Source organism: Moschus berezovskii, chromosome 3 (genome assembly GCF_049115385.1).
Source record: "Moschus berezovskii isolate FMDL1 chromosome 3, NW_MosBer_1.0, whole genome shotgun sequence".
Taxonomy (NCBI): Eukaryota; Metazoa; Chordata; class Mammalia; order Artiodactyla; family Moschidae; genus Moschus; species Moschus berezovskii.
This window is the reverse complement of record NC_142462.1, coordinates 93,235,972-93,308,060: the sequence shown is the minus strand read 5'-3', so window position 1 is coordinate 93,308,060 and position 72,089 is coordinate 93,235,972.

Genomic DNA, 72,089 nt, shown 5'->3' with positions numbered 1-72,089 from the left:
TTCATTAGTGAGAGTGTTTCCTGGTGTTTGGAAACTTCTCTCTTTTTAAAGCCTCCCTTCCCGGGACAGAGCTCCGTCCTTACCTCTTTTGTCTCTCTTTTTATCTTTTATGTTTTTTCCTACCACCTTTCGAAAACAATGGGGTGCTTTTCTGGGTGCCTGATTTCCTCTGCCAGCATTCAGAAGTTGTTTTGTGGACTTTACTCCACGTTCAAATGTTCTTTTGATGAATTTGTCGGGGAGAGAGTGGTCTCGCCGTCCTATTCCTCTGCCATCTTTTTCCTCAGCCTGGAGGAGACTCTTGAGAGTCCCTTGGACTGCAAGGAGATCCAACCAGTCCATCCTAAAGGAGATCAGTCCTGGGTGTCCATTGGAAGGACTGATGTTGAAGCTGAAATTCCAATACTTTGGCCACCTGATGTGAAGAGCTGACTCATTGGAAAAGATCCTGATGCTGGGAAAGATTTATGGCAGGAGGAGAGGGGGACAACAGAGGATGAGAAAGTTGGATGGCATCACTGACTGAACAGACATGAGTTTGTGTAGGGAGTTGGTGACGGACAGGGAGGCCTGGCGTGCTGTGGTTGATGAATTCACAGATAGGCGGACATGACTGAGTGACTGAACTGAACTGAACTCATGCAATGCTCTGACTCATTTGAAAAGATTGAAGGCAGGAAGACAAGGGGACGCCAGAAGATGAGATGGTTAGATAGCATCACCAACTCAATGGACATGAGTTTGGTTAATCTCCAGGAATTGGTGATTGATAGGGAGGCCTGGCATGCTTTGGTTCATGGGATCACAAAGACTGAGACACGACTGAGTGACTGTACTGAACTGAACTGATACAAAGCAAAGAGATGAGGGAAATATTTAGGGCCTACAGAGACATTCCTCTCAATTTACACTTATATTTAAATATAACCACATAGATTTTGTGATTCAAAAAATCAATAGAAATGAGTAACTTTGTTTTATCATTAATTCAATCTTTAATTTACTCTCAACTCTTCACTGAGTTAATACCATGTTTTAACCACCAAGCTACTATGCTTAAAGCTGGTAAGACAAAAATAAATTTAATAATAGTCTTCAAGTTTTGTTGTTCACCAAAAAAAAAGAAAACAAAATTGGGAAAAGAAAGAAGAGAGCAAGGCAAAGGGAAAGAAACACACAGAAATAAAAGAAAAAAAAAAAAAAAACAGATACTTATTGATCACTTTGCAGGTTGTATACTTGGTATGTTCACATGCTTTAAATAATTTAGCTTGACTTATTTAACTTCCACTATCATCCTCTAAATTACATTATTATCATATCTGCAATTTTTTATTTGAAGAAACAGACTCAGTGAGATTATGAAACAATACGATTAGTGATAAATGTTACCACTCTTTTTAAGAAAAGAGGCTAATTTTCCACACACAAATGGTGTCCTGTAAAATTGGGCAAAGAGAAGAATTACCAAGCGTTTTATTTATTAATACAAACTACATGGATCAAAGTACTCCGAGAATACAGAGGACAAAGCTTCTAACTGTATTAGGTCACGGTAACATTTAGAGACGGAGAAGGCAATGGCAAGCCACTCCAGTACTCTTGCCTAGAAAATCCCATGGATGGAGGAGCCTGGGAGGCTGCAGTCCATGGGATCGCTATGAGTCGGACATGACTGAGCGAATTCACTTTCACTTTTCACTTTCACATATTGGAGAAGGAAATGGCAACCCACTCCAGTGTTCTTGCTTGGAGAATCCCAGGGACAGCGGAGCCTGGTAAGCTGCCATCTATGGGGTCGCACAGAGTCGGACACGACTGAAGACTGAAGACTAAGACATTACTTTGCCAACCAAGGTCCGTCTAGTCAAGCCTATGGTTTTTCCCGTGGTCATGTGTGGATGTGAGAGTTGGACTGTGAAGAAAGCTGATCACCGAAGAATTGATGCTTTTGAACTGTGGTGTTGGAGAAGACTCTTGAGAGTCCCTTGGACTGCAAAGAGATCCAACCAGTCCATTCTAAAGGAGTTCAATCCTGGGTGTTCATTGGAAGGACTGATGCTAAAGCTGAAACTCCAATACTTTGGCCACCTCATGCATCGAGTTGACTCACTGGAAAAGAGTCTGATGCAAGAAGAATTGGGGGTGGGAGGAGACGGGGACAACAGAGAATGAGATGGCTGGATGGCATCACCTACTCGATGGACATGAGTTTGAGTGAACTCCAGGAGTTGGTGATGGACAGGGAGGCCTGGCATGCTGGGATTCTTGGAGTAGCAAAGAGTCGGACACGACTGAGTGACTGAACTGAACTGATCTTGTTATTTTAAGATATGTTGTGGGAGTGGGTCCGGTAAGACCTTTCTGCTGTTAGTTTTGTTAGTTTTATTTTATTTTCTATGGAACTATTTTTATTTATTTTTTAATTAATTTATTTTCTTTTTCCTTTATTGTATTGGTTTTGCCATACATTGACATGAATCTGCCCTGGGTGTACATTTGTTCCCCATCTTGAACCTCCGTCCCTATCCCATCCCTCTGGTTCATCCCAGTACTCCAGCCCCGAGCATGCTCTATCATTCATTTTTAATCTTGTTAATTTAAGATGTATGTTGTGGGAGTGGGTCTGGTAAAATGTATAAGGCCTTGATAAGACTAGCAAGGGGGGTACTCTCCATCCCCCTTTTGATGTCTATGTAAGAAGCTTTCCTCTGTCCTTTTTCACTGTAATAAACTTCTATCACACCAAATCTCTGAGTGATCAGGCCTGGTTCCTGATTCTGAAGCTAAATCTTCTTCTTACATCATTCACCATAAGCTATCAGTTCCTTTAGCAAACAGCCATTCAACAAATCCTTACCCCATAGTTCCTGGGTATAGGTACTTCTGCATTAAGTACTGAGAAGAGAATCGTGGAAAGGACATACACAATTCTTGACCTTGTGGAGTTTGGAGCTTGTAGCCTGTAACTATGATAAATTCAACAAAAGGGAAAAAAGAAAAGAAAAAGATGTGGAAGATACTGTTTGAGTATGAGCCTGATAAATGGGTGAGGAAAATGTTTTAACAGAAAGAAACAAAGTCTTACCCAGTCTTACGGATTAAGAAGATTTAGCTATATTTTGAGAGAACCTCAGGGGTTGATAAAGAAGGAAATTCCAGGCCAAAGGAGGGAAAATGAAAAGTCAAAGAAGTGACAGAAAGTAAAAGTGAAAGTCTCTCAGTTGTGTCCAGCTCTTTGAAATCCCATGGACTATATAGTCCATGGACATTCTCCAAAACAGAGTGAAAACTATCATAAATATTTGAATAAATTCCATATTGACAAGAATATATTTTTATAAATATGAATATTTAAATCACAATCCTCCACAATACTGTGTGCCATATTCTGTGGCAGTTTTTTATAATTATTCACTCTTAAACCCACCCTTTGAAGCAGACATATTAATATTTGTGATACTGAGAACTTCCAATTATCTTTAATGTTATCCAGTACTCTGTATTACACTTGATGTAGATTTCTTATATATCAAGAGAAAAAAGTAATCAACAGGTTGGGTAAAGACAGAGAGGTGATATTAATAATGATAAACTTAAATTATAATTTGTTTCTTCTACAAAAATTAAGTCATTACTGGAGATTCAATTTAAAAAAAAGACTCATTAATTCTTTACTGCAAATTATCCAGTACTGAAATCCAGGACATCTAACTTCTCATTTGTGACTACCACTTAATTCAGCCTCATGGTACTTTGAATTTTTGTTCTTGCTTTGTTTTCTGATCTATTTAAACTTTGTCTGTATTACCTACTTCAAAAAGGTTCAGTTCAGTTCAGTTCAGTTGCTCAGTCGTGTCCGACTCTCTGCAACCCCATGAATCACAGCACGCCAGGCCTCCCTGTCCATCACCAACTCCCGGAGTTCACTCAGATTCAAGTCCACAGAGTCGGTGATGCCATCCAGCCATCTCATCCTCGGTCGTCCCCTTCTCCTCCCGCCCCCAACCCTTCCTAGCATCAGAGTCTTTCCCAGTGAGTCAAGTCGTCGCATGAGGTGGCCAAAGTATTGCAGTCTCAGCTTTAGCATCAGTCCTTCCAATGAACACCCAGGATCGATCTCCCTTAGAATGGACTGGTTGGATCTCCTTGCGGTACAAGGGACTCTCAAGAGTCTTCTCCAACACCACAGTTCAAAAGCATCAATTCTTCGGCGATCAGCTTTCTTCACAGTCCAACTCTCACATCCATACATGACCACGTAATTTTGTATTAAATACAATGTTATATTTCTGTCTTCACTTTCCTAGTTTGGACTTTCATCATCCCAGGGTTGGATAACTGCAGTAGCCTTCCATATTCTTAAATCCTATATCCTTTAATGGATGCAAACTATGGTATTACAACAACTATTTATCTATCAACCTAATTTTTAATATTTCTAAATCCTACAATAGACTCCCAGTACCTGTAGAGTTATGCTTACATGACTCTTGTCTATATTTAAGTTTGTCTCTTCAGATGAAACAGGTCATTATTCCCACATAACAAGAAATCTGCATTAACAAGAGTGTTCCATCTTACACTGAGAAAATATCATCAACATGATGGCTCTCACAAGGACTCAAATTTATCTTTTTTTGTCCTACTCATCTATATTAACCCTAACCATCCAACTCCAGTCAACCTTCTGCCAACTGTCAGGACAAATCATTGAAACTACTGCAATCCATACTAATCTGTACTTTCCCTGAAGGCCAAAAATAGTGATTAGCTAATACGTTTGATTAAGCTAATTTAAATAACAAGTTCTAGTAATTTCTTGTGCTAAACCCCCAATAAATTTTAAGCTCCTTAAAGGCAGAGTCATGTCAAGTTTTCTTCTAAATCATTTACAACTGCAAGTGCTGACCATGTATAAAGTTAATAAAATGTTAAATAATTATATTAGGTAAAACTGCTTTATGTTACAGTAAGTTAGAAGACATGATATAATGGCCTTCCCTTCAAAACAGGTCACATCGTTGATATAGGTCTAAGGAAACAGAGGTAAATAACTTTCAATGACTAAAAACATTGTTCTAATTGCCTATGTTATTAATGTTCAGGGTAAATTAATATAATTTCCAGGTTTTGTGGATTAATAAAAATGTACAATCTTTGACTGAGAACAATAACACATTATAATTAAATATTTTCTCAATTAGGTCTCAATCCATAGATTAGAAACACAGAAAACTTTCTACATATTTGCCCTTTCATGGAATGCTCTATTATTTAGACTGGCAGTGGCAGAAATACTGTTTCCCTTTTTGTGAGCAGCAGAGCAGTATGCTACAGCACTGTCTGTGACAGGAGCATCCTAATTCAGACTCTTCCTTGTCATAGAAAAGAATTTTCCTCTTGCTATGGTCTGATTTCAGGAGTTTAATGAAACACTCTAAACTCAATCTTAATATGTTTTTTATTATTTTAATTGGAGGATAATTACTTTACATTATTGTATTGGGTTTGCCATACATTGACATGAATCTACCCCGGGTGTACATATGTTCCCCATCTTGAAACCCCCTCCCACCTCCCTCCCTATCCCATCCCTCTGGTTCATCCCAGTACACCAGCCCCGAGCATCTTGTATCATGCCTCAAACTTGGACTGGCGATTCGTTTCACATATGATAATATACATGTTTCAATGCCGCTCTCCCAAATCATCCCACCCTTGTCCTTTCCCACAGAGTCCAGAAGACTGTTCTATACATCTGTGTCTCTTTTGCTGTCTCGTATACAGCTGTGGTACATTTACATAATGGAGTATTACTCAGCAATTAAAAAGAATACATTTGAATCAGTTCTAATGAGGTGGATGAAGCTTAATATGTTTTAAATGCTGCCACTGAATAAAAGATATAAAGGTGCAACTTAATCACTAATTTATATATTTACAATTACTAAATTTTGATAAAATCTGAATCCAACAATCCTAGTAGAAATTTCAATATGCAAATATTGAAATTCTAATTTAATGAGGTTTATCATTAATATAGGCAATGGTTTTTCCCGTGGTCATGTATGAATGTGAGAGTTGGACTGTGAGGAAGGCTGATCGCCGAAGAATCGATGCTTTTGAACTGTGGTGTCAAGGAGATCCAACCAGTCCATTCTAAAGGAGATCAATCCTGGATGTTCATTGGAGGGACTGATGCTAAAGCTGAAACTGCAATACTTTGGCCACCTCATGCGACGAGTTGACTCACTGGAAAAGACTCTGATGCTGGGAAAGGTTGGGGGCGGGAGGAGAAGGGGACGACGGAGAATGAGATGGCTGGATGGCATCACCGACTCTGTGGACATGAGTTTGAGTGTACTCCGGGAGTTGGTGATGGACAGGGAGGCCTGGCGTGCTGTAATTCATGGGGTCGCGGAGAGTCGGACACGACTGAGCGACTGAACTGAACTGAACTGAACTGATCATTAATATTCTATATTTCAAGCACTGTTAGTTGATTTTTTTCTACATTAATTTATTTAACTTAATCTTTCCAAAGAAACATAAGTAAGCATTATTACTCTGTTTTTAGATTGTTAACTGAAATTTGGATTTAATATGAAACTTGTCCAAAATCATAATATCATGAGAGAAGCAAGATTCAAATGTTATTTAGGTCAACCCAGAGAATGTTTTCATAATACTAATTAACAACCTGTAAAAATACTGCTATTATTAAAATGATATTATTTTAATACACTTATGATAAATTGACAATTTCCAACACCATGTTAATCATAGCAACAACACACTTCTTAAACTTACTGAATCTGGAATTTTACCTTTAAAACCAGTGAAAGCTAGGAAGCATTTTTTTCTTTTCCAACACTCTTGATTTTCATGAATTCATGTCCCCACTTGTACGATCACAAAGCACTTAATCATTTTCCAGAAACATATATTTGTTTTTTTGTTTGTGGGATTTCTTTTCTTTTCTTTTAAGGTGACAAAATTTTAATAAGTATCCCTATAACTCACTAATATACAACCAAACAATTATCAGAAATATGACAGAGGAAATATTTGAAGGATTTTTAGGGGTCTAACATTTTTTAAAATCTGACTACCAAACATAAACATGTTTCTTTAATTCAGAAATTGAAAAACCCAGGGACTCATGTATAAACTAGCTAGGAGAAGAGATGTGATTTGTTTCAGCAAGGAACTGAAATCTCACTCTTCTATGATTAATGTCCAGTTGTCTCCTTGGCGTTTTGGAAATATTTTTTACATTAAAATTGTTATGATTTTAAAACAGAGTTCAAAACCTTTGTAGAGCTGATTCCATCAACCTTGTCAATTATAGATAAAGTTCAAACCACTAAATCTTTTGCATTTTTGTACTTGCATGTTCTACAAAAACACTCAGCACTCAATCATGTCTTTACTTCTTGTGAGAATCAGTATGTGCACAATTGCTACATTAGGAACTCAGATTCATTGACACCATGTTTCATATCTAGACTTACACAAAAAGATTAGAATAATTTGAATAAAACTAGTTTATAAGTCTGAGTGGAAAAATTAAGATGAGAAAACTAAAGCGATTCTCTTTTGAAGGAGAATATGGTAGGAAGAACAAACAGTTAAACAAGCGTGGTAGGTTAAATGATGACCACATCACTTCTCAAAAGAATAAAAATAATCTCCTGGAAAATGTACACATGATCTTATTTGGAGAAATAAACTTTGCTGATGTGATAAAATTGCTGATCTCAATATGAAGTCATTCTGGATTAACATGGGCCCAAGAGGGACAATATATTTCTAAGAGGAGAGACAGGCATAGAGGAAAAGCCCAAATGAAGATGGAAGCAGAGATTTGAGTTACGCTACCACAGGCCAAGGAATCACTGAATTCACCAGAAATGGAAGAGGCAAGGAAAAATACTCCCCATAACCCTTATAGCACCTTAATTTTGCATTATAATCTCCAGAATGTTGAAAGAATAAATAGCTGATGCTTTCAGTTCAGTTCAGTTCAATTCAGTCACTCAGTCATGTCTGACTCATTGCGACCCCATGAATCATAGCACGCCAGGCCTCCCTGTCCATCACCAACTCCCGGAGTCCACCCAAACTCATGTCCATCAAGTCGGTGATGCCATCCAGCCATCTCATTCTCTGTCGTCCCCTTTTCCTCCTGCCCCCAATCACTCCCAATGTCAGAGTCTTTTCCAGTGAGTCAACTTGTCACATGAGGTGGCCAAAGTATTGGAGTTTCAGCTTAAGCATCAGTCCTTCCAATGAACACCCAGGATTGATCTCCTTTAGAATGGACTGGTTGGATCTCCTTGCAGTCCAAGGGACTCTCAAGAGTCTTCTCCAACACCACAGTTCAAAAGCATCAATTCTTTGGCCATCAGCTTTCTTCACAGTCCAACTCTCACATCCATTATGACCCCTGGAATAACCATAGCCTTGACTAGACGGACCTTGGTTGGCAAAGTAATGTCTCTGCTTTTTAATACGCTATCTAGGTTGGTCATAACTTTCCTTCCAAGGAGTAAGCGTCTTTTAATTTCATGGCTGCAATCAGCATCTGCAGTGATTTTGGAGCCCCCAAAATAAAGTGTAACACTGTTTCCATTGTTTCCCCATCTATTTCCCATGAAGTGATGAGACCAGGTGCCATGATCTTTGTTTTCTGAATGTTGACCTTCAAGCCAACCTTTTCACTCTCCTCTTTCACTTTCATCAAGAGGCTTTCTAGTTCTTCTTCACTTTCTGCCATAAGGGTGGTGTCATCTGCATATCTGAGGTTATTGATATTTCTCCCGGCAATCTTGATTCCAGCTTGTGCTTCTTCCAGCCCAGCATTCCTCATGATGTACTCTGCATATAAGTTAAATAAGCAGGGTGACAATATACAACCTTGACATACTCCTTTTCCTATTTGGAACCAGTCTGTTGTTCCATGTCCAGTTCTAACTGTTGCTTCCTGACCTGTATACAGGTTTCTCAAGAGGCAGGTCAGGTGGTCTGGTATTCCCATCTCTTTCAGAATTTTCCAGAGTTTATTGTGATCCACACAGTCAAAGGTTTTGAATCACCCCAAATTTGGGCTAATTTTTTAGGGTAGCCATAATAAATTAATACAGAGCTTATAGATTATTTATTACTTACAAATTTGAGATATTTTATATTCACTTCTGACTTAGTGTTTTCCTGGTTCAGACAGTAAAGAATCTTCCTGTAATGAAGGAGACCCAGTTCAATCCCTGTTTCAGGAAGATCCCCTGGAGAAGCAAATGACTATCCACTCCTCTACTCTTTCCTGAAGAATTTCATGGACAGAGAAGCCTGGTGGGCTACAGTCCATGTGGTCACAAAGAGTGGGACGTGACTGAGAGACTAACACCTTCACTTTTATTTTGACTTAGTATACTTGGTAGACTACATAACCTCAAAATTTTTGTTATAAATTAAAATATAACTTTTAAATCCAATAATTGAAATACTAAAATAGCCTTAATGGTAGAATTTTCTAGGTTTTTTCCTAATGTATATTCATTAATATAGACAGAATAAAATTTAATCTCCAGCAATTGGAAATCTAAACTATCTCAAATAGGAGAATTAAGTGGGTTGTTGTTTGTGTGGTTGTTCAGTCAACTAAGCTATGTCTGACTCTTTGCGACCCCATGGGCTGCCTAACCATCTCATCCTCTGCTGCCTTCTTCTCCGTTAGCTTTCAGTCTTTTGAGAGAGAGACAGAGGCAGAGAGAGATAGAGAGAGAAATAGAGACATAGGTATATATACATGAAATTCTTTTATGTAGAGGGGTAGGAGGCAGTCTCACCTCAGTAGTGGCTATACAAACGTGAGTGAAATGCTTACTTTTTGTATACTTACTGTGGTGCACAATAACTCTCATACTCAGTTAAATGCACATCACATTAACACAGCTGTTTAATATCATTTAAAAAGCTAAAGGTTATACATAAGCATTTGTCCAATGTCATCACACACTGTTTCTATAGAACAACAATTGCACTTAGAGGATAGTTGTCTGCTCACAACTTAAAGTCACCTAGAACTTGAAGAGATAACTGCACTCCCATGTTCATCACAGCAGTACTCACAAGAGTCAAGACATGGAAACAATCTAAGTGTCCACTCATGCATAAATGCAAAAAGAAATTTATACATATATATATAACAAATGTCACATATATTATTCAGCCTTAAAAAAGAGGTCCTACCATACACAATACAAGGATGAAGCTGTAACATATATGCTAAATAAGATAAACCAGATAGAGAAAGAAGAAAAAACTCACTTATATGTAGAATGATCTCACTTATATGTAGAATCTAAAAATGTCAACTACATGGAAGCAGAGAATAGAACAGTGTTTACAAGGGTAAAGATATGGGAGAAATGGGGAGATATCAGTCAAATGTATAAAGTTGTAGTTATGTTCTTGCCTGGAGAATCCCAGGGACGGGGGAGCCTGGTGGGCTGCCGTCTATGGGGTCGCACAGTCAGACACGACTGAAGTGACCTAGCAGCAGCAGCAGCAGGATGAATAATTCTATAATACAGCATATCGACTAGAGTGAATACTGTACTGACTACTAGAAATTTGCTGAGAGCAGATTTTAGATATTCTCATTACACACAAAAAACTGATAAAATGTTAGATAATATGTTAATTAGTTTACGTAGTAATCATTTAAATATGTATATTATATTAAATTATCATTCCCCACACCACAATAGATTTTATTTTTGAGGGCTCCAAAATCACTACAGATGGTGACTGCAGCCATGAAATGAAAGACGCTTACTCCTTGGAAGAAAAGTTAAGACCAACCTAGATAGCATATTAAAAAGCAGAGACACTACTTTGCCAATAAAAGTCTGTCTAGTTAACGCTATGGTTTTTCCAGTAGTCATGTATGGATGTGAGAGTTGGCCTATAAAGAAAGCTGAGCGCCAAAGAATTGATGTTTTTGAACTGTAGTATTGGAGAAGACTCTTGAGAGTCCCTTGGACTGCAAGGAGATCCAACCAGTCCATTCTAAATGAGATCAGTCCTGGGTGTTCATTGGAAAGACTGATGTTGAAGCTAAAACTCCAATATTCTGGCTACCTGATGCAAAGAGTTGATTCATTTAAAAAGAACCTGATGCTGGGAAAGATTGAAAGTAGGAGGAGAAGGGGACAACAGAGGATGAGATGGTTGGATGACATCACCAACTCAATGGACACGATTTTGAGTAAACCCTGGGAATTGGTGATGGACAGGGAGGCCTTGAGTTCGGCAGTCCATGAGGTCGTAAAGAGTTGGATGGACAAGAATGAGCGACTGAACTGAACTGAACTGACACCAAAATATATAGATTTTATTTTAAAATAAAATTTTACAATATCAAAAATCAAATAGAATAAATATTGCGTGAAACTAAATTATTAAAACTTTCAGATTCAAATACTCTAATACTATATTAGTACTAAAAGAAAAGAGGTATTTTTTTTTTTTTTTTTTTTAGTTTGTTGATCTAATTTCAGGGAAAAACCACTCAAAGTAGGAATTATGCTCAAATAAATCATCTGAGACTATCATCTGGAACTCTGGATTCTAATAATTGAACATACAAACTTTATTCAAATAAAGTTTTAATTTCATCTGAAATAAAATTCATACTTAAATATTTTATACATAAAAAGAACACTCTATCTTCCTCAATCATAGCAGCTCTTACTAGAAAACCTAACTCTTTTATTCTTCTTTTCAAAAGTAAGCAACTTACAAAATGCCAGCAAAGACAGAAAATGGTTCTATGACAAAAATTGAAGGTTTTCTTTTTCAATTGCTCCACATGATCTCACTCTAACCTGCAAGATAGTTTAGAAACAATACATATGGTATAGCTAAATAGGCAGCATATTCAAGCTACATCACAAAAAACAAAATGAAAAATAAATATTGTTTTCAATGCCTATTTCTACACTACCTAGAGGATTCTATTCATTATCCCTCACTAATCATATTCATGTGAGAAACAAGTATTTTTAAGATAAATACCATAATAATACAAATTTTATTCATGACACAAGTAATAATTCTGCTATACTATCTCTGATGTCATTCAATCTTCAAAACAAGCAAGAAGCCAGTATTACTACTGCTTCTTCACAGATGAGGAAGTTGAGGGACAAATTTAGTGATCTGCCTAAAGTCACACAGTTGACAAAAGGAAAAAAATAAAAGAGGATCTGAATCTTGTTATATGAAGCTCCAAGGTCTGTGCTTTTCAAAATCTTGTATTTCTGCTTGAGGAAGTAACATGGAATTAAGGACTAACTACAAACTCCCTACAAATATTACACTCCATTTACTAATCTACTCCTCTACTTACTGACATTCAATAATCCAGAAACATCACAAATGATGCACACTTTAAAATAAAATGGTAAAACCCGAAGATGGCGGAGGAATAGGACTGCGCGACCACTCTCTCCTCCACAAATTCATCAAAAGAACATTTGAACGCGAGTAAAGTCCACAAAACAACTTCTGAATGCTGGCAGAGGACGTCAGGCACCCAGAAAACAGCCCATTGTCTTCGAAAGGAGGTAGGAAAAAACACAAAAGATAAAAAGCGAGACAAAAGAAGTAAGGACGGAGCTCCGTCCCGGGAAGGGAGGCTTTAAAAAGAGAGAAGTTTCCAAACACCAGGAAACATTCTCACTGGCGAATCTGTGGCGAGCCTTGGAAGCTCAGAGGGCCACATAACCCTCTTTTTTTTTTAAGATTTTTTTAAAACCCACAGATTACCCGCCAAACGGTAACTCCCAGCGGAGAAGCAGCGCCTGCATACGCCATTAGCAAGTGGGGGCTGGGCAGGGAGGAGCCGGCTGAACTGCTTAGAGAGAGGACTGGGCTTGAATGCCGCGAGAACAATTTGAGAGAACTGGGGAGAGCAAAGCAGACTGTGGGATAGCTTCCCCACGAAAAGGCGGAAAGCTCTAACCTACGACTTGGCCAGCCCCGCTCACAGAATAAAAGACTGAGCAGAGTGAGCCGGCTGCGGCTGGCCCATCCCCCATCCCCCGCCGAGACAGGCAGGGAGCGCAGCCAGAGGCGGAGCCGGCAACCGCGGCCCCAGAAAGGCATCTGATAGCATACGTGCTGTGAGCGGGGGCAAACCCAGTGTGGCCGAGACTCTGCGAGCACTCCCCACAGACGCCAGAAATAAACGACTGCAGCGTCCCTCCCTTCCCAGAACAGGACTGAACAACTGAGCCTTAAAAAGTGTCCACCCACCCCCTAGTATCAGGGCGGAAATTAGACACTGAAGAGACCAGCAGACAGAAGCTAAAACAGAGGGAACCACCTTGGAAATGACAGATAGAGACGTCTAGAGACTACTCCAAGAATAAGACCAAAAACCAGAGGCAAGAGGCTTAAGCCCGAATCCTGAGAACACCAGAGAACTCCTGACTCCAGGGAACATTAATCGATAGGAGCTCATCAAACGTCTCCATACCTACGCTAAACCCAAGGGTCAACAAGTTCCAGAGCAAGACATACCACGCAAATTCTCCAGTAACACAGTAAACTAGCCATGAGCTTCAATATACAGGCTGCCCAAAGTCACTCCAAACCCACTGACATCTCATAACTCATTACTGGACACTTCATTGCACTCTAGAGAGAACAAATCCAGCTCCACCCACCAGAACACCGACACAGGCTTCCATAACCAGGGAACCTTGACAAGTCACCTGTCCAACCCCAAACACAGCAAGGAAACTACATAATAAAGAGAACTCCACAAACGGACAGAAGAGGGAAAGGCCACCCCAAGCAAAGCATTATAAGCAAGATGAAGAAGCAGAGAAATACCCAGCAAGTAAAGGAACAAGATAAATGCCCACCAACACAAACAAAAGAGGAAGATATAGGGAATCTACATGAAAAAGAATTTCAAATTTTGGTGGTGAAAATGATTCAAAATCTTGAAAGCAAAATGGAGTTACAGATAAATAACCTGGAAAAAAGGATTGAGAAGATGGAAGAAAGGTTTAATAAGGACTTAGAGGAAATAAAAAAGAGTCAATATACAATGAATACTACAATAGATGAGATCAGAAACACTCTGGAGGGAACAAACAGTAGAATAACAGAGGCAGAAGACAGGATAAGCGAGCTAGAAGATAGAATTGTAGAAATAAATGAAACAGAGAGGAAAAAAGAAAAAGGAATTAAAAGAAATGAGAACAATATTAGAGACCTCTGGGACAATGTTAAACGCTCCAACATTCGAATCATAGGAATCCCAGAAGAAGAAGACAAAAAGAAAGACCATGAAAGAATACTTGAGGAGATAATAGTTGAAAACTTCCCTAAAATAGGGAAAGAAATAATCACCCAAGTCCAAGAAACCCAGAGAGTCCCCAACAGGATAAACCCAAGGCAAAATACTCCAAGACACATATTAATCAAATTAACAAAGATCAAACACAAAGAACAAATATTAAAAGCAGCAAGGGAAAAACAGCAAATAACACACAAGGGGATTCCCATAAGGATAACAGCTGATCTTTCAACAGAAACTCTTCAGGCCAGGAGGGAATGGCAAGACATACTTAAAGTGATGAAAGAAAATAACCTACAGCCCAGACTACTGTACCCAGCAAGGATCTCATTCAAATATGAAGGAGAAATCAAAAGCTTTACAGACAAGCAAAAGCTGAGAGAATTCAGCATTACCAAACCAGCTCTCCAACAAATGCTAAAGGATCTTTTCTAGACAGGAAACACAGAAAGGGTGTATAAACTCGAACCCAAAGCAATAAAGAAAATGGCTACGGGATCATACTTATCCATAATTACCTTAAACGTAAATGGGTTGAATGCCCCAACCAAAAGACAAAGGCTGGCTGAATGGATACAAAAACAAGACCCCCATATATGTTGTCTGCAAGAGACCCACCTCAAAACAAGGGACACATACAGACTGAAAGTGAAGGGCTGGAAAAAGATATTCCATGCAAATAGAGACCAAAAGAAAGCAGGAGTAGCAATACTCATATCAGATAAAATAGACTTTAAAACAAAGGCTGTGAAAAGAGACAAAGAAGGAAACTACATAATGATCAAAGGATCAATCCAAGATGAAGATATAACAATTATAAATATTTATGCACCCAACATAGGAGCACCGCAATATGTAAGACAATTACTAACAAGTATGAAAGGGGAAATTAACAATAATGCAATAATAGTGGGAGATTTTAATACCCCACTTACATCTATGGATAGATCAACTAAACAGAAAATTAACAAGGAAACACAATCTTTAAATGGTACAATAGACCAGTTAGACCTAATTGATATCTATAGGACATTTCACCCCAAAACAATGAATTTCACCTTTTTCTCAAGTGCACATGGAACCTTTTCCAGGATAGATCACATCCTGGGCCATAAATCTAGCCTTGGTAAATTCAAAAAAGTTGAAATCATTCCATGCATCTTTTCTGACCACAATGCAGTAAAATTAGATCTCAATTATGGGAGAAAAACTGTTAAACATGCCAACATATGGAGGCTGAACGACATGCTGCTGAACAATGAACAAATCATAGAAGAAATCAAAAGAGAAATCAAAATACGCATAGAAATGAATGAAAATGAAAACACAACAACCCAAAACCTCTGGGACACTGTAAAAGCAGTGCTAAGGGGGAAGTTCATAGCAATACAGGCACACCTCAAGAAACAAGAAAAAAGTCAACTAAATAACCTAACTCTACATCTAAAGCAACTAGAAAAGGAAGAAATGAAGAACCCCAGGGTCAGTAGAAGGAAAGAAATCATAAAAATTAGGGCAGAGATAAATGCAAAAGAAACAAAAGAGACTATAGCAAAAATCAACAAAGCCAAAAGCTGGTTCTTTGAGAAGGTAAATAAAATTGACAAACCACTAGCCAGACTTATCAAGAAACAAAGGGAGAAGAACCAAATCAATAAAATTAGAAATGAAAATGGAGAGATCACAACTGACAACACAGAAATACAAAGGATTATTAGAGAATACTATCAGCAATTATATGGCAATAAAATGAATAACCTGGAAGAAATTGACAAACTCCTAGAAAAGTACAACTTTCCAAAACTGAACCAGGAAGAAATAGAAAATCTGAACAGACCCATCACAAGCACGGAAATTGAAACTGTAATCAAAAATCTCCCAGCAAACAAAAGCCCATGTCCAGACGGCTTCACAGCTGAATTCTACCAAAAATTTAGAGAAGACCTAACACCTATTCTACTCAAACTCTTCCAGAAAATTGCTGAGGAAGGGAAACTTCCAAACTCATTCTATGAGGCCACCATCACCCTAATCCCAAAACCTGGTAAAGACCCCACAAAAAAAGAAAACTACAGGCCAATATCACTGATGAACATAGATGCAAAAATCCTTAACAAAATTCTAGCAATCAGAATCCAACAGCATATTAAGAAGATCATACATCATGACCAAGTGGGCTTTATCCCAGGAATGCAAGGATTCTTCAATATCCGCAAATCAGTCAACGTAATACACCACATTAACAAACTGAAAAATAAAAATCATATGATTATCTCAATAGATGCACAGAAAGCCTTCGACAAAATTCAACATCCATTTATGATAAAAACCCTCCAGAAAGTGGGAATAGAAGGGACATACCTCAACATAATAAAAGCTATATATGACAAACCCACAGCAAACATTATCCTCAATGGTGAAAAACTGAAAGCGTTTCCCCTAAAGTCAGGAACAAGACAAGGGTGCCCACTCTCACCACTACTATTCAACATAGTTCTGGAAGTTTTGGCTACAGCAATCAGAGCAGAAAAAGACATAAAAGGAATCCAATTTGGAAAAGAAGAAGTAAAACTTTCACTGTTCGCTGATGACATGATCCTCTACACAGAAAACCCTAGAGACTCTACCAGAAAACTACTAGAGCTAATCAATGATTACAGTAACGTTGCAGGATATAAAATCAACACACAGAAATCCCTTGCATTCCTATACACTAATAATGAGAAAATAGAAAGAGAAATTAAGGAAACTATTCCATTCACTGTTGCAACGAAAAGAATTAAATACTTAGGAATATATCTACCTAAGGAAACAAAAGACTTGTACATAGAAAACTATAAAACACTACTGAAAGCAATCAAAGAGGACACTCATAGATGGAGAAATACACCATGTTCATGGATTGGAAGAATAAATATTGTAAAAATGAGTATACTACCCAAAGTAATTTATACATTCAATGCAATCCCTATCAAGCTGCCAACAATATTTTTCACAGAACTAGAACAAATAATCTCACAATTTGTATGGAAATACAAAAAACCTCGAATAGCCAAAGCAATCTTGAGGAAGAAAAATGGAACTGGGGGAATTAACCTGCCGGACTTCAGGCTCTACTACAAAGCCACAGTCATCAAGACAGTATGGTACTGGCATAAAGACAGTAATATAGATCAATGGAACAAAATAGAAAGCCCAGAGATAAATCCACGCATCTATGGACACCTCATCTTTGACAAAGGAGGCAAGAATATAAAATGGAGAAAAGACAGTCTCTTTAACAAGTGGTGCTGGGAAAACTGGTAAGCCACTTGTAAAAGAATGAAACTAGAACACTTCCTGACACCATACACCAAAATAAACTCAAAATGGATTAGAGAGCTAAATGTAAGACCAGAAACTATAAAACTCCTAGAGGAGAACGTAGGCAAAACACTCTCCAACATAAATCACAGCAGGATCCTCCATGACCCACCTCCCAGAATATTGGAAATAAAAGCAAAAATAAACAAATGGGACCTAATTAAAATCACAAGCTTCTGCACAGCAAAGGAAACTATAAGTAAGGTGAAAAGACAGCCTTCAGAATGGGAGAAAATAATAGCAAATGAGGCAACGGATAAAGGATTAATCTCCAAATTATACAAGCAGCTCCTGCAGCTCAATTCCAGAAAAATAAATGACCCAATCAAAACATGGGCCAAAGAACTAAACAGACATTTCTCCAAAGAAGACATAAAGATGGCTAACAAACACATGAAAAAATGCTCAACATCCCTCATAATCAGAGAGATGCAAATCAAAACCACAATGAGATACCATTTCACACCCGTCAGAATGGCTGCTATCCAAAAGTCTACATGCAATATATGCTGGAGAGGATGTGGAGAGAAAGGAACCCTCTTACACTGTTGGTGGGAATGCAAACTAGTACAGCCACTATGGAGAACAGTATAGAGATTCCTCAAAAAATTGGAAATAGAACTGCCATATGATCCAGCAATCCCACTCCTGGGCATACACACCGAGGAAACCAGAATTGAAAGAGACACGTGTATTCCAATGTTCATTGCAGCACTGTTTATAATAGCCAGGACATGGAAGCAACCTAGATGTCCATCTGCAGACGAATGGATAAGAAAGCTTTGGTACATATACACAATGGAGTATTATTCAGCCATTAAAAAGAATACATTTCAATCAGTTCAAATGAGGTGGATGAAACTGGAGCCTATTATACAGAGTGAAGTAAGCCAGAAAGAAAAACACCAATACAGTATACTAACACATATATATGGAATTTAGAAAGATGCAAATGATAACCCTGTATACGAGACAGCAAAAGAGACACAGATGTATAGAACAGTCTTTGGGACTCTATGGGAGAGGGTGAGGGTGGGATGATATGGGAGAATGGCATTGAAACACGTATGTTGTCATATGTGAAACGAATCACTAGCTCAGGGTCAATGCATGTTATAGGATGCTCGAGGCTGGCATGCGGGGATGACCCAGAGGGAGGATAAAGGGAGGAGTGAGGTGGGAAGGGGGTTCAGGAGAGGGAACTTATGTAAACCCGGGGCAAATTCATATCAATGTATGGCAAAACCAACCAATATAATATTGTAAAATAAAAACAAAAATAAAATAAAAATAAAATCCATTACCATAAAAAAAATAAATAAATAAATAAAATAAAATAAAATGGTAAAACCCTAGTTTGACCTCGACCATGAATTATCAATTGAAGGGACATATGTAAAAACAGGTAAGAAACTTTGGACTGACGATCAATAAAAACATTAACTATTATTGCACAAATAATAAAGAATATCTGTATTAAGACAACAAAATATTACTTTTGGCAACTAACAATATATGTTTTTGAAAGGCTTTTAACTATGGAAACTAAATGTCACATTTTTTTGTGATTACTCCTTTTATGTATGTGTTGTTTTATTTACAGGCTTTTGGGCTGTTGCAAAAACAGTGTACAAACAGATGGTTGATTTTGAAAGTTTTATCTCATTCAATAAATGAGGTAAATGATTTTGAAAGTTTTACATCATTCAATAAATGTATCTCTGTCCAGATGGACACTAGGTTTCTGTGCCAATATTGTACCTTTACAATATGGGCAAGAAGATCTACAGCAGGGGACACTATGCTCAGTTTTGTACTTTAACATAAAAAATGTTTGGTTAATTGTCATCTGTCATTAATTTCTGTGGTCAGTGAATCAGGAAGCAACAGACCATTTCTGTAAAATATCAAAACATGCTTATCTAGCTAAGCATATGTATTAGAAAAATCTTTTTTTAATGCATTATAAATATTGAGTTCACCTTTTTTTTTGTTGTTAAATTTATTGAGGTATAATACACTTATAGAAGTCATTGTTTTCAAGGTTACAATTCTATAAATTCTGTCAAAGTTATACAGTCATGCAACCATGAACAGAACACTTCCATCATGCAAAAGTTTGCTAATGACGTTTGTTAACATGATGAATTACATTTATTTTGAAAGTTATACTAACCTTGATATAACAGCTAAGTTTCATTTGATTGTTTTTTAAATTTATTTATTTTAATTGGAGGCTAATTACTTTACATTATTGTATTGGTTTTGCCATACATTGACATGAATCTGCCCCGGGTGTACATGTGTTACCCATCTTGAACCCCCCTCCCCATCCTATCCCTCTGGTTCACCTCATTCTCATAGTATTATATAATGAAACTTGAATTATATTTATTGAAACTTTGTTTAGAATTTCTGCATCTATGCTCATTAAAGATATGGTCTACGGTTTTGTTTTGTTTTTTCCTTACAATATCTGTGTGATTTTAGGATCAGGCTAAACTCAGAATCCATTGGACGATGTCTCAGACTTCATTTTTGAGGAAAAGCTTGTGTAGAAATGAGAATTTTGTTCTTCAACAGATTAGTAGTGCTCAGCAGTAAAGCCATATTTTCTGAATTTCTCTTTGTGTAAAGGTTTTTAGTTATATGTACGACTTCAAGAGAAAAAGGATTAATTGGGTTACTTATTTTTTCTTGAATTACCTTTGATAATTTATTTCATTTCAGGAATTTAACTGTTTCATCAAAGTTGCCTGATTTATTGTCATGAACATCTCTCAACAATTGCTTTCTTTCTTTTTTTTTTAAGAGAAGTTTGAAGATTAAAAGGCTTCCCTGGTGGCTCAATCAGTAAAGAATTGACCTGCAATGTTGGAGACCTGGATTCAGTCCCTGGGTTGGGAAGATCCCCTGGAGAAGGAAATGGCTACCCACTTCAGTATTCTGGCCTGGAGAATTCCATGGACTGTATAGTTCTTGGGGTTTCAAAGAGTCGAACATGACTGAGCAACTTTCACTTTCACTTTGACGGTTAAAAACAAAATCAAAATAATAATTCCCACTTAGATAAGCTTCTCATTCAGAGAGTTTCCTCTATTTTTCTATGACACTTGTCTGTTCATAATGCTCCTGCTGAAAGTCTATTTTTGCTAAGAGTCAAAATCTGTGCAAGTTAAGTCATCTGTTACATACCATTCATTACTATCCACTTTCATACAGGAATCCAGAGGTTTCAAAATTAAATTTGCCAGAGTTCTAATACAGTTACAACACATTTTTAAAATGTTTTGCACACAAAATACATCCATGAATACATGTATTTGCATGTATTTCCCCTAAAACCTGGGTAATCTTCATAATCACTATTCATTTCTGTAATATGATGCTAATTATGGCTAATGAAACAGTTTGCCAGTTTGCTAAACATAGTATACTGTTATTTTTTTTTAAGTTTGCTTTTTTGGTTTTAAAACCTTCCTATTAATCTTCAACTACACTATTACTAACTGATTAACTGTTATATGTTAGGAACATGTTAGCTAACCAATTTCATGGGAAATTGTAAAATGTATATCTAATGATAAGCTTTGATCATTGATTTGTAAATTACCTGGACTTTTTACATAAAACTTGAGGTTTCTGTTTTAGCTTCTTAAAGGCTACCCAAAATCATTCCATCAGTCATCTTTTGGACAAATAAGACACTGTTGCATTTCAAAGCACACAAATGGATTACATAAACACCTCCTAGATATTTCAAGAATAATCAAGGGATAATCAGATTTATAATACTAATAAATAATAATTTAGAAAATCTTAATATAAATTCTTCCTATTAGACTGAGCACACAATACAACATCTAGGGATAATAAAATTTAGAATATCAATAAATCATTAGTACCCTAGAAAATTTTAGTACGGTTCAATTCAGTTCAGTCACTCAATCGTATCCGACTATTTGCGATCCTGTGAGCCGCAGCACACCAGGCCTCCATGTCTATTACCAACTCCAGGAATCCACCCAAACCCATGTCCATTGAGTTGGTGATGCCACTCAACCATCCCATCCTCTGTCGTCCCCTTCTCCTCCTGCCCTCATTCTTTCCCAGCATCAGGGTCCTTTCAAATAAGTCAGCTCTTTGCATCAGGTGGCCAAAGTACTGGAGTTTCAGTATCAGTCCTTCCAATGAATACCCATGACTGATCTCCTTTAGGATGGACTGACTGGACCTCCTTGCAGTACAAGGGATTCTCAAGAGTCTTCTCCAAGACTACAGTTCAAAAACATCAATTCTTCGGCGATCAGTTTTCTTCACAGTCCAACTCTCACATCCATACATGACCACAGGAAAAACCATAGCCTTGACTAGATGGACCTTGGCTGGCAAAGTAATGTCTCTGCTTTTTAATATGCTGTCGAGGTTGGTCATAACTTTCCTTCCAAAGAGTAAGTGTCTTCTAATTTCATCACTGCAATCAGCATCCACAGTGATTTTAGAGCCCCAAAAAATAAACTCTGACACTGTTTCCCTATCTATTTCCCATGAAGTGATGGGACCAGATGCCATGATCTTAGTTTTCTGAATGTTGAGCTTTAAGCCAACTTTTTCACTCTCCTCTTTCACTTTCATCAAGAGGCTCAACAGTTCTTCTTCACTTTCTGCTATAAGGGTGGTGTCATCTGCATATCTGAGGTTATTGATATATCTCCAAGCAGTCTTGGTTCCAGCTTGTGCTTCCTCCATCCCAGCGTTTCTCATGATGTACTCTGCATATAAGTTAAATTGTCAGGGTGACAATATACAGCCCTGACGTACTCCTTTTACTGTTTGGAGCCAGCCTGTTGTTCCATGTCCAGTTCTAACTGTTGCTTCCCAACCTTCATACAGGTTTCTCAAGAGGCAGATCAGGTGGTCCGGTATGCACATCTCTTTCGGAATTTTCCACCTTTTATTGTGATCCACACAGTCAAAGGCTTTGGCATAGTCAATGAAGCAGAAATAGATGTTTCTCTGGAACTCTCTTGCTTTTTCCATGATCCAGCGGATGCTGGCAATTTGATCTCTGGTTTCTCTGCCTTTTCTAAAACCAGCTTGAAATCTGGAAGTTCACGGTTCATGTATTGCTGAAGACTGGCTTGGAGAATTTTAAGCATTACTTTACCAGCTTGTGAGATGAGTGCAATTGTGGGGTAGTTTGAGCATTCTTTGGCATTGCCTTTCTTTGGGATTGGAATGAAACCTGACCTTTTCCAGTCCTGTGGCCACTGCTGAGTTTTCCAAATTTGCTGGCATATTGAGTGCAGCACTTTCACAGCATCATCTTTCAGGATTTGAAATAGCTCAACTGGAATTCCATCACCTGCACTAGCTTTGTTCATAGTGATGCTTCCTAAGGCCCACTTGACTTCACATTCCAAGATGTCTGATTCTAGGTGAGTGATCACACCATTGTGATTATCTGGGTCGTGAAGATCTTTTTTGTACAGTTCTGTGAATTCTTGCCACCTCTTCTTAATATCTTCTTCTTCTGTTAGGTCCCTACCATTTCTGTCCTTTATTGAGCCCATCATTGCATGAAATGTTCCCTTGGTATCTCGAATTTTCTTGAAGAGATCTCTCGTCTTTCCCATCCTATTGTGTTCCTCTACTTCTTTGCACTGATTGCTGAGGAAGGCTTTCTTATCTCTCCTTGCTATTCTTTGGAACTCTCCATTCAAATGGGTATATCTTTCCTTTTCTCCTTTGTTTTTTGCTTCCCTTCTTTTCACAGCTATTTGTAAGGCCTCCTCAGACAGCCGTTTTGCTTTTTTGCATTTTTTTATCTCAGGGATGGTCTTGATTCCTGTCGCCTGTACAATGTCAGGAACCTCCATCCATAATTCATCAGGCACTCTATCAGATCTAGTCCCTTAAATCTGTTTCTCACTTTCACTGTAGAGTCATAAGGGATTTAATTTAGGTCATACCTGAATGGTCTAGTGGTTTTCTCCACTTCTTCAATTTAAGTCTGAATTCAGCAATAAGGAGTTCTAGATCTGAGCCAAGTGTTTCCTAACTTGTATAATTTACTATATTCTAAAACTTCACAGTAAATTTCTAACATAAACAGATATTAAATTAGAAATATATACAAACTAGCATTAAAAAATAAAAAATTCCATGCAATTATAACATGTGATTTTCCTTCAATTCCCGCAAATGGGCAGTTGAAAAAATAGTTTGTACATAGTATTTCACTAAATTTTGAAATATCAATATTTCAGTTACCAAGAAATATCAAAACTCTCCTGGACTTGGGGCACAGGAACTAGTCATTGCATTATAAAATGCTTCCCCTATTTTAAATCATACCACTATATCAAGAGGGAGCTTGTACTTTCTACTCAATTTTTCTGCACTTCTGAAACCTATTTTTAAAATAAAACAAGTATATTAATTTTATACAAAACAACAACTCCTTGTGCTTTAATTAAAAAAAAATGTTTAGGAAGGCAGAAGAGGATCTGCAGGAAAACTTCAGCTATGGACATACCTATTAAACATATAAATATTAACATAATATGTAGAGAAAGGGCTACATGTGACAACAGAAACTGAATACTTTATCTTAACACTCTCTGAAATATAAACATAGTGATAAACTTTTAACTTGTTAGAGGATTAATGTAACTCATTCATGTTCACCCAGATATTAAGTGGCAAGGTTGGGAATTAATTTAAAATTGTCTGCCGTGAAATCCTAGTTCTTTACAATAGTTTATCAGATTTCAAAAAGAAATATAGTATCCAGGCTTCATTCTTAATATCCGAAACATTTTCAGATATTTCCAATTCAAATTAGCACATATGTCCTTGTATGTCCAAATACATTCTTCTTTTTTCCTGTCTCCTATACACACATTTCAAAAGCTATCAAAGACCATTGTGTACTTTTAATGCATTTCATTGCCCATTAGTTGTAAAGAAAAGGGTATATAAACATCATTTCATTCTATCTGAAAACAGAAATTCTGAAAATATGTTAAAATTAGTTTTTTAGTTATAATTTGGAAATACTTTTGTTTGATTTTTCTATCTCCAGTCAATAAAATATATTTTTAATTCTAAAAATAATGAAAACATTGAAGTTATTTGTTGTCTGTCCTTTGCTATTTTTCTGAGAAATGCTTTCTTCAAAAAGCCTAGTGCACAATTATAGAAGTTCAATGTAAATATTAAAACTGAAAGATTAAGGCAATAGCTCCTTTTATCAACCTGCTTAGTTTAATGTAGAATAACTCTGCCCAGAGCTCCAGATGAATAATTACTATGAAAATACATGTTTTACCTAAAAATATCATTGTAATACAACATACTCCCCAAAAGTCATTGCTATCTCTACATTTTTAATTTTCTCTATTTAACGAGAGACAGAGGGAAAAAAAAGAAAGAGAATTGGCAAGACTTGACTCAATCTTGATTTGTTCTATTCAAATTTCCTAAGACCATTTAATATACCTGAATAAAAAGGGAATATATATTTGGCAAAAGAATGTCATGTTATCCCTTCCTAGAATCCATCATTTTTCAGTCCTTTCCACTGGTTTCTAGATTTTGACCCCTAATTTTCAGGCGGAACTCTCATCTTAGGGAGTCAGCAATGAGAAATAGTTTGAAGCAAGATCAGGCTGTAAAGGAATCAAACATGAGGCTCCTTGGAAAAATACAGAAGTCCTAACCGCTGGTCCACCAGGAGCTAGTGGCTAGAAGTGAGGCCCTGGCTCTTCTTTAAAAAAAAAAAAAAAAAATTACAAGAAGATTGAGGTTGTAAAACAGGCACAGCCCATGTGGGAGAGCACAGAGTAGTTTATTTAAGACAGGAGCAAAGCGGAGCAACACACTCAGAGAAGGATGTGGGCATCCTTGCTAATGAGGAGTGCATCAGTGGGGTGGCTTAAGTCACTTCCATGAAGGCAGTTTTTGCTGGGTCAGCCTTTGTTTTCCTCTGGTCAGTCATCCTGCTTTGTTTATCATATCTGATCTGACCCATGGCCCCCCCTCTATATGTACACACATCTTTTAGCTAAGATGGATTCCAGCATGAGAGTCTCTGGGAGATTGTAGGCACATATTATAAAATAGTACTCCCTCAAAAAAAAAAAAAATTGTGCTCCCTCCCTTTTTGACCCCATGGAGCCTTTCTACACATGCACAGTTGGAGAGGCCTCCTTGATTTAAAAAATGATAGATGTGGTCATCTCATCTTTTACTCCAGCAGAGCTCAGCTCCTCTCTATTCCTGCTATTAACTTTTTCCTTGAAATGTCAGGAGGAGACAGGCTCCAATTTACTCAGCTTGACAAATTCCAGCTGCTCATCTCAGGAGCCCATCTACCGCCTACCTCAACCCAAGCCCTCTTCTGCAAATTCATGCTTTTCCAATGGGCATGAGAGAGATAACCTTTCAATAACCTTGAAAATACTTTTGTTTTACTTTGTTATAATCTCTGCTTTAATTCTTTCAACTGTATTTTTTTTTCTCCCTTTGAGAGATAGGTGGAGGAATCTAAGTGTCTATGACTCTGAAACATAAATCTTCATTGGCCAAATTCTTATTTATACAAATTCAATGGGCTGCTTAGCAAAATCCTTTCTTTAAGTAAGATTTCACATAACTAATACTAAATAGTGTATGTTGCCTTGTCTAAGAGATTTTTGCAATTTAAGACCCATGTCAATTCTTGAAACCTCTATGCACTATCAAGTATCACTGAACTGAGTCACCTAAAAACATTTTCTTTCAGTGATGCATATTTAAGTAAATAAAAAAAAACCCAGAATAAACATTCCATTTTCTTATGCACTAATATTTAAAATAGATGACTTAGTGGTAAATAACATGCTTATCAATGCAGGAGTCATGGATTCAATCCCTGGGTAAGGAAGATCCCCTGGAGGAGGAAACGGCATTCCAATCCAGTATTCTTGATTGGGAAATCCCATGGATAGAGTAGCCTGACAGGCTACAGTCCATGGGGTCCCAAATGTCAGATATGATTTAGTGACTAAATAACAACAACAATATAGTATGAAACTAAAAATACTGGTATAAAAAATAATGAGTAAAATTATAACTTCTATTTACTTGGTCCAAAAACAGGAAACAATTATTACCACTCCCCTGCCCAGGAAAAACAACTGGATAAGGTATAGAAGGTAAATAAGCGTCAGGCAAATTTGAGTATGAAAACCAACTCTATAATTAGAATCTTTGGGATTTAGCAACGTTAATCCTCACCTGGACCTATTTTTCTGATTATAGGATGACCTTAAAACTACCTCTTTTGAGGGCCAGAGAAAATAGCAAACAGAACCAAAATCATACCAATAAACAACAAAAAGTTAAATAAAATCAAAACATAATAGACACTGCTAGAAGTCGATCGCTGACAGACAGGAAAGTGTTTGAAATCAATGAGAAGTAAAAATTTTTAAAAATACTGTAAAGAAGAACTTAATGGAACACAAGTAGAGATGAACCAAAAGACTATATGCTGGCTCTGAAGTGGCTCATACAGTAAAGAATTTGCTGGCAATGTGGGAGATCTGAGTTTGATCCCTGGGTTGGGAAGATCCATTGGAGAAGGGAATGGCAACCCACCCCAGTATTCTCACCTGGAGAATCTCCATGGACAGAGGAGTCTGGCAGGCTTACAGTCCAGGGGGTTGCAAAGAGTTGGACACAAATGAGCAGCTAAGCATAAGAGCTAGAAAAATCCAACAAATAACAAGAAAAAGTTATCCAATGCTGTTATACAGAAAAATTCCCTAATATGTAAGAATTATAATTTTATTATTTTTAAGAACCTTAATATCTTTTGGCTTGAACTGCTATTTTAATTTTTGTATGGGGATTTTTAAAGTGCTCTTTGAGTACTTGGGTACAATTTGGGTTAACCACCTGCCCTCTCCATATTTCAAGAATATATTTCTCATTTTATAATAAAAACTATTGCAAAATTTTAATATAAAATTCATATTATTTCCATTTATCTAGTGAAGTATTACTTTTATTGCATGTCTCCTCACCTAGACTCTAATAGCACATTAATTAGAAACAAAAAATAAGGAAAATAAAGATTTTGAATATTTTATTTATACACACATGCAGCTTAAAGACAGTTGGTCAGCTAGAGATTTATAACTGTCCTGGTTTATCCACTGTGTTTCTTGGAAAACACTTAGAACCCAGAATGGATTATAGCTGTCTATTCTATTAAACTATGAGGTATTGAAGAAGGAATATATTATGATATTCTGAAACCTGCATATTTGGCATGATGCCTTCCAAAGAGACTCTCATTAAATGGTAACTGAAATGAAAAACAAACAAAAAAATAAACTATGCATTGAAAATAAAGAAATGAATAAGGAAGAAGAATGAAGAGATGAGAATAAAAATTATACATTTTTAAATGCTATTTTGAAGGAAAAATGGGTGGCATCAGTTTAGAACATAGTTGTGAATATACCTAGTACATCTTTTTGTTCAATTCTTCAATTAAATGTCATTTGTTCAATTAATACTTACTGTGAACACAACCTGTTTCTTGCAGTATTCTAGATGAGCAGATTTTTTTCCAAGACAACAAAAGCTCATTGAAGGATTCTTTTTTTTTTTAACAAGTGTTACATATAACACATTTTCCTTGCACATCTGAACACATAGTGAAATGAAGCATTGGTAGGATTTTTCATGAACAACACTGAAAGTATTAAAATTTTCTTTCCTATTTCCAGATTCAGTGTTCACAATAGTAGAATAAATTATGTCACCCTTTCTCAGGTTAAAAAATAAGAAAACTAAACAAAACCTTACTTAAATTATTCAATTATTCAACAGTAATGCAAGGGTATAAGAAAGTATAAAAGGATGAAAAAAGAGGCAGATAAAGAGGAATTCTGGAGTCAATGATTTTGTGAATAGGCACCTTTTCTGATATGAACTATAAAAATATACCATATCAACTGGAGAAAAATTTAAATGTTTAAGTACAAACTTTTATTCATTTGCAATAAGTTCTTTCTATAATAAAAAATGTCAAGCATAGGTGATTTATGATTATACCTTCCTTTCTTATTTCTTCTTCCAACATCCTATTCAGAAAGACACCTGCCTTTGCATTTCTTCCCCAGGGCTAAATGTGAAGGACAGCAGTCTTTCCCACAAACCTGTGTGCCACTCACCCATCAAAACTAAGAGGTTTGTGGGAAGTTTACAGATTCAGAGACCTTGTGGACCCATTTCTTCTCCAAAAGTATTGACTGCCATCTGGCAACTGAAGAACATTTGTGCATCAGCTGTGGGATCAACAGGCAGTTTGCAAGCTGAAGTTTTCCAAAATAAATTAAAGGTAATTTTCAGATTTATAATAGCAATCCTGATCTTCAAGAAGCCTTATGGTAAGGAAAAGAAGAGGAGCAGAGAAAGGAAAAGGAATAAAACCAGGAATAGATAAATAGCGTAAGAAAATTACCAAACAAAAAGAACGACATGGTGAAAAAGAAGTCAGAGCAAACTCAACAGAAAATTAGAAGAATGAAAAGTAATAGAAAGAGCAACACAGAATGGAGGCAATGTAGGCAACAAGCCAAGTTTTGTTTTTGTTTTTGTTTTAATTCCCAAATGATAGCCGTAAGAGTGGTTTTAGAGGCAGGCAATGTTCTTTTCCAGCTCTGCAGGCCCGTAGTTTTCAGAGTTTTACACAAAATTGACTCCAAACATTCAATTTAAAGGACAAATAAGAAAGCTTGAAGATTAAATTCAAAGATAAACCAAAAGGGGCATCTCATAATTTAAAAAAAATATATAAAGTCTTCCAAATTTAAGGGCAATAGGTAAGGCTACTTAGGTCACCTTACCTCACTCTTCTGCAAGGCTATTTGTCAAAACGCTTGATTTTCTGATCCTTTGCCCAAGAAAATAGAGTGCAGTCAGTGGAAAAACATTGTGATGCTAAAAAAAAAAAGTAGAATATTGCTTCTAAGCCTTTCGATGCTTATAAGAAACTACACAAATTCATTTTACAGACAAGCTTTTATCTGTTTGTAATTGAATTGAAAATTGCAGTGAGCTACTTAAAAGGAACCCTATTGAATGAATTGTGTTATATAATAGAGCAACTTTCAAGTGAGTTACTGTTTACTAGGGCTCCTATAAGCCTTTAGCATTGCAAATAATATACATGGAATAAGAGGTCAATATATGCTAAAAATGTTTAAGAATATAGTTACTGAACAGCAATTACAGATGTTGTGCTTCTTAGTAAGACTGAAAAGAAGGAATATAAGCACTGTCCCTGGTCCCAAAGTATTTAAAATCGAATTACTTTGCTGTAAGTACAATATATCATCATAGTTGCCTTATTTAGGAGGTTCTGAGAAAACTGAAAAAAGAAAGGATAATAAGTCATATTTTAAAAGGTTCTACATCTTCCCTGGTAGCTCAGATGGTAAAGAATCTGCCTGCAATATGGAGACCCGGGATTGATATCTGGGTTGGGACGATCCCCTGGAAAAAGGAATAGCAACCCACTCCAGTATTCTTTCCTGGAGAATTCTGTGTACAGAGGAGCCTGGGGTTCATGGGGTTGCAAAGAGATGGATACAACTGAGTAACTAACACTTTCACTTTCTACGGCATGTTTTGATGATCAAGCACACTGATATTCATGTGAGAGAGACAGCGAAACAAGGAGGGGGAGAGAGAGAGTAAGCATTAGTTCAAGGAATTGGCTCATATAGTATTTTGTGGTACTGGCAAGTGCAAAAGTTGTAGAGCAGGCCAGCATGCTGGAAACAGAAAAGAGCTTCTAGCTTTCAGTCTTAAAGCAAATAACTTTTTTAGGAAAACCGTCTTTGTTTTAAAGGCCTTCAGCTGACTGAGGCCAATTCACATTACAGAGGACAAGGAGTTTGCTTAAAGTCAACTGATTCTAAATATTAATCACATCTTTAAAAAAATACACCTTCACAACAACATATATTTGATCAAACAGCTGGCAAACCACTAGTCACCTAACTAGCTTAACTAGGCTGACACATAAAATGAACCATCACAATAAATCTTCAAAATCTCTCTAATCCAGGGCTTAATTTTTTATAGAGAAGGAAGTTTCTTCAGAACTTTTGCTCAATTATGATAATGAAGTTAGAAATTCTAAGGAGATATTTCTATTATACTAATCACTTAAGACAAAGATTCTAGAGAGAAAGATATGGGTATGAGACTGTGGGCTTCCCAGGCGGCACTGTGGTCAAGAATCTCCCTACCACTGCAGGAGACACAAGAGACATGGTTTCAACCCCTGGGTTGGGAAGATACCCTAGAGGAGAAAATGACAACCCACTCCAGTTTTATTGCCTGGAAAATTCCAAGGACACATGAACCTGGTAGGCTACAGTTCATGGGGTCACAAAGAGTTGGATACGACTAGGTGACTGAGCACACAACACAGGAGAATAATATAGATGACGTTTCAATTCAAATTTTCTATCTTTCCTTACTCCTTGTTCACTTCATGTCATAATTTCACTTAGAAGGTGAACTTCTTCATAACTACTTATTTTTATTTTTTTAACAACTCTGCTTCTGCATTGAAAATATGGCTTTTAAAGAAGATATGATGGACAGGTGTACTTAGATATAAGCTAGTTTTCTACAGGAAATCACACCAAAAAGCCATTAAGTGTTTTCTATGAAAAGTTGTATAAATTTTTGTTAATAAACCCTCAGGTTATATTGTCTCTTTTTGTAGTTAGTACTTTTATCTGAACACAAATGGATTAGCAGCCCTCCAAGGCAATTCAGCTTCACAGCAACAAGTAAGTCAGCCAACTCTCTGTTCAGTTCAGTTCAGTCCAGTCCAGTTGCTCAGTCATGTCCAACTCTTTGCAACCTCATGGGCTGCAACATGCCAGGCCTCCCTGTCCATCACCAAATCCTGGAGCTTACTGAAACTCATGTCCACTGAGTCAGTGATGCCATCCAGCCATCTCATTCTCAGTCATCCCCTTCTCCCCCCACCCCCAACTTTTCCCAGAATCAGAGTCTTTTCCAGTGAGTCAACTCGTCGCATGAGGTGGCCAAAGTATTGCAGTTTCAGCTTTAGCATCAGTCCTTCCAATGATCACCCAGGATTGATCTCCTTTAGAATGGACTGGTTGGATCTCCTTGCAGTCCAAGGGACTCTCAAGAGTCTTCTCCAACACCACAGTTCAAAAGCATCAATTCTTCGGCGATCAGCTTTCTTCACAGTCCAACTCTCACATCCATACATGACCATGGGAAAAACCATAGCCTTGACTAGACGGACCTTTGTTGGCAAAGTGATGTCTTTGCTTTTTAATATACTATCAAGGTTGGTCTGGAGCCCCCAAAATAAAGTCTGTCACTGTTTCCATTGTTTCCCTATCTATTTGCCATGAAGTGATGGGACCAGATGCCATGATCTTAGTTTTCTGAATGTTGAGTTGTAAGCTAACTTTTTGACTCTCCTCTTTCACTTTCATCAAGAAGCTCTTTAGTTCTTCTTTGCTTTCTGCCATAAGGGTGGGGTCATCGCCTATCTGAGGTTACTGATATTTCTCCCGGCAATCTGGATTCCAGTTTATGCTTCATCCAGCCCAGAGTTTCTCATGATTTTTCTCAGCCAACTCTGGAGAAGGCAATTTTCAACATGAATATTAAATCACCCACAATTATTGATTTACAAATAATTATAAATAAGAACTGCATGGCATATAAACCTGGCATGTATTTTATTTATATTAGTCACTCCAGGAGAAAAGTAGGTCTTTTTTTTTCAGGGTTTTCTTAAATTGAAATATATGTGATTTACAATATTAAAAAAAGTTCAAGTGTATCGCATAGTGATTCAATTTTTAGAATATATTCAAATATAGGTTTTTATAAGTTATTAAATATAATTCCCCGTGCTATACAGTAGATTCTTTTTGTTTCTCTATTTTATGTATAGCAGTTTGTTAATTCTGTACACCTAATTTGTTCCAAACCATCTCTCTCTTCCCTTTGGTAACCATAGGTTTGTTTTCTGTATTTATGAGTCTGTTTCTCTTTTGTAAATAGATTCATTTGTATTATTTTTAAATTCCACAAATAAGTGATATCATATATTATTTGTCTTTTTCTAGCTTACTTCTCTAAGCACAATATTTTCTAGGTCCATCCAGGTTGCTGCAAATGACAATATTTCTTTCTTGGGGCTGAATAATATTCTACAGTATACATATAATATACATAATATATACAATATTGTATATAAAATTACTTCTTAGCAAGCCATTTGTTGATTGGCACCTGCGTCCATATGTGTGTGCTGCAATGAACATTGGGGTGCACATGTTACTTAGAATTGTGGTTTTCTCAGGGTGTATGCCCAGTAGTGGGATTGCTGGATCTATATGGTAGATTTATTACTTTTTTTAAGGTGTCTCCATCTGTTCTTCATAATGGCTTACATTAGTTTACATTCAGCAGCCTCTTGATGAAAGTGAAAGAGGAGAGTGAAAAGGTTGGCTTGAAGCTCAACATTCAGAAAACAAAGATCATGGCATCTGGTCCCATCACTTCATGGGAAATAGATGGAAAAACAGTGGAAACAGTGTCAGACTTTATTTTTTGGGGCTCCAAAATCACTGCAGATGCTGATTGCAGCCATGAAATTAAAAGACGCTTACTCCTTGGAAGGAAAGTTATGACCAACCTTGATAATATGTTGAAAAGCAGAGACATGACTTTGCCAACAAAGGTCCGTTTAGTCAAGGCTATGGTTTTCCCGTGGTCATGTATGGATGTGAGAGTTGGACTGTGAAGAAAGCTGATCACTGAAGAATTGATGCTTTTGAACTGTGGTGCTGGAGAAGACTCTTGAGAGTCCCTTGGACTGCAAGGAGATCCAACCAGTCCATTCTAAATGAGATCAATCCTGGATGTTCATTGGAAGGATTTATGCTGAAGCTGAAACTCCGATACTTTGGCCACCTCATGCGAGGAGTTGACTATCTGCAAAGAGATGTCTGCATTTTAATATCCTAATTTATAATATAGTTATCATTATAATAAATAATGTCTAGTTTTATCATAGCTTTCCTTTGAAGGAGCAACTGTCTTTTAATTTCATGGCTGTTCAGTTCAGTTCAGGTGCTCAGTCGTGTCCGACTCTTTGCGACCCCATGAATCACAGCACGCCAGGCCTCCCTGTCCATCACCAACTCTCGGAGTTTACCCAAACTCATGTCCATCGAGTCGGTGATGCCATCCAGACATCTCATCCTCTGTCATCCCCTTATCCTCCTGCCCCTAATCCTTCCCAGCATCAGGGTCTTTTCCAATGTCAACTCTTTGCATGAGGTGGCCAAAGTATTGGAGTTTCAGCTTTAACATCAGTCCTTCCAATGAACACCCAGACTGATCTCCTTTAGGATGGACTGGTTGGATCTCCTGTAGTCACTGTCTGTAGTGAATTTAGAGCCTACGAAGAGAAAAGTCTTTCACTATTTCAATTGTTTCCCCAGCTATTTTCCATGAAGTGATGGGACCGGATGCAATGACTTTATGTTGAGTTTTAAGCCAGCTTTTTCCCTCTCCTCTTTTACCCTCATCAAGAAACTCTTTAGTTCGTTTTCAATTTCTGCCTTTAGAGTGGTGGTATTAACTGCATATCTGAGGTTGTTGATATTTCTCACAGCAATCAAGATTCCAGCCTGTGATTCATCCAGCCCAGCATTTTGCAAACTGTACTCTGCATATAAATTAAAGAAGCAGGGTGACAATATACAGCTTTGCTGTACTCCTTTCCTAATTAGGAAACAATCAGTTGTGCCATGTCCTGTTCTAACGGTTGCTTCTTGACCCCCATACAGATTTATCAGGAGACAGGTAAGGTGGTCTGGTATTCTCATATCTTTTTTTTTTTTTTTTAATTTTACAATATTATATTGGTTGGTTTTGCCATACATTGACATGATAAAAATCTTCCAGAATTTGTTGTGATCCACACAGTCAAAGGTTTTAGTGTAGTCAATGAAGCAGAAGAAGATGCTTTTCTGGAAATCTCTTGCTTTCTCCATGATCCATTGGATGTTTTCAATTTAATCTCTGGTTCTTCTGCCTTTTCTAAACACACTTTGTACATCTGGAAGTTCTCTGTTCACATGCTGCTGAAGCATTTTTGTGGTTGGTCAGTTGCTAAGTCATGTCACACTCTTACAATTCCATGGACTGTAGCACGCCAGGCTTCCCTGTTCTTGACTACCTCCCAGAGTTAGCTCAAACTCATGTCCATTGAATTGGTATTGCCATCCAACTATCTCATCCTCTTTTATCCTCTTTTCCTCCTGCCCTCAATCTTTCCCAGCTTTAGGGTCTTTTCCAATGAGTCAGCTCTTTGTATCAGGTGACCAAAGTATTGGAGCTTCAGCATCAATCCTTCCAATGAATATTCAGGGTTAATTTACTTTAGGATTGACTGGTTGGATCTCCTTGATATCTAAGGGACTCAAAAGTCTTATCCAACACCACAGGTTGAAAACATCAATTCTTCAGTGCTCAGGTTCTTCAACTCTCACAACCCTCCCATCCATACATGGCCATTGGAAAAACCATAGCTTTGACTATGGACTCTTGTCAGCAAAGAAATGTCTCTGCTTTTAATGTGCGGTCTAGATTTGTCATTATTTTTCTTTCAAGGAGCATATGTCTTTTAATTTCATGGCTGCAGTCACTGTCCACAGTGATTTTGGAGACCAAGAAAATAAATCTGCCACTGTTTCCATCTTTCCCCACCTGTTTGCCATTAAGTGGTAGAACTGGATGCCATGATCTTAGTTTTTTGAATGTTGAGTTTTAAGCCAGCTTTTTCACTCTCCTTGACTTTCATCCAGAGGCTTTTTGGTTCCTCTTTTTCATCCATTAGGAAGGTTTCTTCTGCATATCTAAGGTCGTTGATATTTCCCTCAGCAATCTTGATTCCAGCTTGGAATTTATTCAGTATTTTACATGATGGACTCTGCATATAAGTTTAATAAGCATGATGACACTATATAGCCTGGACATACTTCTTTCCCAAAATTGAACCAGTCCGTTTATCCATGTCCAGTTCTATTAGGTTGGTGGAGATCAATACTGGGTGTTCATTGGAAGGACTGATGCTATAGCTGAAATTCCAATACTTTGGCCACCTCATGCAAAGAGTTGACTCACTGGAAAAGACTCTGATGCTGGGAGGGATTGAGGGCAGGAGGAGAAGGGGACGACAAAGAATGAGATGGCTGGATGGTATCACCGGCTCGATGGACATGAGTTTGAGTGAACTCCGGGAGTTGGTGATGGACAGGGAGGCCTGGCGTGCTGTGATTCATGGGGTCGCAAAGAGTTGGACACGACTGAGTTACTGAACTGAACTGAACTGAAAAATAATTGCGGTTTCAGACCTGGAATTTTATCACTATAATTCGGCTCAAACACACCTTTATTAATTAAAATAGGAACCAGTACAATCAATACAGTTTTACTAAATAGAAATAACTTGGTTTATTCTTGTAGGACAAAACTCTGTGTTTCAGGATTTGATGAACTCTTGGAAAGCATTTTATGAATCTTGCTGTTGGTAGAAGCATTTTCCCTGCAAAACGTTGTCAAGATGCTTGAAGAATTGTTCATCAGTTGGCAAGAAGTCAGATGAATATGGCAGATGAAACAAAACTTTGTAGTCCAATTCATTCAACATTTGAAGCCTTGGTTGTGTGACATGCTTCTGGGTGTCATTGCAGAGAAGATTTGGGCTCTTTCTGTTGACCTATATCGGTTCCTGGTGTTGCAGTTTTCAGTGCATTTCATTGGTTTGTTGAGCATACTTCTCAGATGCAATGGTTTCACCAGGATTCAGGCACGTTTGACTTTGGGAAGTGCTTTGGAATTTCTCAGTCCAACCACTGAGCTGATCATCACTGGTGGTCACATAAAATCCATATTTTGTCCCGCATCACAATCCAGTCAAGAAATGGTTCATTGTTGTTGCATAGAATAAGAGAAGACAACATTTCAAAATGACAATTCTTTTGATTTGCAGTCAGCTCATGAGGTGCCCACTTTTTGAGCCTTTTCACCTTTCCAACTTGCTTCAAATGGCAAATGATCATAGAATGGTCAACATTGAATTCTTGGGCAACTTCTTTGTAGTTGTAAGAGGATCAGCTTCAATGATCCTCTCAGTTGCCTGTTGTAAACTTCCAATGGTTGGCCTAATCTTCAAGGGTCTCATCTCCTTATCAAATCTTCTTGAATCACCACTGCACTGTACATTCATTAGCATTACTTGACCAAATGTGTAGATGTTGCAAGTTGTCTCCACTGCTTTACCACATATTTTGAACTCAAATAAGAAAATCACTCAAATGTCCTTTTGTTAACATCATTTCCACAGTCTAAAATACATATAAAATAAACAGCAAATAATAATTACCAGTAAAAACCATAAAGCAAGACATGCTCATTAAAATGATGTAAAACATAAGCACATTTATTTAAGACTATATCCCACTATCAAATAGCAATACTCACCAGTGCAAAACCGTAATTACCTTAGCACCAACCTAATAACTGTTGCTTCTTGTCCTGCATACAGGTTTCTCAGCATGCAGATAAGGTAGTTTGGTATTCCTGTCTCTTTAAAAATTTTCACAGAAACCTAGCTTGAATGATTTTGAGTATAACATTGTTAGCATGTGAAAGAGGAATTGTGCAATAGTTTGAACATTCTTTGGCATTGCCCTTCTTTGGGACTGGAATGAAAAGTAACCTTTTCCAGTTCTGTGGCCACTGCTGAGTTTTCCAAATTTGCTGACATATTTATTGAGTGCAACATTTTAACACCATCATCTTTTAGGATTTTAAATAGCTCAGCTGGAATTTGGTCACCTCCACTAGATTTGTTTGCAGTAATGCTTCCTATGGCTCACTTGATTTTGCACTCCAGGATGTTCAGCTCTGTGTGAGTGACTGTACCACTGTGGTTATCTGGGTCATTAATTTTGTATAGTTCTTCTGTATATTCTTGCCACCTCTTCTTAATCTCTTCTGCTTCTATTAGGCCCTTACCATTTCTGTCCTTTTTTGTGACCATCATTACATGAAATGTTCCCTTTATATCTTCAATTTTCTTGATGAGATCTGTAGTTCAGATTCCTAAGATGTCGATGTTCACTCTTGTCATTTCTTACTTGACCATGTCCAATTTAATTTGATTAAGCAGAGACATTACTTTGCCAACCAAGGTCTGTCTAGTCAAGGCTATGGTTTTTCCAGTGGTCATGTATGGATGTGAGAGTTGGACTGTGAAGAAAACTGATCATCGAAGAATTGATGGTTTTGAACTGTGGTGTTGGAGAAGACTCTTGAGAGTCCCTGCAAGGAGATCCAACCAGTCCATTCTAAAGGAGATCAATCCTGGGTGTTCATTGGAAAGACTGATGCTAAAGCTGAAACTGCAATACTTTGGCCACCTCATGCGACGAGTTGACTCCCTGGAAAAGACTCTGATGCTGGGAAGGATTGGGGGCGGGAGGAGAAGGGGACGACAGAGAATGAGATGGCTGGATGGCATCACCGACTTGATGGACATGAGTTTGAGTGAACTCCAGGAGTTGGTGATGTAAAGGGAGGCCTGGTGTGCTGTGATTCATGGGGTCGCAAAGGGTCAGACATGACTGAGCGACTGAACTAAACTGAACTGAACTGAATGGACCTATCATTCCAGGTTCCTACGCAATATTGTTCTTCATAGTATCGGACCTTACTTTCACCACTTGACACATCCAAAACTGAGTGTCATTTCTGCTTTGGCCTAGCCACTTCACTCTTTCTAGAGCTATTTGTAATTGGTATCTGCTTTCCCCAGTAGCATGTTGGACTCCTTCTGACTTGAGGGCCTTATCTTTTAGTGTCATATTTTTTGCCTTTTCTCATTCTTCCTGGGGTTCTCCAGGCAAGAATACTGTAGTGGTTTGTCATTTCCTCCTCCAGTGGACCCATTTTGTCAGAATTCTTCATTATGAACCATCCATCTTGGGTGACTTTGCATGGCATGCTTCATAGCTTCATTAAGTTTTGTAAGCTCCTTTGCTATGCATGACAAGGCTGTGATCCATGAAGAGATACATATATGAGTGTACATGTATTTAAAAAAAATAGAATGCTTACATGAATATGTATGCTGTCATTCATCTACTTGAAATACAGCTTATATTTTAAATGCAGTTTAATATAATGTGGGATATCAAAAATAATATATGATTTAATGCATAAATAATATGAAAATATATATTTCAGTGACAAATATATTTGTCTTTATTGTACATACAGAATTCATTTAAATATGCATAAGTTTACAAATGTGCAATTTAAAGTTTTTCTGTATTTGAGATAGCCTCAGAAAAGCAAGATTCACAAAATTTTTAGAACTATTAATGAAGAAGTGTCATTTTCCTAATCATCATAATCTTTTTGGATTTTGCAAAAACAAAGCTCTACAGAATATTATAAATGTGTTTATTCTTGTTTTAAAAAGAACTTTTAAGCTACTTACAATGTTAATTATTCATTGCTTTCTTGCCTGAGAGAAAATAACATAATATCAATGATGTGTTTTCTTTAATTTCTAAAGTTTAATGTAAGGGAACAAAATCTACTTCAGCATGAAAAGATCTTTTAAGATGCTTTTATTTTTAAACTCTGTTATTGGCCTATGAAAAGAAAACATGATTTGTATGAAAGAAAACATGGAATTTCATTGTCTCAGTTCTTGCTAATATGAAAAGTCAACACAGAAAAGTTTAATAAAAATAAATAAAATTTTGTTTTCTAAATTTTCTTCAAGAAATGGGTACTGGGAGAATTCAAAATCCAAATGACAAATAATTAAATTAAGTACTTATTTTATACAATACACAAAAATCAACTCAAAATAGATGAAATATTTAAATTCAAGAACTGAAAATGTAGAATTCCTGAGGAAAACATAGAAGGAGAGTTTCTTTACATTGGCCTTGGCAAGGATTTCAAGGTTAGATAATGAAAAGCACAGTCAATGAGAGCAAAAATAGGCAAGACTACATCAAAAAAGCTTCTGCTCACAAAAGATTTGCAAACCATTAATTTCAAAATACATGAGGTTAATTTCCAAAATATATAAGAACATTCTACAGCTCAATAGCAAAATAAACTAATAATAATCCTATTAAAAAGTTGACCTAAGTCTTGAAAAAGCATTTCTTCAAAGAAGACATATAATATATTAAATTGTTCAGTATCCCCAATCATCACCAAAAAGGAAATCAAAACCATAATGAGATATTGCAACACCCTACTAGGGTGGCTATTAACAAAAAACAGAAGATAAGTGCTAACAAGGCTGTGGAGAAATTGAAATTCTCCCACACTATTAACAGGAATGCTAGTGCAATGGCTGCAAAGAACCCATGGAAGTTCCATATTGCTTTTAAATTAAAAAAATATATAACTACCATGTAATCTACCAATTCAACTTTTTATTATTTGTCCAAACAAATTGAAATCAGGATCTTGAAGAAAGATTAAATAGACTCCTTTGTTCACTGTGGCACACAATAACCAAGATGTAATAGGGAGAACAAATCTGACTTAATATTATGTCTTTCTTTTTTTTTTTTTTTCACTTCAACCTTTGTGTTTGTTGCCTGTGCTTAGTCATGCTGACTCTGCACCTTCTGTAAAAGAATGTTGCCTATAGTCTGAAATAAACACTAAGATGTAATAAGAAGGACAAAATCTGACTCCATATTAGATCTATTCCTTTTAATGTAACCTTTAGTGCTTTGTTGCATGTGCTTAGTCCTGCTGGCTCTGCACCTTTTGTAGAAGGATGCTTTTTGCTTGAAATAAACAAGATAGCCTATTCTTAGGGCTCTGACCTTTAAGAGTCTGTTCATACAGAGAAAAAAATGTTGCAGAACAGAGAATAACATTTGTTTTATTGGAGGATGACTTGACCTACATGGACAGCTGATGAACAAAGGATTTGACACCAAGAAGTTTGTAGCAACTAACAATGCCCATCCCTCAACCTGCCTTTAAAAATGTCTAGCTGAAACCATTTGGGGAGTTCAAGGCTTTTTGCGCAGTCACCTGTCTTATTGAAAGGCCCTGAAATGAACCTTTGCCTCAAACTCCAAGTTTTGGCATTTGGCATTATTTGGCCTTATTATGTATCAGGCACAGGAACTTACATTCCATAACAAAGATATAGAAACAATTTAAGTGTCTATCAACAAATGAATAACAAAGTTATATATGCATATAATGGAATATTATTAACCTTAAAAATTGAAGGAAATCCAGAAATATGGAAAGACAGGGATGAAACTTGAGGACATCAGGCCAGGTGAAATAAGCCAGTTACAGGACAAATACTAAATGATTCTACTTATATCAGGTATCTAGAAGTTAAACTCATAGTAGCAAAGAGTGCAATTTTAGTTGGCAAGTGTTGGGGATAGGGGAACAGTGGTAGGTGCCTATCAATCAGAATAAATTTTTAGTTATACAAGAAGATTAATCTTAGATATTTGCTAAGTACAACAGTTTGCCTATAGGTTACAATATTATATCGTACACTAAAAAAATGTGATGAGGGAAATCTCATTTTATCTCAGTAAAACTTTTAAAAATGAATTTTTCTAATACATAGGTTTTATTCTTCATGCGTTTTTAGACATATGCAAATCTCCACAGACATCAGTTAACACTGCCTACTTTCTTACACACACACACACACACACACATAAGAAAGAAAGGAAGGAAAGGAGGAAGGGAAAGGGGAGGAGAAAATAAAAGAAATTTTGTAAGTTAATAAGTAAGTATTAGCCACAAATCCAAACTAGCAATTTTAAGAACTAAATGAAATACAGATCACTTCATAAGCCATCAAATTTTTAACTATTCATTTGCAGTGACTAGTACTATTATCTGGCCAGCTTTTCTCAGTACCTTTACATAGTGGCAAAGGAACTGTTGCTGCTGCTGCTAAGTCGCTTCAGTCGTATCTGACTCTGTGCAACCCCATAGATGGCAGCCCACCAGGCCCCCCATCCCTGGAATTCTTCAGGCAAGAACACTGGAGTGGGTTGCCATTTCCTTCTCCAATGCATGAAAGTGAAGTCTCAGTCGTTTCTAACTCCTAACGACCCCACAGACTGCAGCCTACCAGGCTCCTCCATCCATGGGATTTTCCAGGCAAGAGTACTAGAGCGGGTTGCCATTGCCTTATCTGTTAGCTTTATCTAAAAGTGTTCATTTGCTACCCAGTGATGACAATTACCTGTCTCCTCCTCTTTTATAGACTTTTAATCTTGAAACTGAAAATGTTGTGAGCCAAATTCATAGACATCCTCATTTGAGACAAAAACATCAAATCCAGACAGTCTGTCAAGTAATGATTATGCCAGCAAGCCAAACCCATGTCATAGAAAGTAAATAACATAGGAAAGATCCCAACCTAGGCAACAAAGTCAGATGATGACTGCCAAGCCATGGTTGCTTGATCAAAGGCAATGGGCTAGGCTCCAGAGATGAGGTTAAAATTAAATGATTAACCCACAGGGTTGGAAGAGCTCACTTTGATACCAGCTACAATCCCAATGACCTAGAGGAATCCCCACAGACTGAAGCAGCTGCTGCTTCTGCTATAAAATTTGATGCCAAGAAAACAAAGGCTGCATTCACTTCAATTTCCTCAGCTTCAAAATAACATTGAAAACTTATATTTTTTTACAATGTATGCCATCAAAACATATTCTAAACTGTTTCTTACCTTCCTAACATGTCATCCTAAGTATGCTTCAAAATTTTTCAATACAGTGCTCGCAATACACTAAATATCTCACCCATATGGAAAGAAATTAAGTAGCCAATTCAGGCTACCCACTTAACACAGTTGAGCAAGCTGCACTCTGGGATCTTTTCCAGATACCTGTGCCCTCCTTCTAGCATTGGAGACAAGCACCTTTCCTCCTGGCTCTCTAATTCTGTGACCTCATGGAAGATTATGGGGCATTGGACCTAATCTTCCGTTTCCCAAATTTCTCTGCTCTGAGTAGTCCATCTCCTGCTATTCTTCCATTTCTCATAATAAGACTGTTTCTGACCTATCTAAAACTATGTGCCTATATAGCAATTAACAGTTTTCAAAGTTGTATCACCTTATTATCTCAGTACTGCTTCAGTTTAAATCTGCTATAGAGCGTGGTTGTTGCTATCACTGCACATATAAGGATATAAAGTTCAAAGCACTAACAAACTTCCTCAAGGACATGCAGTTAATAATACAGATGCAATTTTGTGGTCCCAAGGCTAGCATTAGCAACACTAAACTCATTCTTCCCTTCACAATCCCCTGATAGCTTTGTGTAGTTAAAGTGTTTCCCTTAATTCTGTATGGTATACATAAAATGTGATCAATGATCTTCAGCAGATTGTCTAAAATACCATTCTTAAAATACTATAACATAGGTAGAAAATCCATTCCTTTAGATTAACAAATATAAAATTTAGCTTCAAATAACTTAAGTGACTTTGATTAGAGAAAACCACTGTATCAATGTCAAAGAAAGAGAAACCTCTTTTTTTTAATAGAAAATAAAAAATATCATCAACGTCTTGCTCCTCAGATGTCTGAAATACCATGAATAGAATGTCTTTAGGTTCATTCATTCAGCAAGCATCTACCTAAAAATGCTAATAGATGTACATAAAATAAAAGCCTGTGACACATGTATCTACAATTATGAAGATTCAACAAAGAATAAAAACTGCTCCATCTCTTTGAGGAGTACAGGCTACATTGAAATATTCACAAACAACCAGAGCTAGTAAATATTACATAAGAGATGGGAATACCAGACCACCTGACCTATCTCTTGAGAAACCTTTATGCAGGTCAGGAAGCACCAGTTAGAACTGGACATGGAACAACAGATTGGTTCCAAATAGGAAAAGGAGTACGTCAAGGCTGTATATTGTCATTCTGCTTATTTAACTTTTATGCAGAGTATATCATGAGAAACGCTGGACCGGAGGAAGCCCAAGCTGGAATCAAGACTGCTGGGAGAAATATCAATAACTTCAGATATGCAGATGACACCACCCTTATGGCAGAAAGTGAAAAGGAACTAAAAAGCCTCTTGATGAAAGAGAAAGAGGAGAGTGAAAATGTTGGCTTAAAGCTCAACATTCAGAAAACTAAGATCAGGGCATCTGGGCCTATCACTTCATGGGAAATAGATGGGGAAACAGTGTCAGACTTTATTTTTTGGGGCTCCAAAATCACTGCAGATGGTGCTTGCAGCCATGAAATTAAAAGACACTTACTCCTTGGAAGGAAAGTTATGACCAGCCTAGATAGTATATTCAAAAGCAGAGACATTACTTTGTCAACAAAGGTCCGTCTAGGCAAGGCTATGGTTTTTCCAGTGATCATGTGTGGATGTGAGAGTTGGACTGTGAAGAAGGCTGAGCACCGAAGAATTGATGCTTTTGAACTGTGGTGCTGGAGAAGACTCTTGAGAGTCCCTTGGACTGCAAGGAGATCCAACCAGTCCATTCTAAAGGAGATCAATCCTGGGTGTTAATTGGAAGGACTGATGCTAAACCTGAAACTGCAATACTTTGGCCACCTCATGTGATGAGTTGACTCCCTGGAAAAGAGTCTGATGCTGGGAAGGATTGGGGGCAGGAGGAGAAGGAGACGACAGAGAATGAGATGGCTGAATGGCATCACCAACTTGATGGACATGAGTTTGAGTGAACTCCGGGAGTCGGTGATGGACAGGGAGGCCTGGTGAGCTGTGATTCATGTGGTCGCAAAGAGTTGGACACGACTGAGCGACTGAACTGAACTGAACTGATGATGGAGACATAGGAGGCTCCTGAGTTCTCTTCCTCTCATGGTTGCACCAAATTTACACACAGAACAATTCTCTCTGAAAGAGATCCAAGAAACTAACTGAGCAATTCTTACATATCAGATAAATGACAGGATATCCAAATAAAAATGGGTGCAAAAAAATGAAACTCATTTCATAAGCCCCAACCTCAATACAGCACCATTCAATCAGGAGGGAATTTCCACGCTGATCTTCTCCCTGAGGAGTCACAGAATATCTAGCAAATTTTAAAACAAAGAAAGTCAATATATAATGATACAGGTATCAATTAATCAAAAGCATAAAACAATTATGACCATTTATATACTCCAAATAGGAACATTGAAATATATAAAGTAAATTAACATATCTGAAGGAGGAAATAGTCCACATTAAAATAACAAAAGGGGACTTCAATAGGCACTTTCAATAACAGATAGATCATCCAGATAGAATATCAATAAGGAAACATCAGACTTAAGCTCATATTATCATATGGCCTAACCAAATTTATTCAGAGCATTCTATCCAACAGTAGGAAAATATACCTTCTTCTCAAATGCACATGAAACATTTCCCAAGATAAATTAGATATTAGTCCACAAAGCAAGTTGTAATAAACTTAAGAAGATGGAAATCATATCAATCATCTTTTTAGGCTACAATGATAGGTAACTAAAAATCAATTATAAGAAGAAAAATAGAAAAGTCACAAATATGACATGCTCCTGAACAACCAATGAGTCAAATAAAAATCAAAGTGAAATCAAAAAATATATTAAGGCAAATGGAAACAGAAACACAGCTTATCAAAATCTTGGGGATGCAGCACAGGCAGTTCTAAAAGGGAAGATCATTTTAACACCTACATTAAGGAAAAAGGAAGATCTCCAACATCCTAACTTTACATCTTAAGAAACTAGAAACAGAAAAGAAAAACTTAACCCAAAGTTAGGAGAAAAAGAAATAATGCACATGGGTTTGGGTGAACTCCGAGAGTTGGTGATGGACAGGGAGGCCTGGCGTGCTGTGATTCATGGGGTTGCAAAGAGTCAGACAGGACTGAGCGACTGAACTGACTGACTGACTGACTGAACATAAAATAAAATACAGACCAAAAGACAATATGAAACATCAATGAAACTAGGGCTTTGTTTTTGAAAAGATAGACAAAATACATAAACATTTAGTGAGACACAATAGGACAAAAAGAGAGAGGATATAAGGAAACAAAATCTTAAAAGAAGATATTACAGAGAATAACAGAAACACTTACAAGCATAAAAGAGTACAATGAAAACTTACACTTCAAGAAAAAAAGCAATCTATATGAAATGGTTATATTCTTAGAAACATACAAATTATTACCATGAAGAAATATCAACTATGACTGGTATCAAGATGAATCAGTAATCAAAAACCTCACAACCAAGAAAAGTTCAAGACTGGCTTCACTAGTAAATTCTACCAAATATTTAAAGAACTAATACCAGTTCTTCTCAAACTCTTCCAAAAATAGGAGGAAACACATCCAAACTCACTTTATAAGGGCAGCATTAACTGCATGCCAAAGTCAGACAGGGGTTTCCTTGTTGTCTCAGATGGCAAAGAATCTGCCTGCAATGCAGGTGACTCAAGTTTGAACCCTGGGTTGGGAAGATCCCCTGGAGAAGGAATTAGCAACCCACTCCAGTATGCTTGCCTGGGAAAACCCATGGAGAAAGGAGCCTGGGCCGATGTAGTCCATGGAATTGCAGAGTAGGACACAACTGGGCAAATAACACTTATACACTTTCAAAGTCAGACAAGGACACTACAAGAAAAAAAAAAATGTATATATATATATATGGGCCAATATCCTTGATGAACATAGCTGCAAACATCCTCAACAAAACAGTAGGAACCAAATTTAAAAATACATTAATAAGCTCATGATCAAGTGGGATTTCTTTAAACTGAGATACACAAATGTCTCAATGTCTGTAAAGGAATAAACCAAAATGAAGGATAAATACCATATAAACATCTCAGTAGATAGGAAAATATATATGACAAAATTCAATGCCTTTCATGATAACAACTTTCAATAAACTGGGTATAGAGGAAAGTTATCTCAATAAAAAAGATCGTATATGACAGTTAATATCACACTCAAAGAGAAATGCTGAAAGCTTTCCTCTGAGGTCAGGAACATACAAGGAAGGCCACTTTCATCATTTTCATAAGCGTAATGCTGGAAGTTCTAACAAGCAATTAGTAAAGAAATGGAAATAAAGGCATCTAAATCATATAGGAAAAAGTAAAATTGTCTCTATTTGAAAATAACATCATGCTATTTGCAGAAAACCCTAAAGACTCCACCAAAACAGTTAGAACAAATAAATCAATTTTTAAAAAATTGCAGGAGCCAAAATTCAGTATAAAATTCAATTGTGTTTCTATACATGAACAAGATACCTAAGAAAGAAATTAAGAGAACCATCACATTTCTAAAAGCATCAAAAAATAAAATATTTAGAGAAAAATTTTATCAAGTAGGTATAATATCTGTAATGAAGTTTTTCTGTACTGAAAAACTGTCAGACATTGATAAAGAAACTGAAGAGGACTCTTATAAATATAAAGGTGTTCTTTATTCATGGATTGAAAAAATTAATATTTGAAAAATATAAAATAATATTCATACTGTCCAAAGCATTTCTACAGATTAAGTGAAATTTATACCAATATTTCAATGAAATTTTTTACAGAAATTAAAAAAAAAATTGACAGCACAAAAGATCCTAAATATACAAAGCAATACAGAGAAAGAACAAAGATGGAGCCATCATACTTCCTTATTTCAAACTATATTATAAAGCTATAGTAATCAAAACAGCATGATATCGATATAAAACAGACAAGCAAATCAATGAAATGGAACAGAAAGCCCAGAAATAAACCGATGCATACACAATCAATAAATCCACCAGAAAAAATGTAAGAATATGCAATGGGATAAAATAGCCTCCTCTACTGATGGTGGTGGGAAAACTGGGTAGAAACATGCAAAAAGATGAACCTAGACCCCTATGTTAAAGTATTCTGGTTTTAATGAAGAAAGAATTCCAGAGAATTAAAAATGTGTTATTAAATACACATGTCATGCTATACTTGTACAAGGGAAGGAGAAATTGATATGTTTCTAATTCATATAGCCTTCTTAATTTACTGAAACTATTTATTCTCCTGTTTCAATTTTTTTTATTTAGTAAACTTCCCTATAGTCATGAAGATTCATTAGAATATCACTCACAGAAAAAGTGATCCACTTAGTTTGTGTTTTCTTAAATCTCATCATGAACCAGAGATTTTTTTCCCCCAAATAAGTTTCATCTCTAAAAGAGAAATAGTCTTCCCCAAAACAGAGGAACTTTGAGAGAATAACATTCACCATTCTGGCACAAAAGTGACCCTCTTATGAAAAATTCTGACAAATAAGTGTGGTCTCTAAGCTACCTACTTTCCTGCCCATCTGTCTCTATGGCATGGTGCCCTTACTCAAAGGGCATTGCTAATTTTATTTCGAAAAAAATAAGTCAATAAAAGGTAAAGTAAGGTAAAGTAGAATTTGCATTGCAAATAAAAGTGATTTTTATTTCAGTTGTGTTTACTTTCATTTTTGCTATTGCTTTTTTTTAGCCAGAGGATAGGAGAGGGCATTTAAATGAATTCTCAAATAATATGGGGAGAAGAAAGATACAAAACAAAAAAATCCTGTTTATTTCCTTATTTAAACTGGCAATGCGTAAAATCACAAGCATAATTGTATTAATGAGAAGGTCATTCTCAGCAGCATAATCCACATTAACTAACTGGCTCTCCTTATAAAATACAAACCTTAAAAAAGAAAGAAATGAGAGTGAAATGAAGAATTCTCAAACGTTGCTTCACAGAACATTTTACCATTAAGATTAGGCAATTAGAACATACTAGGAGTGTGCCTATGAAATAAAGGCATCAACCAGCAGCCACTTCATCCAAATGAAATCACTTGAAAGACATCACCATTCAATCTAACATTAATAGAGCAATAAAAATGAACTCAACCACAAAACTTTTATAATATTTCCTTGAGCTTATATTTCAAGAAACTCAAGAAACCTGGATAATAAAGAACTATAATCCTTAGTTTCAGTTTAGACACTCAGTCGTGTCTGACTCTTTGTGACCACATGAATTGCAGCAAGCCAGGCCTCCCTGTCCATCACCAACACCTGGAGTCTACCCAAACCCATGTCCATCAAGTCGGTGATGCCATCCAACCATCACATCCTCTGTCATCCCCTTCTCCTCCTGTCCCCAATACTTCCCAGCATCAGAGTCTTTCCCAGTGAGTCAACTTTTCTCATGAGCTGGCCAAAGCATTTGAGTTTCAGCTTCAGCATCAGTCCTTCCAATGAAAACCCAGGACTAATCTCCTTTAGGATGGACTGGTTGGGTCTCCTTGCAGTCCAAGGGACTCTCAAGAGTCTTCTCCAACACCACAGTTCAAAAGCATCAATTCTTCGGCAATCAGCTTTCTTCACAGTCCAACTCTCACACCCATACACGACCACGGGAAAAACCATAGCTTTGACTAGACAGAACTTTGTTGGCAAAGTAATGTCTCTGCTTTTTAATATACTATCAAGGTTGGTCATAACTTTCCTTCCAAGGAGTAAGCGTCTTTTAATTTCATGGTTGCAATCACCATCTGCAGTGATTTTGGAGCCCAGAAATATAAAGTGTGACACTGTTTCCACTGTTTCCCCATCTATTTCCCATGAAATGATGAGCCCAGATGCCATGATCTTAGTTTTCTGAATGTTGAGCTTTAAGCCAACTTTTTCACTCTCCTCTTTCACTTTCATCAAGAGGCTTTTGAGTTCCTCTTCACTTTCTGCCATAAGGGTAGTGTCATCTGCATATCTGAGGTTATTGATATTTCTCCCGGCAATCTTGATTCCAGCTTGTGCTTCTTCCAGCCCAGCGTTTCTCATGATGTACTCTGCATAGAAGTTAAATAAGCAGGGTGACAATATACAGCCTTGACGTACTCCTTTTCCTATTTGGAACCAGTCTGTTGGTCCATGTCCAGTTCTAACTGTTGCTTCCTTACCTGCATACAGGTTTCTCAAGAGAAAGGTCAGATGTTCTGGTATTCCCATCTCTTTAAGAATTTTCCACAGTTTATTGTGGTCCACATGGTTAAAGGCTTTGGCAAGTCTTCAAATTTAATTGACTTTGTTATTCTTTACTTTGAATTTATTTTCTATCTTCATAAAAACAACTGTATTAAAGTCAAATATATGCTTTCTATAGTAGAACATGTTTATGCTTATGCTATAATTACAGAAAGTTGATATTACTTCATAAAGTATCATTGATGAGAAACAAGGCTAATAATTTCCCCTACTAGTATTTGTTCTCAAGAGGTGTGGAAAGCTCTACAATAACTGTAGACCAACTGTTAGAGCTCTTACATTAAAATAATGCTGCCTATAGGAAAATGTCTAATGGCTTATTAAAAAGCAGAGACATTACTTTGGCAACAAAGGTCCATCTAGTGAAGGCTATGGTTTTTCCAGTGGTCATGAATGGATGTGAGAGTTGGACTGTGAAGAAGGCTGATCGTCGAAGAATTGATACTTTAGAACTGTGGTGCTGGAGAAGACTCTTGAGAGTCCCTTGGATTGCAAGGAGATCCAACCAATCCAACCAGTCCATCTATATCAAGAATATAAATTGAAAGAAAAAATATTTTTTACTTCTCTCATGGTGTGTACTTTTCTTAAAAAATCTTGTGCTTTTCCCCAAGTTAAATATATTGTATGATATCTTACTCAGATATTCCAACACAAAATTTCACCACTTATTCTCTTTGCCTAATGCAACTAAATAATATCTCATCAGATATGCAACATACTTTATACTAAGTTGTATGTAGATATCATTTAACAAATATATCTAAAACTTTAGATCTTTTTGTCAAAGTAATTTTATTATAAACTGGAAAATTCCTAAAGAACCATTTCACATTCTGGGTCAGTCCATACATCCATTCATCCACCTATGCATCCATCCATCAATTCACTTCACATTAAATTAAACCTTAGTTCCAGGGACAGTGATGTGCGTATTAATAGCAAGCAGAACTCATTTATACACTGATGAGAATGACACTGCGAAAGCCTGGTGACCCAAGAGGATTTAAGGAGATTTTTAAAAAAGAGACTAAATTTCTGAGATGTATTTGAGTGTGCTCCAGAACCCAAGGGCTTCCCTGCTGGCTCAGATGGTAAAGAGTTGCCTGCAATGTGGGAGACTTGGGTTCTATCCCTGGATCTGGAAGACCCCCTGGAGGAGGAAATGGCAACCCACTCTAGTATTCTTGCCTGGAAAATCCCATGGACAGAGGAGCCTGGCAGGCTACAGTCCATGGGGTCACAGAGTCATATACGACTGAGTGAAGCCATGGGCAAAATTGTGGAAATTCTGTTTTCTCCATTTTACAATGGTTTTCTTCCCACTGTAAAACGAGGACAAGAAATGATAATAGCACTGATATTTATTGCTTCATATTAACAGATTTGACTATGATGAGTTAAGCACTTGTATAATGTCTTTTGTTTGCTCAATCCAGTGTGATGTGAGGGCATCATCTGAAAAGTGACATGGGACAAGAGGTGGGAGTTTTAGAGAGTGAAGACAAGTTATGAAAAAGTCTTGTGATGAGAAGCAGAGTTCATTTGCTACAGAAAAATATCGAGATCTAAGAGTTGTATTAAGGACCTATTTGCATTATCAGTATGAAGTCATAACCATTCACCTTCCTCGTTGTGTGATTTTTCTGTAACTTCTGGGCAGCTGGTTTCATTAGTTTAGGTTTCTGTCAAGTAGGTGCAACAGAGTTGAGAAGGAGCTATAATAGCTCCTCTGTAGTAATCAACTAAAAAATCTAGACTAGATTTAAAAATGAATAAAGACAGGAAAGAAGTGGGTTTGGTGAATGTTGTATAATATTTACAATTTCTCTACCTCACAGTAGACCTTGCATAATAATGCAAAATTTATAACTTCATGCTCTATTTCTATCTCAAGTTCAGTATCAATCAGCTTTTGCATGTATTAAAGAGGTATGCTCACAGGCAAGAACTCAATTGTCTATCCATAACTGGGGACTTTAAGGAGCTATAAAACTGCATGAATCTATGTGTGTGTGTGTTCATGTGTTTTCATTTCACTCTCTGCATGGCATAACATTTGTTCTAGATTGATATCCAAGGAAATGATAGCTGGCTATGATGCACTATTCATGAAACTATATATTTGGAGTAAAATTATAAAATGGAGTTAAATTCACAAACCATTTTTAATGTATCCCAAATTTGAACATAAAGTTCATAAATCATCTACGATAAAGTCCAATATAGATATACATTTTTACTCTAAAAGTTTGTAAAACTCTTCTCTATTCAATTCCACCAATGTAACAACTGTGAAATAAATGATTTGAAAATTACATATGACAAAAATTAATTCAAAGAAATTAATTCTTCTCAGGTGAACAGGCTCTTGGAAAGGTCTTTCACTTTATTGTAATTATTTAATAATTTTTCAAATCATGATAAAAAATCTCCCCCATAAATAAAGGACAATAAACTAATGGAAGAAGAGAGGTCACTATTTCAGTCTCTTGAAATGCAGTTGTCCTACAGTGAAATATGGTAACTTCTCATGACATACACTTTAGCCTCTATCATAAACTTTCTGGAGAACTTTATTTAAAACTGTTCTTATACTACAGTATCAAATTTATTTCAACACAATATTTTTAACCTATTACAACAAACATTGCTGTGTATATGAAGAACTTTTGTAAAAAATGGAAAACTATAATAAAAAACAATTTTCAATAGATTTTTCATTTCCCTATATTGAAAATCAGTCTCAAAATGCTAAAGACCTAGATATAACTGTATTTCAAAATAATACACTGAGCCCCATGCCTTATCCATTTCATTTAAGTTAACAAGTCAGCTTTTTCCTCCATTAAAATTAACTTACATTGCCCAAAGAAATAGTTATTTCGGTATATAAGAGAATAAAATTACAAAAAAATTTTATCATGATCACATTATCACACAGAGTGAATGTAAATTCAAGGAATATCTTTTAATATCACTTCTTCCAGACAACTAGAACTCCATAATGTACCTTTAAAGAGATACTAAGTGTAGCAGAATTTACCACTTGAGTTTACCAAAACTGGGAAAATAAAAACAAGTTGCTGAAATAATTCTATGCACATGACAAATCATAAGTGTCTTTAATACTGAAATGAATTAGTAACACATCAGCAAAAGCTTCTCTTCCAGTTATAAATATTACCAGAAATTTTATTCTTTGTTTCTAAGTAATGCAAATTGGGACAGGAGTAAGTCAAGGCTGTATATTGTCTCCCTGTTTATTTAACTTATATGCAGAGTACATCATGAGAAATGCTGGACTGGATGAAGCACAAATTGGAATCAAGAGTGCTGGGAAAAATATCAATAACCTCAGATATGCAGGTGATACCACCCTTATGGCAGAAAGTGAAGAACTAAAGAGCCTCTTGATGAAAGAGAAAGAGGAAAGTGAAAAAGTTGGTTTAAAACTCCATATTCAGAAAACTAATATCATGGCATACAGTCCCATCACTTCATGGAAATGGAGAAACAGTGGAAACTATGAGAGACTTTATGTTTTTGTGCTCCAAAATCACTTCAGATGGTGACTGCAGCCATGAAATTAAAAGATGCTGACTCCTTGGAAGAAAAGCTATGACCAACCTAGACAACATATTAAAAACCAGAGACATTATTTGCCAACAAAGGTCCATCTAGTCAAAGTTATGATTTTTCCAAGAGTCATTCTGGATGTGAGATTTGGACTACAAAGAAAGTTGAGCACCAAAGAATTGATGCTTTTTGAAATGTGGTATTGGAGGAGACTCTTGAGAGTCCCTTGGACTGTAAAGAGATACAACCAGTCAATTCTAAAGGAAATCAGTCCTGAATATTCATTGGAAGGATTGATGCTGAAGCTCAAACTCCAATACTTTGGCCACCTGATGTGAAGAACTGACTCATTGGAAAAGACCGTGATGTTGGGAAAGATTGAAGGCAGGAGGAGAACGCAATGACAGAGGATGAGATGGTTGAATGGCATCACCAACTCAATGGACATGAGTTTGAGTAACCTTTGGGAGTTGGTGATGGACAGGGAGGCCTGGTGTGCTGTAGTCCACCGGGGTCACAAATAGTCGGACAGGATTGAGTGACTGAACTGAACTAAACTGTCTAATTGTTTGAGCTGGGACATGAAAATTCTCCTACTCTGTCACTACTGTTACACTAGCATTTACATCCAGACTGGAAACTACATCATCAGCTCCTCTGGTTCTCAGTCCTTTGACTGGGTCTGAATTATATCACCAGCTTTTCTGCTTCTCCAGCTTGCAGATGGCAGATCATGGGACTCCTCAGTCTCCACATCCATGTGAGCTGATTCCTTACAATAATATAATAATATTTAGGCAATAATCTAAAATGCAAAAATATAGAACACTATAAAGAATTTGTGACTAGAGAAAGGCTATTTTACAAATTCCCTTCTATAGACAGAGCAGCAAGTATATTATATAATAAAGTTGCTATGAAACTGTAATAAAACATGATTATATCATAAGTAGTATGGCCCAGAGAAAAATTCTAAATTATATGTGAATTAGTTAAAATTGAATTATTTGAAATTTAAAATTTTTAAACATTTAATTTCAAATATCTAAAAGTTTAGTATTAAATACTTATATTTCAAATATTAGACTTATAAAATGCAATATTTAACATTGCACTAGATATAAATAGTGATATTTTAAAGTTTTTCATGAAAATACAAGAAATAGAATATTCTTTCAGGTAAATAATAGGACACCTTATACCATGAAACATTAACAGAAGGATTTAGAACAATTTTAATGCACCATCAATATGTTCGGTAAATGTAGTTATAAAGGTTTTAGATGAATTATATTCAAGTAATCATAGTTAAGTGAAAAGCATTAGTGTTTGAGAAGATTCTAGAATATTTCAAAATAGATAAGGATAATCCTATAAATATTTAAAGCTTTATTAACTCAAGGTTTTAAATGGCAGGTGTTTCAGAATTGAATGTAGCGCTACTGGCAATAATTTTCAAAATTTACTTTTCTGCACGGACATGCTTAAACTAGACTTCCAGAGGCAAAGTGATAGTTTGAATATTTCAGATGTATTAAAATAATTTTCTAATATATATAAACGCTTTTAGCTAAAAATTACTTAACTCCATAATAATTTAGTGCCCCAGATTAAATTTGTCTCAAATTCTTTCAATTTAATTGTAATTCAATTTACCAACACAGGATCAAAAAGATATCCTGCTTAAAAACAGCTAAAGAAATTGAATATGAAGTTAATATGTTAACAAATTAGAAAGGAATATTTTGAAAAGTTGAATAAATGATATATGTATTCATACATCTGAGACTTTGTTTTTTCTTATTATTTTTAATAATTACAAATTAAAATCTACCATTTTACCATACAATTAACATATATAGAGAGTCATGTAATTAGCAATACAATTAGGAACAGTTTCATAACTTCTTTCCTAGGCAGACTCCCTCATGCTGTCATTTTAACCATACACTCTCCTATTTTTAAATCCTTACCAACAACTTGTCAGGTCTCAGTAACTATAATTTTGTCTTTTCAGGAGTACATTTTTTAAATGTTATGTATATTTAAGACTATATTTTCTTTTGAGACACAGTCTATTATTTTTTTTAATTCACAATTTTCATTTATTCCATGAAAGTACTTTTCTGGAGTGCTTATCACCTACAATCTTTTTGTTTGTCTGATATTTTTTAATATATATTATATCCTTTTTGATTACTTATTTTTAAAGTATTTTTTTTAAACTTGAGACAATTATTTTAAAGATGTTCTTATGGGAAAAAAACAAGACTAGAATCCAGGCTAATAACCTTATGTCTATTTTGTTTAGTATTTAATTCCGACCTAGTAAATAAAGTTATGTTAACTGTGTTTTTCAGCCAGGAAATATTTTCTTCTTTCTTTTCCCCCTGGAAATAGACTTGCAAATACGCTTATTTGTATGATTCCATATTTATATCCACCTCCTCTATTTCTAAAACTAAATAACATCTAGAAATGATCCTGACAGCAAGTTCTGTTAGTTCAATTTTGCAAAGATGAGATTTAGGCTTTGCACCTCAGGTCATTCCATCCAATGCCCTTCCTGTAAATTACTCTGGTGGCTCCTTCAGAGAGACCACTGTGGTATTTTCTCTCTGCTTCCTACCATAGCTACCAGTATCCCTTCCACTTATTACTTGTTGATTTAAGTAATCTAGGATCTCCTAGCTTCTCCAGAAATGGTTTGCATGCTGTTTCTTTTACCCTTCAATATTTTATATAATTTTGGAAAAAATAGGTTAAATTTATGCCACAGTCTTCTAATAAAAATACCAGATATAGTGTTTCTCCATTGGAGAAGGAAATGGCAACCCACTCCAGTGTTCTTGCCTAGAGAATCCCAGGGACGTAGGAGCCTGGTGGGCTTCTGTCTATGGGGTCACACAGAGTCAGACACGACTGAAGTGACTTAACAGCAGCAGCATCAGCAGCAGCAGCAGCATTTCTCCAAACATCACCTCTCAGCTTCCAAAATTTTCCACAAGGTACACTGGAGCTCTGAGAAATACCATCTTTATGGTGCAAACTGGGTAGATCTGGAATCTTAGTTCCTGGTTACATCACAATCCTTCATACTCAGGACTCACACTGCTTTTCTTGGAGAATGTTTATTATATATGCACTTCTGATTAATGGAGTTTTGCAAATATCAGGCTCTCATGGTTTGCTTCCCTTTTAAACTAATTTGTAACCAGAGAAATAGAGTATGTACGGAGATATTTCTTTCTCTCATTAATCTGGAAAGGATAAAGCCCACCTTAATTTTCTAAGACATATTTTTCAAAAGCACACAGAAAGAGATCAGATTTAAATTGTAGTTTCTAAAACCCAATCTGAAGTATTTTATCACAATTAGCTCTCCTGTTGATTCACACTATGCAGATGAATGCCAGAATATTCAGAGTTTTTAATTAAAAAGTGACTGTAGTGATATATAATAACCAAGCAGTTGACACACTGTAATTGCATCATTATCACTGGTTCTCCTAAGAATTTTATAATAAATGCTAAAATGTCCCAAGAAGCCTATTTGTAACAATATATACAATAATAACTGACTAGAATTAATAGAGATCACCACAGCAATTGCTTCTTTTTCAGGAAAATTATGTGGTCTATTAGTTAATGTGTATAGAAATCCATAATGATACTAAATTGTCTCTCTGTGCAACTCAATAATGCCTGAAAATAGTGTTCTGGAAACTCTGAAGTTGTTCTCAGAATTATAAAGTTCAAAGGCTTCTACAAGTAAGTGCCTCAAATGTCACTTTACACAGTTCTGGAAAATACCCCATTCCTGCTCCCTTCCAACAAAAACACTTGCATACATGCACACACACATGCACACATATACAGTATACACACACGTACCAAAACACAAAGGTATATGAGGTTAGAACTCTTGAATGGAAGCCCCTTAAATGACTAAATAATAAATCAGTTCCAAATCGCAATACAGACTTCCAAAACTCTAAGATTTGACAAATGCAATCATTCTCTGTTTTGTGTTCTTAAAATATATATCTAGATGCCTAGTGATTATCATACTCTGTCATCTTTCATTCATATTATTTTTTTTAATAATTTGCCATCAACTCCAACATTGGATGAAATTCTAATCAACTGTTACTTTAATGAGGTTTTTTCGTATTTAACATGTTTAAATCATCATGCATGCTATCTGTCATAACAGATCATTTCACCGTAAAAGGTATTTCCTCTTATCTTGCCAACCTTTTGTCTCATTTCTTCTTTCTATATATTTCTTCTCTAAACTCACCTCTGCCTATCTCTTGAGAGAAATAAATCTGCACTGAACACTCATAAATTTCTTCATCTGCAGGTATCATTCTATTTTCAAAAGCCCGCATTTCTTTTCCCACTAGCTAATCATTAAGAGTTAACTCATGTTCCAACTCATCTGTAAAGTTTTCACTGATTTTCCAATCCCCACTGTATTCTCCTTAAATTTCTCTAAAACATTTATCTCAACAACTCATTGATGCATTTTATATATGTTGTCACATTATGTTTTCATATACATTTCTTATATCTTCCATTTATATTTATTATAGTAGAAAGAAGAGACATCTTTGCTTATCTTGATAGTCACAAACGTTTGGTGAATTTGTTCAATAAACACATGTGACTGGTTCACTGTGAACTTATTTTCTTTGTACATTACTTAACTGATGATAATGAATCTTTAATGGTGGCATTTAGCCTAAAACTCTGGATAAAAATAATTGGTCAGAAATCCTTTCCCTAAATCCTCATATTTAATGATTCATCTATACATAAGTTTAATCTTAAACATAATTTAAAATTTCCATTATATATATATATATTATTCCTGGAATATAATTGATGTAAAGAGAAACCTTCTATTGGCATCCTTTTTAATTTAAACATTTTTGGTAACATTTTAAGTGTGTTTAAGTAGGCAACGTTGGCCATTGGCTAAGGGAAAAAGAATCAAAGAGTCACAAATATTTTACTCACTTGCTGTTGACCATGGAAAATCACTGAATTCTCTAAAGCATACCATTCTTTGCTCAGACTGCTATAACAAATACCATAGGGTAGATAGGTTAAATAAAAGATATTTGCTTTTCATAAGATGATGCTGTTAAAGTGCCACATTCAATACACCAGCAAATTTGGAAAACTCAACAGTGGCCACAGGACTGGAAAAGGTCAGTTTTCATTCCAGCCCCAAAGAAATGTAATGACAAAGAATGTTCAAGTTACCATAGAATTGCACTCATTTCACATGCTAGCAAGATTATGCTCAAAATCCAAGCTAGGCTTTAAGCAGTACACGAACTGAGAACTTCCAGATGTACAAACTGGATTTAGTAAAAGCAGAGGAACTAGAGATCAAATTGTCAACATACGCTGGATCATAGAAAAAGCAAGGGAATTCCAAAAGAACATCTACTTCTGCTTCATTGACTATGCTAAAAGCATTGACTGTGTGGATCAAAACAAACTGTGAAACATACTAAAAGAGATGGGAATACCAGATCACCTTACCTGCCTCCTGAGAAACTTGCATACAGGTCAAGAGGCAACAGTTAGAATTGGACATGAAACAACAGACTGGCTCAAACTGGAAAGCAGTATATCATCAAGGCTGTATATTGTCACCCTGCTTATTTAACTAATATGCAGGGAATATCATATAAAATGCTGGGCTGGATGACCTACAAGATGGAATCAAGTTTGCCTGGAGAAATACATGAACTTCCAGATGTTTAAGCTGGTTTTAGAAGAGGGAGAAGAACCAGAGATCAAATTGCCAAAATCCACTGGATCATGGAAAAAGCAAGAGAGTTCCAGAAAAACATCCACTGCTGCTTTATCGACTATGCCAAAGCCTTTGACTTTGTGGATCACAATAAACTGTGGAAAATTCTGAAAGAGATGGGAATACCAGACCATCTGACCTGCCTCTTGAGAAACCTGTATGCAGGTCAGGAAGCAACAGTTAGAACTGGACATGGAACAACGGACTGGTTCCAAATAGGAAAAGGAGTACGTCAAGGTTGTGTATTGTCACCCTTCTTATTTACTTATATGCAGAGTACACCATGAGAAATGCTGGGCTGGAAGAAGCACAAGCTGGAATCAAGATTGCCGGGAGAAATATCAATAACCTCAGATATGCAGATGACACCACCCTTATGGCAGAAAGTGAAGAGGAACTAAAAAGCCTCTTGATGAAAGTGAAAGAGGAGAGTGAAAATGTTGGCTTAAAGCTCTACATTCAGAAAATGAAGATCATGGCTTCTGGTCCCATCACTTCATGGGAAATAGATGGGGAAACAGTGGAAACAGTGTCAGACTTTATATTTCTGGGCTCCAAAATCACTGCGGATGGTGATTGCAGCCATGAAATTAAAAGATGCTTACTCCTTGGAAGGAAAGTTATGACCAACCTAGACAGCATATTAAAAAGCAGAGACATTACTTTGCCTACAAAGGTCCGTCTAGTTAAGGCTATTGTTTTCCCAGTGGTCAGGTATGGATGTGAGAGTTGGACTGTGAAGAAAGCTGAGCACCAAAGAATTGATGCTTTTGAACTGTGATGTTGGAGAAGACTCTTGAGAGTCCCTTGGATTGCAAGGAGATTCAACCAGTCCATCCTAAAGGAGATCAGTCCTGGGTTTTCATTGGAAGGACTGATACTGAGGCTGAAATTTCAATACTTTGGCCACCTCATGCGAAGTGTTGACTCACTGGAAAAGACTCTGATGCTGAGAGGAATTGGGGGCAGGAGAAGAAGGGGATGACAGAGGAGGGGATGACAGAGGATTAGATGCCTGGATGGCATCACCGACTCGATGCACATGAGTTTGTGTGAACTCTGGGAGTTGGTGATGGACAGGGAGGCCTGGAATGCTGTGATTCATGGGGTTGCAAAGAGTCAGACACGACTGAGCGACTGAACTGAACTGAACTGAATCCCATCATGGATCTCCTACTCTCAAGACTTCATCTAAACGTAATTACCTTCCAATGGCTCCGCTTCCAAATACCATATATACATTGTTGGTTAAGGCTTCAACATACAACATTTGATCCATCACAATATTCATATATTAAATAAAATATATTATAGAAAATCTTCAAGAAAATTCTTATACATAGCCTAAGAGTTCCTGGCACAAATCCTGTCCAAGTATCTGTTCATTTCCTCCATCCTTTCCCTCTGATCTCTTCTACTATCGCTATATTGGTCTTTTAGTTCCCTTTAAACTGCTTTATTCTTGCTGTTCTTTCTCCCAGGAAGCTTCTACCCACAGTCTTCACACCAATGGCTCCTACAGATCTTGTGTTCAAATTCTATCTTCTCAGTGATATATCCTCTTACCTATCTTACTAAAAGATGCTCCAGACACTTCCTGTTTATTATTTTTATTCTACTTACTGCTTGATATTTCCCTGTTCATGCACTATTTGCTCTGGTCTATCTTCTCTAATAAAAGTTAAGCTTCCTAAAAGCTGATGCTTTGTCTGTCTTACCCATTGCTGAATACCAATTATCTAAATTGTATATGGCACAGACTAAGAAATTGAAGAATATTTGTAGAATAATTGCTTATTTTAAAAGGCATGATTTATACCCCACATAGAATCTTTAAAATGGTCTCTATGTTAATATGCATATATAATTAATTACTTAATTTTAACAAAATAATCAAAACATGTGTTCTAATCCTGAAATGCAAAGTGTAGAAAAATTTTGAAATAAGAACGATATTTTCATATGATTCTATGTTACCCTTTGTATATTTTTAAAACAATTCACCTTCCATTATACTAAAGTTTAAAGTAAATGCATTTAGTTATCAATACACATATGAGCATTTTTAACATAAATAGTTGGAAGTGGTTTATATCTGCTAACATAGAATTTTTCACAAAATCGAACATCCTTGGACTCTTAAGGGGCAATTCTGAACCCAACACTGAAGGTAGAGTAAGAGGTTTAAGCATCATTAGAGTAAGAATGCCAGGATCATATAGTTTTGGAACAAGTGGAATAAAACATCATTGGTCGCACTGATGTGTTCTGTCATCTTCACTCTTTTTTATGCCTTTGCTCTTCACCATCAATTTCTCTCCCATGATTTAACATCATGCTGCTATGTACTCATCTTGTCATTTTCCCTCCTTTAATCTCTATACACAGTCTATCATTCACCCATCTTCTCATCCCTTTTCATTATTTTTCATTTTATTTTTTCCCTTAAAAAACAGATTCTATTAAGCTGCAAGTGGTAACTGACAAAATATAAGTAATGGGGAAAAAAAACCCTAGCACCTTGCCTCACATTCAGTCCCTCACCCGGAATTTTCAAATTTTTACAATTCTTCTGATTTCACAACTAGAAACATAAAAGTTTAACTTGTTTTAACTCTGTTGTACTGGTTATATAAAGGAATTATTAGAGGCTATCAGCTTGCCTCTTGAAGTGACTCCATTTAAAAGATATGTTGGTTTGTTTTATTATTTGTTCCTTGGCATATTCATAGTTTATAAAACCATTTCTAATACAAAAGGATAATTAATTTAAAAAAATGAAACTTGTCACCCTCCATATTTACATTTCTAGTGCTTCTCCACTTATTCTAAGCAATAGCTTCCTCTCTTGCCAGACTCACCATACTCTCATATAGAGGCAATAAGCATTTGTAGAAATGAATAACTTCTCTAAAGAGTCTCCATTCTGTCCTTCCTTATATGTCACTGCTTCCCCACATCAACACTTTAGTCAAGAAATTCTTTCTGATGCCTAATTATGCCTTGAAAATTTTTACTTCCATATTGCTGCTTAAACTATTCCTTTCTATAAGCCTCTACTTACTTCCATGGAGGAATCATGTGTTCTCATTCTTTAAGGTACATATCAGGTATCATCTTTTTTCATTAACAATCATTAAAACAAATCTCTCCTCGATAAAGAATCACCTATACATTCATCTGTGTCTTTTGGTCCTATAGAAACTTCTACTTATTCATTTATTACATTGCAAAAGTGGTATTTATGCTTGCTTATGAATCCTATTTAAATAGGAAGAGCATTTTTAAAATAAATATATGCTACAAATGGATTTTCTTCTTATAGCTGGTCTTTACATAACACTGATGAAAAGGACTAAGAATTTGAAAAATTAGCAATTGTATAGGAAAATGGTGATTATTCACTATAAAGCCAGACATGATACAACAGCTAAAAAGGCACTTCAGAGAGGAGCATATTAAGATTAAAAAGGGGCCAATCCATCAGTACAATATGACATTTACCAAACATATATAAGACTAGCAGTAGATGCCAAAATACAGGAAGCAAAACTTACAGATTAAAGGGAGAAATAGATAATTCAACAAGAGTTGGAGACTTCAATATCCTCCTTTCTATAATTAATAAAACAATTAGACATAAGATCAACAAGTAAATAGAACAACCTTATAAATCAGCTAGAACTGTCAGATAAAACAGTCCATCCAAAAACAGCAAAATAAACATTGTTCTCAAGTTCACAAGGTACATTCTCTAGGTCAGATCATAAGCTAGCCAGAAGACTCAATAACTTTTAAAAATATTAAAACAGTACAAAGTATGGTCTCCAATCACAAGTGAATATAATTAGAAAAGAAAAGAGGAAATATTTTGGAAATCCATAAATTTGTAGCAATTAAATAATGGGAGCACACTTCAAAATAGACAATGGGTCAAAGAAAAAGCACAAGGAAAATAGAGATGAAAAACAACAAAAGTACAACACAGCAAAACTCAGTTCAGTTCAATTCAGTCACTCAGTCGTGTCTGAATCATTGTGACCCCATGAATCACAGCACACCAGGCCTCCCTGTCCATCCGGAGTTCACTCAAACTCATGTCCATTGAGTCGGTGATGCCATCCAGCCACCTCATTCTCTGTCATCCCCTTCTCCTCCTGCCCCCAATCCCTCCCAACATCAGAGTCTTTTCCTGTGAGTCAACACTTCGCATGAGGTGGCCAAAGTATTTGAGTTTCAGCTTCAGCATCAGTCCTTCAAATGAAAACCCAGGACTGATCTCCTTTAGAATGGACTGGTTGGGTCTCCTTGCAGTCCAAGGGACTCTCAAGAGTCTTCTCCAACACCACAGTTCAAAAGCATCACTTCTTCGGCGATGCTTCTTCCAGCCCAGAGTTCCTCATGATGTACTCTGCATATAAGTTAAATAAGCAGGGTGACAATATACAACCTTGACGTACTCTTTTTCCTATTTGGAACCAGTCTGTTGTTGCATGTCCAGTTCTAACTGTTGATTCCTGACCTGCATGCAGGTTTCTCAAGAGACAGGTCAGGTGGTCAGGTATTTCCATCTTTTTAAGAATTTTCCAAAGTTTGTTGTGATCCACAAAGTCAAAGGCTTTGGCATAGTCAATAAAGCATAAAAATCTCTCTTCTGGAACTCTCTTGCTTTTGCCATGATCCAGCAGATGTTGGCAATTTGATCTCTGGTTCCTCTCCCTTTCCTAAAACCAGCTTAAACATCTGGAAGTTCATGGTTCATGTATTGCTGAAGCCTGGTTTGGAGAATTTTGAGCATGACTTTACTAGTGTGTGAGATGAGTGCAATTGTGTGGTAGTTTGAGCATTCTTTGGCATTGCCTTCTTTTGGGATTGGGATGAAGACTGACCTTTTCCAGTCCCGTGGCCACTGCTGAGTTTTCCAAATTTGCTGGCATATTGAGTGCAGCACTTTCACAGCATCATCTTTCAGGATTTGAAATAGCTCAACTGGAATTCCATCACCTCCACTAGCTTAGTTCGTAGCAAAACTCAAGGGATATAATAAAAAGCTGTAAACACTTATTTAAAAGAAGAAAAGTTCAAATCTATAACCTAACCTTCTACTATGAAACAGTAAAGAAAAAAAGCAAAATAAACCCAAAATAATAAAGAGGAAAAATACAACAAAATTTAGGTTGGAAATAAGTGAAATAGAGAAAAGAAAAAATAATTGAAGAATTCAACAAAACTGAAAGTTGATTTTTGGAATAATCAGTAATATTATCAAACCTTTATTTAGATTAATACATAGAGGGAAAGAGAGGAGTAAAATTACTAAAATCAGAAATGAAAGAAAAGACATCATTGCCAATTTTACAGAGAAAAATTCATTAGAAGATAATGTATGTCAATAAATTAGATAATTTAGATGACATGAACATATTCTTACAAAGACACAAATTACCAAATTGGACTCAAAAAGAAATAGAAATTCTATATATGTTTCTAATAAGTAGAATTAGTACACAACACATATTCCTTATTCTTGAAGTCAAGGAGAACCTCCTGACTGTACAGAATGGCTCCTTGAAGGTCGAAATGGAAGAGGGTATCACCCCACAGAAAGCGATGCCAAACTACCAACAGACCTCTTCGATAGAATCCATCTTGGCTTAGAGATACACACTCACAAATGAGAAACCCTGAAATACACCAAATACAGACTCAGTACCAGAAAAAGTCAGAGGATTGGCCAAAGGAAACCAGAAAGAAATGTCTTGTAAAACAGATTCAAACTACCACAGGGGCATGACCCTCTCTGAGTCCACTCAAGTGTCTATTCACAGGTACCCCTTTTCCTCCTAATAAACATTTTGTTTCTCTATTTTCTATCTTTATGTGGAAATTCATTACTAAGCAGCTAATGGGCCAGGGGCTTGTCACTGACCACTTGTCCCTGGTGATCTGGTATCTAGGATTCAATAATCTCCCTATCATAGCATGACTTCAGTCTCTGGCCAGAAACCAAAATCCTGCTTCAAACTGCTGCAGACTGAAACATCTGAGGTCACTGTGACACTCTAGGTTCAGAACCTAAAAGAGAGGACACTTTCACCATGAGTCTCATGAGACAATCTGTTGGGTAATCCTATGGCTCCAAAGGGTCTGGCTATGTTGAGATAGTCATGAATGAGAGCCTATGGCATCCAGGAGTTCAGTTGACCAATCCCAGGTGTGTCTAACCTTCCAATCAATCAGACAAGACATGTATGGGCATAAAATCACCTTGAAATCTCCAGATCATTCTGTCTGCTGACTGAATCTTACCAAGTCTCTTATCTGTAACATATACTGAAAAACATCATCCAGCTGAGCCAGGCCCCAAATTTTGACCCAGAGATTATGAAAATATGGCAGTTGTTTTAAGCCCTGAGTACTGGAATACATTTTTATAAAATGATAGATACTCAGAACATACAGTAAGTATCCTCATTTGAAGGCAGGCTACATCTTTCTAACACACTGCAACTTCAACAGACGTCAGCATCTTTAAAAGTGAAGTCCTGCAAGAGCTCTGGTGAATAAGACAAGGATGTCCAGAAGCATGCCTGAGGTCCTGGTAACCTAGTCAGATATTTTTTTCCTTCGTCAGGGCAAAAGTACTACCAATAGTTCTCTGGATAAAAAACTGAATAAGTATACAAATAGCTTTAGCTATCATGACAATATTTTTGATTTATGATAACCTGTCTCTTTCTTTAAGGGAAGGAAGGAAGCATAATGAAAAATGTCCAGAAAACTAGAGTACCTTGTTATTATGTTCAGTTTTTCACTGTTTGCTTGCTCTTGCTTTTTTTTTTTTTTGTGAAGGAATATCAGCAGTATTAGTTCAGGTGACTGGCCCAACGTGTACTGAGTGTTGATATTTCAGCTAAGTGCTGGGTTTACTTGACATAATTACCATGTTAAGGTAATCAAAATCTTAAATTTTGCTACAATATTATCTGTTTTTTTTCCCTTACCTAAAGGCTAATCATTGATTATGCCAAAGCCTTTGACTATGTGGATCACAATAAACTGTGGGAAATACTTCAAGAGATGGGAATACCAGACCATCTGACCTGCCTCTTGAGAAACCTGTATGCAGGTCAGGAAGAAACAGTCAGAACTGGACATGGAAAAACAGACTGGTTTCAAATAGGAAAAGGAGTACATCAAGGTTGTATATTGTCACCCTGCTTATTTAACTTATATGCAGAGGACATCATGAGGAACGCTAGGCTGGAAGAAGCACAAGCTGGAATCAAGATTGCCGGGAGAAATATCAATAACCTCAGATATGCAGATGACACCACCCTTATGGCAGAAAGTGAAGAGGAACTAAAAAGCCTCTTGATGAAAGTGAAAGAGGAGAGTGAAAAGGTTGGCTTGAAGCTCAACATTCAGAAAACAAAGATCATGGCACCTGGTCCCATCACTTCATGGGAAATAGATGGGGAAACAGTGGAAACAGTGTCAGACTTTATTTTTTGGGGCTCCAAAATCATTGCAGATGCTGACTGCAGCCATGAAATTAAAAGACGCTTACTCCTTGGAAGGAAAGTTATGACCAACCTAGATAGCATATTAAAAAGCAGAGACATTACTTTGCCAACCAATGTCCGTCTAGTCAAGGCTGTGGTTTTTCCCGTGGTCATGTATGGATGTGAGAGTTGGACTGTGAAGAAAGCTGATCGCTGAAGAATTGATGCTTTTGAACTGTGGTGCTGGAGAAGACTCTTGAGAGTCCCTTGGACTGCAAGGAGATCCAACCAGTCCATTCTAAAGGAGATCAATCGTGGGTGTTCATTGGAAGGACTGATGCTAAAGCTGAAACTCCAATACTTTGGCCACCTCATGCGACGAGTTGACTCACTGGAAAAGACTCTGATGCTGGGAAAGGTTGGGGGCGGGAGGAGAAGAGGACAACAGAGAATGAGATGGCTGGTTGGCATCACCGACTCTGTGGAAATGAGTTTGAGTGAACTCCGGGAGTTGGTGATGGACAGAGAGGCCTGGCGCGCTGTGATTCATGGGGTCGCGGAGAATTGGACACGGCTGAGCGACTGAACTGAACTGAAAAGGATGAGCAATACCATGGATGGTCATTTGTTTCTTACTAAATAGAGGCCACTAGAGAGATCAGCCTACACCCAGTCCTAAGAATGGTGTCTTGGTATGTATAGGGTGGTGGGGGTGGTGGTGATGCTTTCTATTTTAATTTCTTTTATAAAGCTGCCACAACCACCGTTTTCTATGTACAGACATACTAGTCAGGATCCTCGAATTAGGAAATTAGGCCCTCCATTATAATCTGCAATAAGAATCTCAATGCTTTTTAGTTTCAGAAGTTTTAGACTGGACTAAAACCGCATTATTGAAAAACCAGGCTCTTAGCAACATAGCAACTGTTATCACTGAGAGGCAAGCTGGCAGCTCTGAAAGACACATGGCAATGGCAGCCAGCTGCTAAGAGAATGAATACATCCTATGGGCATCTCCTTAATCCTCTGATAATATTTTCCATTTTATAAAATTAATTATTTACAGGATCATAATTCATCTAAACTAAAATTAATAAATATGAAATGCATTTTCCTCAGGGTACTCTCACTGTTCACTCCAACAACATAATCAGGCATTATAAAACTTATATCAAAAGAAGCTTAAATATTTATGCATTATTCACACTTTTTGATCTAGGATCTTGAGAAGAACAGTTAAAACAAATGAACTCAGTTATCTATTATAACAAAGCCTCAGATATTGGCAGAAAATTTAGTCAAGGAATAGAATATAGCTTGAAACATATACTTGCATATTTTGATGAAAACTACTTTTCTATAACCTCAGTTACAAGGTCAGATTTCTTTCGTTTTACAGTAATTTCCATTGTCCAAAAATATTCTCTGATGGACTCAGGGAAGATTTCAACATCTGCCCTGAGTCTGATATAAATCATTTCTGTTTATTCAATGATGAAGTGGCAGAGTTAACAATGCTAATGTAACACGTCAGAAATCTAGTGTGTCATGTACCCCTTAGGAATCATCAAAATTGGCCTCTTGATCCTTTCATGCATTTCTAGACTTTGAGTCTAAAAATAAATGGTTCTGTCTACTGTTTTGCCATTTACCTTCTGCTATGACTTGATGTTCAGATTCCTTATCTCTCTGATGTTTGGTTATCCTTGGATACGGGTGTCACTACATAGGTATACCTTCTTAATTCCTCTTTTAAACAAGCTTTTTTCCTGAAATTTAATCAACTGTAGCATCTGGTTTATATATTTGGTACTGTAAGAGACAAGTAAGAGTAAGAAAATCAAACAAGGAGATCTAGGTATGTACACTAGATGCTCTACATTTGTCACTTCATTAATCCTCACAAGGTAAGTTCAGTCTGTCATTATTCACAAGTTGTATATGTAAGGAAAGTGAGCCTCACTATAATTAAATAGTATTAAATGATAGAGCATAAAAACACTTTATTGATCATCAAACACTTCTCAGTGATCAACCCCTCAGAACTTTAAACAAAATATGAAGATTGGATCTAAAAAGAAAACATACCTGAAAACAATAGTGTATGTGCACTCAACCATGTCTGACTCTTTGCAACCTCATGGACTATAGTCTGACAAGCTCCTTTATCCATGGAATTTTCCAGGCAAGAATACTGGAGTGGGTTGTCATATCCTCCTCTAGGGATCTTCCCAATCTAGGGATGGAACCCAAGTCTCTTGAGTCTTCTGTGTTGGCAGGCAGTGTTTATCACTGCACCACTGGGAATAATACTTGTTTATTAAAAACTTAAATGCAAATAAACTTAACTTAGTGAACAATGCATTTTAACAGACATAATACTTCCAATTGTATTTATTTTCATCCCTGAAATCCCATATTCCCGTCTGGAGATAATATGTGAAGTAACCATAGGAAGTTATTAAGAATAATCAATGAATACTAGGAAACTGACACCCCAAGAGAGAAGTATAGAAAATCAATTCACTTTGCTCATGTAGAAGAGAAATACATCTTGCCCGTGCATGGGATTAATTAATTCGATTTTGATAAAATTAAATAAGTTGTAACATGGAGACAAACATCATTAAAATAGTATAATTTATTATTATGAGCATAGCATTTAAATTCAGTATTGATACAGAATTATCCAAAACAATTCTAATATATATATACACATATTATATATACACATATATATATGTATGTATTCAGTCTATGAATATGAGTGCCAATACATACTGACTCCTGAGGGCTAATTTTTAACCTTGAAAATTTTTGAAAGTTTCTTGTTAAACACAACTATTATTAAAAAATGAGTTACATAAACTTACTACTAACTGAATTATAGTAAATATGAAGGTGATTAATATTAAAACATAATTTCCTGATTATTTTATTACACGTTGCTCTTTTATAAGTTCTTGAGGTTATTTGTATCTCTCGTCTCTGTGGCAGAAATACAACATAATTATCCACTACCGCACTTGCTGTCAACTTCATTAAGTGATATCACATTTATAGCCTGAAATTGGCCATTAGAATATTTCAATCAACTAAATAAGCAAACACTAAGAATTAAGGCTACTTTTCCTCAAGAGTAAGTTATTGGACACTTACCAGTACACTGCTATATATAGTTACCTGCTTTTTCTCATTCATATCAGTGATGGCTCTGTTGATAACGGTTTTAAGAAGTTGTTTTTAGATCTTCAGTCAAATGAGTTTTCTTTCTAGGCCTAACAAGCATAACCACACAGATTTACTCCTATTCCCAACTCAGTTGATATCTGCAAACTACCCTTAAGCAATCAGTCCTGAATGTAGCCATCATGTAGGCAGACAAATCTACAGATTAGGAAAAGAGAAAGGAAAGGCTGAGACAAGCATGCTCTGCAACTTCTCTCAAAATCAGAGTATCATTTAGTTTATGTTTGTCTGCTTGTCACAGAAAAATACAAATTACCAATAGATAAACAACACAGATCCTATATTATAGCTGCTGGAATATAATGTTCCATGAATGCTCCAACTCTGTTTGATTTGCTGTTCTGCTATTCTTAACAAGAAATGAGCATCATAAATATGATTCACAGTGATAGCAATACCACCTCATCTACACTCAGCAAGCAGCAAAGAGAAATAAAAGGAAAAGAGCCCACCCTCTGTTTTAAGATTTCCTAAAATACCACTTGGTTCTTCCCATCTCCTCAGTGAAAACTTAGTCACATGGCCACAACTATTGCAATACAAAGTGTTAAATTAGTCTTTCAGTAGGACATGTTGGTGCTTGAGGTAAATTTTATGTTTTATTTGTAGAAATGAGAGAATAAATAGAGAATCTTAGCAATATTTACCAATTATAGAATTAACTGAATGGAGAGGTCAAAAATATCAATGTAGCTGAGTGCTACTCTAGAAATATAAGGCATGGTAAGCCATTGTCTAACATACTCTCTGCTTTCCTATTCCTTGAATCCATTATGATGAAGGCTATAGTATATTCTAAGAAAAAAAATGTAACTTGACCACACTATATTACCAACTGTCTATAAAGTTGGATTTAAAAAGGACAAACATAAATCTTTAAGAATCTGCTATAATAAATGGGCAAAAATAATCTGTAAATCTAAAGATTACTTTGAACTAAATCTGATTTTCTGAAGAAATTGAAGGTGTCTATAGTGTAAAGAGTCGGACACGACTGAGCAACTGAACTGAACTAAACTGATAGTGTTTATTCTTTAAGTATTTTAATCATTAATACAACATTCATTTGTGTATCATTGCAATCCTTGTCAAAATCTCTGCAAATTTTAAAAAGCTAATGTATGAATTAATGAGATTTACTCTAGATTATAATATTCTCAAAAACACAGAAAGTTTCATAATCAGTGATATGCTTTTAAGTCCTTGATGAAATGCCTGAAATAAGCACTGTACCAATATAAAGTACCTCCAAGTAGAAAAAAATATTGAATATGCCTGAATATCTCTTATTAATGTGACTGCAGTTCTGTCATAAGCACCAATGCAGAGATGCTTACATTGTATGATTAAGTCAGTATTTTTTAAAATTATTTTTTGAACCAGCAGTAACTCAGCATGTTACCAGATGATGCTGAGGAAGAGTAATATCTATCTACAAAACAGAAGTTTTAACATTTTCTAATATTATGCACTTGTTATAAAATTTCTTTTCCATTCAACTTCAACAGAGGAGTAATTTTTAATCAGAGAAAATAACCATAAAAATCAATTGCAAAGCAGCAGAGGCTCACAATGAATGTTTGTTCTAATGAGAATTTAACTTTTGCTTTTGTCAGATAATTAAGTTCTTAAAGCTATAACTGACTACTAAGCCAAGAAAAAGTGAAAGAAAATCTAATATAACAGATTCTTCCAGGGAGCTAGAAAATAATTTCTCTATAAGCTTTGTGTATTTTCTCATTGGTAAAGAGGTCATAGTTTCTTCAGAGTCAGAAATACATCCACATCACATGCCTTGTCAATTCTCAGTATGTGTAAAGACCTTCAATTAATATCTACGATGATGATAGAAAACAAAAACTCACTTGATCTAGGTAAGCTCATTTGTTGAGCCTTCAAGATTCAGTTCAGTTCAGTTCAGTTCAGTCGCTCAGT